We start from the raw sequence: 72,089 nt of genomic DNA on the forward strand, positions 1-72,089 counted from the left end.
GTTATTATATTTGTACACTGTTGCATGTACACACACTGGCACTTCGTTGGGATGTGTGACCGTGTTGTCACCATCCTGGCGTCTCGATCCCTGTGTATTTATATAAGGGGGATTGGGGGCGCCACAGGTGGTATCAGAGCAGTTCGGCTCTGGGTAAAACCACATGTCCCATAGGTGTAGTACCAGAAAATTTTAAAATTTTGATTTGAAATTATTTTGTTGGGAGTACATTATTTTAATTTATTTATTTTAATTGTACGTTAATTGTTTGTTATTTATCTTATTTTTGTTATTTTAGTTTATTTAGTTATTTTATTATATGGCAGGCAATTTTACTTGTTTCAATTATTTTCTTGTGTACTATTTCATTTGTTTTATTCCTTTTATCTTATGATATTTTATTTTGTTGGTTTTATTTTATTTTATTTTATTTTATGTGATATGGTTGTATTTTAATTTATTTTACTATAATTATATTTTTTAGTTTGTTTTAAACTGATAGTGGGGTTAAGGGTTACGCTATGGCAGGAAAATGGTACGACCAAGAAGGCAAGCTAATGAGCCCGAGGATGAATTACCGAGGGGTGATGGAAATTATGCCATGGCGAGGGCGTTGAATAGGATGACGGAGTTTCTTCAGCAGAATTTTCGTCCACAGCAAGGAGAGCAGTTCAGGGCGATGCAGGCCGGGTGCACCTATGAGCGCTTCTTAGCGCATAGGACCCCTGCTTTTTCTGGTGAAGAGGATCCATTACGGGCTAGAAGGTGGATTCAAGATCTGGAAAGAACGTTTGAAGTCTGTGGATGCACTGAGGCCCAGAGGGTATTATATGGGAGCTATATGCTGCAAGGTGAAGCGGCGAATTAGTGGGAGACCAAGCGGTCACTTTTAGAGATGGAGTTGGGATCCTTGGCTGCTGTGTCTTGGCAGCGTTTTAAGAAAGAATTTGATGATCGATTCTTTCCTGTTTCGGTGAGACGGCAATTGGCTCGGGATTTCAATAATTTGGTTCAAGGAGGCATGACTGTCGAGCAGTATGCAAGGAAATTTATGGAGCTTGGGCGGTTTGCTCCTCACCTCATTGCTACGGAAGAGATGCGGGCTGAACGTTTCCAAGAAGGGTTGCGCCCTCAAATCCGCAGGCAGGTCGCATGCTTGGAAATCCAGAACTTTCAGAGGTTGGTCAATGTGGCCTCAATTGCTGAGCGAGAGCGAGGTGCTGTGGTAGATTCCCCTCCGGGTAAGAAGCGACTGAACGTTGATGGTGAAGGGAGCAGCTCCGGGTCGCCACAGAAGTTTGTGCAAAGGATCGGGGCCAGAGCGCAGGCAGCTTCCGGTATACGTATTGGGGGCCGAGCTCCAGTTTGTGGTAGATGTAATAGAGCCCACGAGGGCGAGTGTCGTCAGGGTTGGAACCAGTGCTTTGAGTGTGGTCAGACAGGACACTTTGCTCGTGAGTGCCCTAATTGGACCCAAGGAAATCAGGGTGGTCATCGCGGTGGTAGGACTAATCAGAGGCAACTAGTTCAGGCTCGGGTGTATGCAGTGACTCCTGGTAGTGCTGGCGACGAGATTCCAGGGACTCAGGACGCTGGAGTTACGGCAGGTATGGGTCTAATCTTACCTTTCGTAATGGATGCCATGTGTGGTTTATTCTTGGGTTTTGGAAAGTTATGCAAGTTGTATCCATGCCCGTTGGGTATTGGAGGTTGTGTGATTTTCTTAAGAGTGTTCTTGTCGTATTTGGTATCCTGCTTTAGAGTGATGATTGGCCCTACAAATTTCGAGGACGAAATTTTATTTTAAGGGGGGGAGGATGTAACGCCCCGTATTTCAGTGTATTTTTACTGAAGGATTATTTTTTATTGTTCAAAAATTTATCCTCTTATTTTAAAATTGGTTGGATTTTAATAAGTTTATTTCTATGATTTTATTTGGTGAAAATTATTTTTTTGTGCTTTCCAAATATTTATTTATTATTATGCATTTAAATTGCTTTTAATATTTAAATTAATTACTGTGGGATTTAATTATTTCAATTTGACTTTACCATTACGTTTAAATTATTTTATTTAACTTGTGGTTTTAAAATCGTCTCCGTTGGATCTTTTTTGTGACCCAAGTTATGAGGATTGGACCTCATTTCTTTTCCTCCATTTTTTCTTTCCTTCCTTTTTCTTTTCTTTCTTTTCTTTTCTTTTTTTTTTCCTCATTTCCTCTCCTTCCCGCGCGATCTCTCTCTCTCCTCTCCTCCGCCCGTTTCCATCGTCTCCTCCCAGCGCCGCCGTCGCGCCGCCGTGCGCGACACCGCCCAGCCGACCAGCTCCCCCTCCCTCCGGCGACCTCACCTCCCAAACCTCAGCCCCTACCTCGCCGCCGGTAGCCCACACGCCCCCCACGAAGTCGCGGGCCACCTTCACGCCAGCGCCGCCGTGAGCCGGCGGTGGCCCTCACCGCCCAGCCCATTAGCTTCCCCAGCCGCCGGCGACCTCACCCCACCAATCTCACCTCCATCCGTGCCGCCGTTAACCACCAGTAGCTCTTCGAAGCCGCGGCACTCCTTCCGCCGTTGCGCCGCCGTCGCACCACCATTGGCCACCATCTTCCTACCACTTCATCCCCGACCTCTTGGCAACCCATTGGACCCAACCTCACCTCCGATCCGTCACCGGTGAAGCTCCACCAACTACATTTCCGATTTGGGCATTTTGGTCTTCTACCGCCCATTCCGCCGCCACCCACGGCAAACCACCGCCACCATTGGCTTCACCGACCTCCTTAGGCCCTACCCTATCAATCTTGGGTCTTCGTTTGTCCTCGTTAAAAAGTTGGTAATTGTGACCCACGGCCACAGTGTATTTTACACTGTGGTGTTGCTCAGAAATCACCACTTGCAACTTCGAGATCCTCCGGAAATTATTATATTGCACTGTAAGTATTTTCCTTAAAGAACTTTCGTGATTTAAATATATTTTGCACTAACACATATTATCTGTGAATTGGGTTGTTTTGCCGGACTGAGTCCGAGGAGTTTCGGGGGTTGGATGGATTGTGGACGGAGTTGTGTTTGTTTGCATTGTGAATTGTGGTTGTTGGTTATGACTTGTTCACGTACATCGCATATTGCATGCATGATCATGTTTGTAAAGAAAACTGGGTTTTCGTGTATTGCATACATGTTTATGTATTTATTGGATTTGGATTTTCATGTGAGTAAAAGGAAAGAGACTGTAGGGATGGTGGTAAGCAGGGATGGTGGTTGTGTCCCGCCTGTGATTCCCGCCTACAGTGCTCTGTTAAGTATTTATTATGTGTAAAGGAACTGTAGGGATGGTGGTAAGCAGGGATGGTGGTAGAGTCCCGCCTGTGATTCCCGCCTACGGTGCACGCGTTAGAGATGGTGGTAAGCAGGGATGGTGGTTGTGTCCCGCCTGTGATTCCCGCCTACGGTGCACGCGGTAGGGATGGTGGTAAGCAGGGACGGTGGTAGAGTCCCGCCTGCGATTCCCGCCTACAGTGTCCGATAATTGGATTGTTTGTGTGAATCATTTTATGGGAAAATGTGTTACGGATATTTTGGGCCAAAATGGGATTTTTGGCGTGTGTTGGAAATAATCATTTTTCTGGGAAAAAATGGTATTTTATGGTTAACTGTATTTTGCTATATTGTTGGTTGCATTAATGTATTTTTATCCCGAGAGTTGTTTGGTTTATACTTACCTGTGGTACCATTTTATGGTATCGCAGATTTTGATGCAGATAATGATGACGAGCCTTAGCTTGGCTCCGTTGGAGGAGTGATCTGGGATTGCTCCTGTTTAGTGAGTTATGTGTTTTTATCAGTTTATGTATTCACCTTTTGTATTATATTTGGGATGACTGTATAATTTTTTAAAGATAAATTGTTTTAAATATTTGTATTTAAATTCTAGTACTTAGTTGACTATCCGCTGCGTTATTATATTTGTACACTGTTGCATGTACACACACTGGCACTTCGTTGGGATGTGTGACCGTGTTGTCACCATCCTGGCGTCTCGATCCCTGTGTATTTATATAAGAGGGATTGGGGGCGCCACATAGGACATAATTAATTTCAGTTTTATTATTAATTTTCTAATTAATTGAGATTTTTTTAATTAGCTTATTTGTTTCCTTGATTGTTAATTTCAATTTGCTAGTCTCTTATATTTCATTTCGACACACAAAAAATCTAAAAATATGAATCTAGACCATGACTAGTGCCATTTTTATTGCCGTTGAACTCTTTCATTCATTGCACATACCATAACTTTTATTTTCTCTTTGTGAATATTTTTATCATTTAAACAAGTTTGATTTTAAGTAATTTTTCCTGAGGAGACAATTTAGGAATTTATTCCTAATTATTAGGCGACATCCTCCTGCACTTAGGATAGCCTTTGTGCTGCTCATTTTTTAGTGAGTCAGTCAACCTCTGATGCGCCTCCTAATCCTGACACATAGTCTACCATTCCATGGAGAATAGTAGTTGGAACTACCACGATGAGATTTGATTACAAATCTCAACAAGTTAACAGATAAGTTAACATACAGGTCAAAGATGCATGCATGGCAGTAAAAACATAAATAAGCTTGACGTGACTTGACATTTAATGGCATAAACTCACATGACTTGAACTTGAGCATAGACTGAACTAAAACTAAACTTAACATGACATGAACATAACTAAGACTTGACTTGACATGAACTTAAACATGAACGTGAACATAAACTGAACTTGAACTGAAATTGAATATGAACTTAATGTGAATTGAAACATGAACTGAACGTGAACAACATGAACTTGAAACATGAACTGAACGTATAATGAATTATGACAATCAAAATGACTTCGCCAGTCGTTTCGTCAAAAATAATGAACAATTAGAATGATTCCGCCTAGCATATTCCGTTAGAGATACTTAGACAATCAGAATAATTACACCTTGAGTATTTTAAATGAGATACCCTAACAATTAGAATGATTACATCAGGAGTACCTAATAATACTCTGACAATTAGAATGATTATGCCAGAAGCATTTGAGTAAAGGTATTCTAACAATTAAAATGATTACGCCGAAATTTGCTCGCGTGAATTATAAATGAAGATACTTGAACAATCATAGTAATTACATTACAAGTATTCGATGCATGACTGACTGAGAAAATACTGGTTTAGAGACACACTCTGTACTTGATACATGACGTGACTTGAAACAAAATGACAAATGACATGACATACAAAACGTGACATATACTTGAGATGCATGACTTGACGTAACATTAAACAGATAAACAATACGTAATATGGCATAACATATAACATTACTCAATATGGCATAATGTGTAACAGAAAATATTACGTGACATGACATAACGTGTAACATATAGCATTACGTGACATGGAATAAGGTGTAACAGATAGTATTACGTGATATGACATAACATGTAGAGATAAATATTTCATGATAAAATATAATATGTGTAACAAATAAATATTTTGTGACAGAATATAATGTAACAAATAAAAGTGTAGTGACATGACATATATGATAACATAAGTACATAACCAATAGTTCCCTTACCAACACACTTAAACAGTAATCTGACAATAAGTTAGAAGCTAATTTATAGTGATCGTGCGTTTTATGAGGCAAAACATGAAATACAAGAAACTGTAAGTAGGAGTTCACTTTATCACTAATAACTTAGAAACATGAAAAATGCCAACTTAGAGTAAAATTACCATTTTACCCTCTACATGTGAAAAATGACAATTTTGCCCATAACTTAAGAATTTCACATCCTAACTCCAAAAATACCAAAATTTATATTCCTTATATAAGTTTTGTCCTAAACTCAAATACCTAATTAGAAAAAAATTAAAACTATACACAACTATGAAAAAATCATAGGGCCGAAACACTCCCAAGGCCATATCTCTTGATTTTATTGCAATTTCTTCCAACTCTGAAACTCATGATCAAATCGAAATATTGCAACACAAATCCTCATATCTTAAGCTTAAAAACATGCTTAAAACATCCAATAAAAATCTACTTCTCATAAACACAAAACTTCATAGTAAAAAGGTCAAAACTTTTTAACTAAAATACAAACCCTTGAATCACAATGTTTTGATCATTTTCAAAATATCTCCAAGAACTCAAAAATCTAAAAATTTCTTCTAACATATTTCTTCTAACATGTTCATAACACATTCCTTAGAACTAACATGTTTTGAATCAAGACATAAAAGTCACCAAAAATTACAAAATCTCATTTGAAGTGCTCGGCTCCATTACTTAGCCAAAAACATAATTTTTTCTAAACTTTACTTTGATCAAACACTTGATCCGAGGCAAACCATAATAATATCTTCAAAAGAAAATATCATATGGTTTAAAAATGTGTCCTAAAGGAGATCTTAAACTTAAAACCGCATTGCTAAAAATAAACAAAAACTTGGATCTAGCCGAAAATATCAAACTTTTGACCTAACCGAGTATTCTCTTGCATAAAAATCATATCTTTACAAATCAACACCTAAAATCTTCAAAAAAAAAATTCTAATATGTAAATAAAAGGCTTAGAATCATCAAATAAAAATATCAAAGTAATTGGCGTAAGATTAAATCACAAAAGAACCAAACATTCTTCAAACAAAAACTGTTTTTCTCATTCCAGTTTCTAAGTTTCTAAATCTGAGAAAATATTTCATCAAAAGTTTTAATCATACAACTAATCTTCAACGAACATTCATATAAACATGTTAAAAATACTCCATAAAAAGTTTGGACCAAGATTTGTCCATTAGCTTGGTCAAAAACTCCAAACTACAACACACTATCTAGTTTATCGCCCAAATTGACCTCTCCATGGTTAAAGAAAACTTTTACAGATAAAATGACCATTAAAGCAAACCCAAAAGGTATCAACAAAATCTAGACTCAAAGAAGAACAACTTTTATGAAGGAATAATCGTGATAAAATACTTACAAGGGTTTCCAAAACAGTACTAAAAATGCTCAGAAAACTACCCAAGAGAGCTTCTAAGAGTTCACTCCAAGAATAGAAATGAAAATGGGTGAAACGAGTGAAAGTAAGACTTTCACACCCAATAAACTTCTAAAAAGTGAAGTATGGGCTTGAGTGATACCTTGAAGGTCACAAAAATGTACAAATAGTGAGTAGTTTTCAGCCAAGGAAACTTCCAAGAGAAGGGTGGTCGTGAGGTGGCCTTTTCCTCTCACATCAAATTACTATTTGGGACTGTCATGCTATTAATTTTGGAATTTGAAAAATGTATATTGAGATTTGAAAAAATTGAATTGTTTATAGTATTTTGTATGAGGATTTGAAAAATGTGTAATGATGAAATGAGATAAAATGAGAATTTTGTATTTTGTCTTGTGCCCCAAACTTGCAATTTAGGATTTCACTAGGGTTGAAACCTTCTTTGGTTTGACACAATTTTGTTAGTTGGATAGAATAGTGTTTTGCTTAGGTGACATAGTCTCACACCTTGATTTCCTTCACATTTCCATCTCATAAGTCCTCTTTGTGCCAAGTGTCAAAAAATATTCACCAAGTGTGGCTAAGATCTTGTCAAGTGTCTAAATAAAAATTTTCTAATCTAATTTGGACATTCCATATTGTGATTTTGAAAACGCTGCACTTAGTGCTATTATTAAGGATACTATTCACTCCAGGAAAAGTGAAGTTAAACTTTATACTATAAAATCCTAAACATGCATATTAAACTAACTATGCAATTCATTTGTCGAAATTCAACCCCAAAGTACCTTGAAATAAACAAAACGCGTTTTCAAACAAGCATTTCTTCTGAAAATTGAAAATGAGTTTATTGTTATATAAAATCCTAAATATTCTTCTGAATCTAATGGCCAAGACCATAGTGAGTGGTAACACTGACTATACTAAAACTTATGCGATTGGTCGATTCACGAAAACTTATGGAGTTTTCATGAGGTTCCTAAAGCTTATAAAAATTTCACCATTGAATTTCTAGCAGGCTGTTACAACTTCACCATTGTCAATACTATTACGTCATCTTCTCTTTACCACTCGAGCACCATAGTTCATTACTGTTGCCTCTGTCCACCTCCGTCCTAGCACAAATTGGACAATTCACTATCACTTATGCATGTTCTACAAAACTCATTCGCAACGCATTGGCCAAGCTGACAGTCAAGCATAAATTCCATGGTTGTGAGCATGCATGCTCCACGGTAAGCAAATTGTGGCTTTAACTCAGCCATTGTCAACCTATGCTCCAATTTTCTGGCTCCTCTACCATCTTCAAGTGTGGCATGGGCTATCTCTGTCCAGATTATCTCAATCAAGTAAAGGGACCGATTTTTGTCTATTGTATGAACAATCTACTATAAATGCAGCATGTTGAAAACAAGAATACCCACCAATCTGACTCTTTGCAAGCACCACACCTCTGCGTTGAAGTCTGACCATAGTAGCCATGAAATCAAGAGATCGACAATCACAGGTCCAAAGACGCGCTCCTTCCAGGTAAGCAAAAATCCACTCCCATTTCATGTTTATCATTTGTATTCCATGGTCCATAAGTTTTCGTGATATGAGGTGTTGAGATGGTTGAGAATGCTTTTGATTGCTTGATTGTGTTTAGAATTGATGTTTTGGTAGGTAATCAAACTCTGTGTCCGCTTATTATTTATGAAATCTCTTGTTGGACTCTGTTTATTTTGATATGAGAATTATAATTCCAATGATTATTGTTTTTTGCTCTAGTAGTTAGTGTTGTTAGCGATTTTATATATTTAAGCTCAGTTTGAATTTGAAAGAGAACAACCAGGCTTTTTTTCTTTCTTTTCAATGCCTGATGTTATTGTACATAGTGACCATACAAGCTAATAACACTCCCTTATGCCAAAAAATAATAATAATTCAAAATACACTAGGGGCCAGCCCCCTAGCATTGTCCTATATGAAAACCATCTTTAAATTTTCAATCTGACAATTAGACGGTGCTATAAAAATAAAAATAAAGACAATTAGACAGTATCCGTTTTTTGCTTTCTGCAGAAAAAGCAAAATATATTGATATCCAACTTTATTTTGTCATTTTGTGAAAACATATGAAACCATCTTTAAATCTTCAACTTTTGCGTTTGGATACAAAAGTAACAAAACATGTCTCTTTGTACATAGTGAGTTTTCATCTCAACTCTCAAACCAAACCGCACCTTAGACTCAAATTTCTAGCTATAATTTTTTGCTTTTTGGGTGGGGTGGCTACATGTTGGCATTAATAGTGTACCATACAATGCTAGAAACTAAAAGATTTAGATGTAGGGAAAAAAGTATTGGTGAGTGAATCCTATATGTCATAAACGCTATGAATAACACTTTACTTATAACAAAAATATTGGTGCTAGATGTTAGTTAGAAGTTTGATAGTCAGAATTGGACTCATGTTGTCTTGAGCTACTCATTTAAGTACCCACATCTAAACATTTTGGTCAAGAACAACTTGTTTTGTTCTTGATCATTTTGGGGCTCTTAATAACTCATTTGGGTAAATTCCAAGCCTATTCCAACCAGTTCACACTAATTCCTTTCGGTATACTGCTTCACTCAACAAAATCACATTATTAATAATTGATGTTTGCCTTTATTTTGGAGTGTTACTAACTCCTTTATTTTGCATTTATTTTGTAGCATTACTTCCTAATCTCATTTGGGAGGTATGACTTGTTTCTTTAGATACTCTTGACAATACACAACCCTATTTTTTCCTCATCTTTGTATGTTTTATTTTGATGTTGATGATACTAGTACTTGGCTTAGAGATATGACTATCGTGTGCCATTTTTGATGGCATCATATATAGTTCAACATATAGCTTCTTACATCTTGATATTGATGCTTTAATCATTTACTACCACCCATGGACGATAGTCACATCCAACTGTGGCCACTTGTATCTTTGAACTGCTTTCAAGAATCCCTCAGTGTCAATCTATATTTACTTTGACGTACCTAAAAAACTGGTTTTTTCTCAAATTTGAAATGAGCAGCACACAATGGATGAAGTTAAAACTATCCGTGATCGTGACTTGTGGACTAATGGGTTAAATAACGTATTTATAGACATGCTCTACCAGAAAACCATCGAGGGTATGTTGGTGGAATAGAGATCATGTACGATTTGTGAGGCAGTTTACTAGGATGGTATGAAGCCAATTGATATTGCCCAAGTTAGGGGCAAGCTTGTACGCCTGAAACAAAAACAACTCCTATTCACTGGCTTGATGGGTCAAACTGGTATAAGTTGGAACCTCGACACGAAAACTACAGTTTGCAGGAAAGAACAATTGGCCAATGCAATTAGGGTAACCTTTTTATTCTCATATAACATACTTCTTGTTTTTTTGTGGTCATTAGGCTTATCATTTCAATTATTGTACACATGCTCTAACCAATTACCAAATCATTGCTTATCCTCTATTTTTGTCTTTTACTCTTGTTAGGTGAAACCCTAGTTTTGACATTTCAAGAAATACGGATGTCAAAACTACGATAAACTTTGAGCCATATTTGGGGGATCCATTGCAACAATACTCCAGCATATCTCAAAGCAAGAACCCCCCCCCCCCCCCCCCCCCCCCCCCCCCCCCCCCCCCCCCCCACTAGTGACAAGGAACGACACCTTGAGGAGGAGTTGTGGGCCCAAAGCTCCATACTTGGCAATATCAAAGGATTTTCCATTGATGTGGATGACATGGACATGTCGTTCCAAGCAATAAGATGGTCATCCCATGCGTTTGCTAGTAAATCCTGTTGGCGTGATAAAGAAGGGTCCACCATGTAGATCTCACCAGAAATCAATAAGTGCCTGAAAACAATTGCAAGTGCTATAGCGAGGGCAAACTTGGATCAAGTATTGTACGGGGAAGCCATCAGGAAGCACAGTAAAGGCGAGGCGAGCAGTGAATCAAATGCCAGTTATGATTGCCATGCGCATTGTGTCCGCTTGTTGGAGGAGCTTACACATTCGTTGCCCGCTGAGCAATATAACTGTGCATGGAAACGATTACTAGATTGGGCTGTTTATAAAGACTTCCTTGAGATGCTTGAACATCGCAGAGGCCCATAGGGAGGTTTGCAATGAAAAAGTGTATGAAGCCGCTTTTAACAAAAAAAATTACTAATTAATTTAAATTTACGTTGAATATTTGGAGCAGCGGTGTCGAGGTTCATGTCGGCTATTCTTTATTAACCCAACATTTTCATTATTTTTTTATTTTTTTTCCTTGGTATTGAGTTATTTGCATGTTGATACTCTGATTTTAATGGTAATTAATTGCTAACCATCGGTTTCTAAGCATGTCTGTGAATAGGATATATTGTTACATTAATTATTCTTACACATGTTTGTTTGGGTTATGATTCTATTGTATTCATATTGGGGATGACAATTTTTCTAACTTTAATATATAAGAAAATCACATAATGGACACTGATAGTGTTTCGAATGATATTTTATCCATGGAAGAGAATACCGAGAGCAAAGAGAAATCGTGTAGTAGTTAGTTAGCTACAAAAGATGGATTGGCCAATTACACTAGGGGTGATGAATCAAATATTTTCAGCAAATGATTGTTATTACTCTTAGGTCGCTCATGGGTTTTCAGTCAGTAGCACTTAGTAGAATGTCACAACATAACATAGGTTTACGTGAAAGTGAGTATATCATTGCAGTCTTGAATAAACTTGTTTCAAATGGAGGTTGAGGCATTTTGAGCTTTATACAAGACGTTACGTCAACATCATATTATGCGAGAGACATGAGAGGTTGTGGTGAGAAAGCAGTAGCAATGTTTTGCTTTAAGGTTAGCCATTCACAGGACAAGAAGTCATGGGAGACCGATTCCAACATTTAAGTGAACAATAAATCAACATGTGTGGACAGTCATGCAGACACTTTGTAGTATTGGGAAACACATGATTGCACCAACACATGGCACTAGAGTGCATCCTTATATTTCAGGTAACCGCATATATTATCCCTGGTTTGAGGTAACTATTTTTCAATCAGATATTAACTCATTCGTAACACTTTTGGCATTTTCAGGGGTCGATTCCTTTGAGAATATTTGAATGATGAAAAATTGATAATATCACTGTAGAAATATCTTGGTGTAATGGACGAAACTTTTATTAATGCTTGGGCACCCGTTGATGTAAGTAATTCATATAAAAATCATCATCACTGAATTGCTCAAAATGTGTTGGCATTATGTGACTTCGATATAAACTTTACATTTGTATATACCGAGTGGGAGGAAACTGCCCCTGATGCTCGAATATTCATTGATGCGTTGAGTTAATTGGGATACCAATTTACATGGCTTGTCGAAGGTAAGTATTATATATTAATTAATTGGGATAAGGAGATTGCTTCTTGCATTAAACTATTATTGTTAGCTTGTAATTAACATTTTTTTATACCATACAAATTATTTTAGGTTACTATTATTTAGTTGACTATGCATTTCCATGAATTAGGAGATTTATGTCCCTATATCCGAGGGAAAGATATCATAGGTATAAATGTAATAGAAATCGTTTATTTAGAGGATATAAAGACTATTTTAATTATTAGCATTCTTTACTTCATAATGTTATTGAATGCACATTTGGTGTATTAAAAGAACGTTTTAGAATTTTGACTCCAATGCCTCAATACACCCTAACAATGCAACAACTTATTGTTGTTGCATGTTGTGTCCTACATAATTTCATTCGAGTCATAAAACCCACTGATGAGATATTCGAGGGATTTAGCAATCTGGATGTTTATCCAGCTCAGAGTGTGAATAATGATGCGACTGAATCCTCTCGTGTTTCAAATATGACAAGTGTATTAGTACAAGCTATGGCTACAACGAGGGATGATGGTGTAATACATATGTGGGTCCATAAGAGTGCAAATTAAAAATTGTAATTATCAACATGGTGCAGTATTACCATTTTTGTATGTGTGAAAGAATAATTAGTAAATGAAGCATTGAGATACAAAAACGTGAAATATGTAGTTTTGAATGGACATGTTTGTTTAATGGCACATGCAGCTCTTTTGAACATCAATGATTTTATGAATATCTCATTGGGTTATATAGAAATCAAAATTTTAAATAAAAGATGGTTTCATTACAAATTCTATCACTAATTAATAACAACTTAAAATAAACTGGGTTATGAAAATGACGTTGCGGAAAAATAATTTAAGATGAAAAATTTAGATTTCAGAAATAAAAACTTAAATTAATTTGTTATATAACAATTTAATCCACCATTCTAATTATTTTTAGTACTTTTTAGATAATCTCTATAAAATTTCTATTTAATAATTTTTAATTAGAATGGTATCTTCATAACTGATAATTGATCTTTTTGGAAAAACTCCTAATTAAATAAATTTGGGAAACTTCGAATTAAATTAATTTGAGGGAAAAATACAAGAATTTTCCATTTAGGGATTTTCTAATAAATAAAACATAACAATAAAATAATTATTCGATCATAACAAAAACTTGTCAATCATTACTAAGACTTATTATTTTTTTAAAATCTCTATAAAAAGTTAAAATTATTTCAACCTACTTTACTTATTCAAATATATCTTAATGAGATCTACAAAACTCACTCAAATATCGTAACTTACGATTATTCACACATATTTTAAGATGTTCTCATCATCCAAACGAGCCTGAAGACAACATAAAAGAAGAATGAAAATAAATATTTGTATATAATAGAAATAAAATAGAGAATTTGTTATATGATGATTTTGAAAATTAGCTAGTTAAAATATAAAAAATGAATTTTGAAAATTTAGAGTCAAACTCTAGCCAAAGAGTAGCTAGTTGACCATCAATGATATATCGTGACAGATTCTCCTTGCATACATTTATTACAAATTAAAAAATATTATTTAATTGGCATTTTAAATTTCAAACATTCATGTACCAACTACTTTCCGGAATATGGCAATCTCTTGGGAGGATGTTAAATGTAATCGTTCTCCTATTTTCTTTCTAAGAATACATGACCAGTTATAGAGCACAACATAAACATAAGCACATAGGCGAGAGTTAGATTTGGTTTAGCAATACAGATGATGAGATGAGACGAGACGAGATGAAATAAAAAATTTATAAATAATAATGAAATTTATAAATTTATTGAAATAAAATGATATAAAATTGATTAAGACCATCTGTAAAATCAAGCAATATCTTAAAAAAAGGGTATAAAATTAAAGAGAGTTTGCATGAACACAACTACTTTACATTCATATAATAAAACATTCTTTATTTTGAAACTCAAATAAACTAGAATAAAATTAATAGTAACAAAATCTTAAAGAAGAAAAGAGAAAAAGTTAAATATAAATATTATAAAGTTAAAAAGATATTTGAATATAATTTTTTACTATTTATTTTTATTTTAAAAATTTATATTATTTTTTGTTTTTTATTAATTATTTTAGAAAAATAATAATTAGATAATAAATAGTTGAGGAAGTTAAAAATTAAAGATTAAAAATATTTTAATTTTTAATTGTGTGGATGCCACAAGTTGTGTGGGACAGCTTTTTGAAAATTGGTTAAGTTTCAGTACATTTCCTCTGTTGAAGTGATTCGGTGGACCCACTTTTAAATAAGCGAAAAATGATTAGTCAATATAACTCATGAGGTTAAGATTGGTGGACATGTACTCTTAAATGAAGTGGGATTCAACTTTAACTATAAATAAAAATAATAAACATATTTTTATTAATATGAATGTTTTCTTCTGTCCAATTAATGTAATTAAATTGAATGAGAGTGAGATTCATTCTCTAATTTTGTTTTAATGCATCTTTAAATCTGCACTAAGGGAAGATAACAAAATTATTTAAATAAAAAAATTTAGTAATTATTGTATTTATACATTTAATCTCTTAATAGTTACTAAATTATTTATAATTAATTAAAAGTGGAATGGACTGATGAGGTTTTCAGTCGGTCGAATATCAGCAATATTGGACCGTGCGCAGCTGCCAGTTGCAAATTTTAAAATTTGAAAGACGTGCTTGCTTGAATGGAAAATTCAGATTTCTCAGCCCTCGTTTGTTTTTATAATTATTTTTATTTTATTTCATCTAATCATTATAATTTTTTTAAATCTTCATACAAAATAAAATAAACAATTTAATATTTTTAAATTTTAAGTAAAAATAATATTAAAAAATATATTGTAATAATATTTTATTTAACTTTTAACTTTTATCTCAACCCATCTGTAAAAATAAACTAGGCCTTAATTTAAGATTTGGGACCCAATTTTTGACCATTTTATTTCAATATATATATATATATATATATATTAAATTCTCTTAAAAAATAGTTAAAAAATATCTTTTATGTAATAAAGTTTACAAATTTAAAGATAGAGAAATGATATTTGTAATTCAATAGTGTACAAGTCTCATGTACTTCTTTTGAAAAAAAAAGGTTAAATCTAAGACTTATATGAAAAAATCATTTTTTAATGGTAAAATATGCTTTTTTTAAAGTAATATGTAAAATTTACGTACTCTATAACTGTATTTAGCATTACTACGAAAGATATTTAAAATATTAAAAAACTGGTTATTAAGGCTGCATATCATTTTTCTAAATTTAATTGTATATGATTTTAATAGTCAACCAAGCATTAAAATATAACATTAAGGGCTTGCATGAGAAGTGAGATGATCTTCTCTAATCTCATTTTAAAATTTCTCTTACTATTTGAATTCAGAGTTGATTTCTAGTCATCTCATCTAATCATTATAATTTTTTCAAATAATAAAATAATAATAATATTAAAAAATAATATTATAATAATATTTTATTCAACTTTCAATTTTCATCTTAACTCATCTCATCTCAATTCACTATCCAAACTTAACATATGGATTTGATAAGACCTTTTATTCCGACAATCTAATTTTTCTACAATTATTTTACAATTCATTTTCAAATGAGAAATTATATTTTCAATTGTCAAGTGCGCAAGCGCCGCGCAATCTCTTTAAAAAAAATGAGAAAATATGGAACTCACATGAAAAAAATAAATAAGTTTTAATAGTATATTTCACTCTTTTTCAAAATAATTATACGGCACTTATACATTTTACGATTATAAATAGTATTACTCTTTTCAAATAAACAATAAAATTATACCACTCCATTAAGAATGAATTTTGATATTACAAAACTATTCCATTTCATTAATGTAGAGTTATAAAATAAATATAAAATGATTGTAACTTCTAAGTAGATTATTTTCTTCCTAATTTTGTATTTCTATTTTTCAGGATGTAATGTCTGAAAAACTAATTCCCTATGAATGGAAAAAAACTCATCTTTAAAAATATGATAAAATATTCTTAGGGAATGTTTAGAGAAGATGAAAATTTAATGAATAATAGTAAAATAATTTATAAATAATAGTAAAATAGTTTAATTAAAATATTTATTGAATTTTATAAAATAAGAAAGAAAAATTGAAAAAATATATTATAAAGTTAAAATATCGTTAATATATAATTTTTTAAAATTATTTTTGTTTTGAAATTTAAAAAAGTTATATTATTTTTATATCTTGTTTGGAAGTATGAAAAATTTATATTAATTAGATAAAAAGATTGAAGATTTAAATTAAAAAGTATTTTATATTTAAATTATACTTGAGAAGAAAATTATATGACTTTTTTAAATTTCTACTCAATTAAATGAAGCACAGCAATTCTTATTTAACTCAATAAAATAATCTAGTAAATGGGAATAAATAAATAAAATAAAAACCTTAAAAAACTTGTCTGACAAATAGAGACTTGTTAAATTTCTACTGGTCTAAATAGAGACTTGTTAGAGACGGCTCCTAGTCATGCTTCGTTGCTTCAACGCCGAAGTTGCAGTGAGCAAGATTCATCCTATTTCAAAACTTGGACCAATTGTATTTGAACATTCCCCGCCTCAAGAAAAATTACCCAACCAACCACAGCCACGACTAGAGCACTTATACACCTTAACTACACTTTAACATCTATCACGTTCGAAATTCTCTCGACAAACGGCGCTACTCTCTCTTTTCTCTTCTGTCTTCTCTCTCACATCTCTCTCTCTCTCTCTCAAGCGTGTACTCGCCCGATCCCGCACTCAGTGACTCGGCCCGCTCGAGTGACTCAGTACCCGCTGCTGAATTCCACGACTTGCCTGCTCTTCTTCTACGCTCACCCACAACAATGTCCTGCGACTTCTCCTAAGGCTTTCTGATATAGCTGCTGCGAAATTATTTGTCGGAAGCTCTTCTCTGTGTCTCTTCATAGCTTCGATTCTCAAGCTCTTGAATTTGGAAAGGTTCTGGTCAATTTGGCGAGAATGGAGCTGTTTTCTACAGTTTTGAAGTTTTGGACGGGGGTCTGGAAACGGTGTGGTTGTAGCTGAGGTGTGGCTAGGGCTTTTTGTTTTCCTGCGAATTCGGGAGTGCTTTTATGAATACGACCTATTCGGGGTCGAGAAAAATCTGGAAAGTTGTGTTTTGGTCGGAAATTTGGGTTGGTCGTGTTTGTAATCCAGGGTTCGTATTGTGAATTATGTAAATTGCTGAAGTTGAAGGCTTGTTGTTCGTTTTTTATTCTGAACGATGAGAAACAAAGTTTAGTAGCTAATCTCTTAGTATTGGCTTTGAATTTGGGTTTTCGATTTCGGACTGGTGTGAATTTGTGGGTTTTTAAAACATAATTTAGACAATTTGATTGCATGAAATATAAGGTTTCGGTTGCGAAGTGAGGGGAATCCATATAGGAAATGTTTTATTCTCAGTTTATATTGGCCAAGAAAGGGCCACTAGGGACGATCTGGATAGCAGCGCATTTGGAGCGGAAGCTACGAAAGAACCAGGTTGCCGATACCGATATTGGCGTTTCCGTAGGTCAGTCTTCGGATTCCCCGCTTCATACGCTTTTGATATCTTTTAGGTTTGGCTCCTGTGGAAGCATGGGAAAAGAAAATAAATTGAAGTTTGAACCTTATTGCTTTATTTTTGTTCAAATAATGTTTCCTTAATTACAAGAAAAATGGAAAAAATATGGGATATGGTGGAAAATTTTGTGTTGTAATGTTGTTGCAGTTTTTCTGAAGGAGGTTTTTGGAGAACTTGTCTCAGTTAGGAAGTTGGTTGTATGCTTGGTTGTGAAGTGGGTTTCCTCGTTGTTTATGTTTGTACATATTTTTTTTTAGACTCGTTTTACTGTTTTTCCCATGTTCTCCTGCGCATATTTGCCCCAACGGATACACAACCTGTAGGGTTCATCGATCCTAGTTCTGAAGTGAATTATTGATGATCAATTGTAATTGGCTAAATCAAACTGTTTCCTGAAACTAACTTTAGTATGCTTACATGCAATGAATTTAATGTGAGGGAATCAAGAAACTTGCCACATGACTCGCAACATCATTAGTACAAATCCTTATTTTGTGATAGTTTAAGATATTTCCTGCACCTGCATGTGATTGAACCTAATGACGTTATTGTCCGCCCTTTTCTGAAAAAAAAAAATCCGCCAATAGCCACTTTGCGGAGGAGATACCATTTGGTCCAAGACATTGGTATCACTGTAAAAGCCAGCTTTGCACTGCTGTCACAATAATGCCTAGTGTCACTGCCCTATGTTAAGCTGCATAGACATTTAATTTTTTGTTTTCTCTGCAAAACAGTGTCTACACATCCACTGATACATTCCACTGGCCTCACATATGCCTGAACTGCCATTACCGGGAATTGGAAAAAATCATGTTCGGGGTTCCTAATTCCATAATTTTGTCATTATTACTTTGTTATATTGTTTCATCTTGCCCATGATATCCACATCGTTAACAAAATGTTTCTTTTCTGGGTAAGTATTCTCTGCTTACCATTAAGTAGATAAGGATGCATAAATTTATGGACTGGGCATTGTAAATGAACAGTTTTCAGAAAAATTGTTGGATGTAAATCCAAGTATAAGCATTGTTATTTACTTAGTTAATTTACTTAGCAAAAAAAAAAAAAAAAAAAAAAAAAAAAAAAAAGAAAAGAAAAGATTACTCTCTCTTTGAGAATGTTCTTGTTGGTCTAGAATGAAGGTCATGGGGGACTGCTTGCCCTCGTTACTTTTCATAATGATTTCTTATTCTTTGGAGATCTCTTCTTGTTGCTGTGATTTTTTCATCAGGAAAATCTGTTTGATTTTGTTGGTAATTTCCATGTTAACATAAACAGATAATATTAAATTGTGGTGTAGCTGCACCAGTTTAATTAATTGGTCACTGAATTTCCTTGCCCTGTAAGTATTTTTGTGATGGTCTGAACTGTGTGATTGCATTTGCTGAGTTCTTTTATACATCTGGTTTGACAGTTAATATTCCATTTGAAGAATCTATATAACACAATATAATAAAATATTGTTTGAAATCTTGCTGACTTCTTCAGTTGTTCCTGTATCTGATAATAAATTTTTTTGCTTAACTTCCTAATTTCTGTGGTTTATGTTCTTTGAGCAGATTCAATTCTTTTTCCTGATGTACCAATTGCACTCCGGTTGTCCAGCCATCTTCTGCTTGGTGTGGTGAGAATATATTCTAGAAAGGTTAATTACCTGTTTGATGATTGCAGTGAGGCTTTGCTTAAGATAAAGCAAGCTTTTCGCTCCACTGCTGTTGATTTACCACCTGAAGAGTCTACTGCACCATACCATTCCATCACCTTGCCAGAGACTTTTGATCTTGATGATTTTGAGCTGCCAGATAATGAAATATTTCAGGGGTTAGTTCCAGAATATTCCGGCTTTGTTTCTAATTAAAGATGTGCAGATTATGTTTTATACTTCTAATGAACAAATTTATTAGATTGGTATGGATGTTGCAATGGTTCTTGGGGTACAATTAAAGTGGTTTTTTTTTTAATTTTCTATTTGAAGGTCTATTTTCCATTTAAATGTTTCTTCTTTTGTCGATTGGATAAGTTGATTGAAAAAGAAAATAATAATTTTTTAATTAATATTTTTTAATTTAATTAAACTGGCTCTATCATCTGGTTTGGTTGATAGTGTTAGCAAGAGAAATTATGGGTACCTGCAATGGGATATGTGATTGAATCTGTCGATGTATCATGAGCTAGCATTTAGATCATGAAACTCTATTGATGCTCAAGAGTGTAAGATCTTATACTGGTATATAAAAATTTAACTTTGTTGCAGTAATTATGTTGATCATCACGTCAGTACAAAGGAACAGATTACACTGCAGGATACCATGGAGGGTGTCATTTACTCAACATCACAGTTTGGATTGGACGGTTAGTGTGCTTTGGTTCATTATATGTCATGGTGTGAAGTTATGTATTTTAATCATGTATGAACAAATGAAAATAAATTGACATGCTATCCGTTTACTTCAGAGCGGTTTGGTGATGGTGACACTTCTCAGATTGGTTTAGACCTTGATGAGGTAATTATGATGTAACCATGTCTGGTGGATTTGGGATTTCTCTTGGAGCTCCTGTTATTAGTTTGTTTTGAGTTCTGTATGTAGCTTTTCCTTGTGCCTTTCCTTGCTTATGGATGTATTGACTTACCTTCTTGTCTTTTCTGTTTCCCTTATTTTTACCTTGGACTTTGACAGGAGCTGCTCTTAAACAAGGTTGTAGCTCCAGGGCATGATGGAGGTTCAAAGTAAGTTCTTTGTATTTTTATGGATAATTGTTTAATATCTTCTTAAAGCATGTTTAGATTCAAGGCATGATTGTGCTTTATGCATATCTCATTTTTCTGCGCCACATATTTGCTTTAACATCTAAGATAAATTTTAAAATGATAAAAAGGACACCATCCAAGTACACAGAACACCTAAGTGAAGAAAGAAATATGGTTAAGAAAATTATGGAAGCTAAAGCTATAGAAACATAAATGGGCAGCCTTGTAATAGTATAGTGTATTGAAAAAGAAAGTTTTGAGTTCCTCCATGCTTCTTGTGCTGTATTGGAAGCTTCAATTATTTCTCTCTCCTTATGTATCACATTAAGTAGATCAAGATCATTCTCCATAAGATCCTATTTTGATCACTCTCAAATCTTCCTTTCCATCATGCTAGTCAGTGTTTGTAAAAATGCGATTAAGTGAAAAGCGTAAAGTGTCAAGGCAGAAAGGAGCATTATGCTTGCTTTTTGGCACTTTTTTGTGAGCTTACAGCACTAAAGTGCACTTTTGTACTTTTTCAAAAAAATATATAAAATAACAGTTCTAACGAATAAGTGTATTTTGGATCAGTAATTTAGATGAAGTAGATAAGAGAGGATGATGAGGGTTACAATTTTTTTGATAATAATAATGATGATCCTCTACGATGAAGATGATAATATACTTTAGGATTGTATTCTATTGCATATGTTAGCAAGGAAGTCAATACTTACAATTCATGTACTTTTTTGGTCATTGCCTCTTGGACATATTTTGATTTAACCATGTACTTATTTTGATTGTGGCATCATATATCATGGCTATTTATATTTTGTAAAGCACGAGGGTTATATAAAATGCTATGCTTATTTTTTATGTAATTCGTTGATCACTTGATTGTCGTGTTGCAATTTGCTTATTCTCTATCAAATTGGGAAACATAAAATATATTTCTACCGAAAAAAATCTAAAACTGATCAAAAATGGGAAAAATATGTTTCAATAAAAAAGTGTTAAAAAAGACTTTTTTATTATATTTTATGGATATTTTGTTGTTATACATTAATTTTTGGGAAAAAAGTTCGCATTACTTCAATTAGGCGTGCATTTGCGCATACGTGCACTTAGTGCTTTCCCAACATTGATGCTAGTAAATCTGCGACCTGTTGAGGCATTACCTAATCTTAGCCCAAAGAGACTTAGGACTGGTTTGGTTGCACAAAACCAAACTATCTCATCTTATATAATCATTACAACTTTTCCAAACTCCCATACAAAATATAATAAACAATTCAACTTTTTTAAATCTCAAAACAAAAATTATATTATAATAATATTTTATTGAATTTTCAACAAAACATCTCATCTGATCTGCGTAACCAAACGAGGCCTTAAAGTTAAGCTGCTCTAGGGGGGCCGTGCTCTAGATTGATTTTCGGTAGGATTTTGGTTTGTTGGAATCCTGGGAAAGTGGATATAGTTCTGATTAGCCAAAATGCCCATGCAAGGTTAGTAGAATAGGGATGAGGGATCAATTCTCTAGAGAACAACTGTCTTGGACATGGCTCAATGCTTTTTGTCTTCCCTATCCTATCTCAACCGAGCATAAACTGAGTTAAAGAGGTCCATCTCCCATAAGTTGACTTGCCATTAGTGGGATCCACTTGAAATCTGTGAATGATCAGCCATTGATGCATCCTTAGCTCGAGCAATGTGGAATAAATCTACAAAGGTCCCTTTTGAGAGGCTGCTCTCCACGATACACTTTATGCCAGAGCTTTATCTTGAATCCATTGCCCACCTCATATTTGGTATTTTTCAACCTAATTGATATCTCGATACCCAAACCACCCTCAAAGATTGGGGAACACACCTTGGGCAATTCACTAGATAAGATTTCAGCTTCTCTTCCTTAACACCCTCAAAAAAGTCTCTTCGTAATTTGTCAATGCAGTTTGGCTACACCTGAATGTAGAGAGAATAGAAATATAAAGTAGGTAGGTAAATTTAAGAGAATACACTTGATTAGAGTTTATTCTCCCTCCCTCTGATAAATTTATCATCTTCCATCCCACCAACTAGTGCTTCACCTTTTCAAGAATGCCTTTCCAGATTGTCTTGGCTTTAAAATGCACACATGGGGAGATTGAGATGCGCCATAAGTAGGGAAGATACCTTACATTCAAGGATTTGGGCCAAACCTTCTACATCACCCACATTTATGATTACAAGTAACTCAGACTTAGCCAAATTGATCCTTAGTCGCGAAACAACCTCAAAACAAACATCACAAGGCATGTAGATGCTCCAGATTTGCATCACCAAAAATTAATGTATCATTTGCAAATAAGAGGTGTGAGATAGAAATTACTCCTTCACCCTTGGTATATTAAGAACCATGGTAAGAAAACCCCCCATCTACTAATGCCAATATCATTATGCTAAGGGCCTCTAGCAAACAACTAAGGTGATGATAGATCTCCTTGTCTTGGCCTCCATGAGTTATCAGAGACTAAGGTGCCACATAAGACAGAGAGGAATCATAAATTTACTGTTCTGTCTTAAAGACATCAAGAAGCTGTAACTTTTTAGATCATTGTTGTTGTTGACAGGATTCTCTGCTGCTTGATCCATTGACAGTCCCCGAATTTCCTGATGCGGTATTCATTTCTTGCTTGCAGTGCTGATTCACAGGTGTCGATCCAACCAGTGACACTCTTATCAAAAGATGGAAGTTACAAGGGGATTACTGAACCTTCAGGTGTCCATCCAATCAGTGAAAATCAGGTTGGTCCAGCCAGAGATACTGAAATGGTCAAGTATGCTCAGGCTCCATCTACTCCTGGATTATTGGAAGAACCAGACTTGTTCGGTGCTCAGGAGGCTCTGGCTTGTGACAGTCATATGGAATCAGAAGATCATAATTTAACACAATTAGTTGCCGTGGAGGGTGCAGTAAATGCTTGCCGAAAGTCAGATCTTCATTCTGGGGATACTGATATGGCAAATTTATCTTCATGCAATGGTTTGAATCCTAATACTGTCGAGGAGAATGGCTGCTTTCCGGGTGATCTGGACATCAAACAGGTGACGCCACAGGGACACATGCAACCTACTGCAGCGACTATGGAGCATAGGACACCAGATAATTGCCTTTCAACTTCTTTAACCTCTTCAGATCCCACTGAACAAATCAAACCCATTTTTCCGGTATCAGAATGTTCGGATGGGATCATTGGTGTGTCAGATGGTATGGACAGGGTTGAAGATATCAATAATGGAGTTGTAATAGACACTGAACCTAGTACACACCTTGTACATCAAACTGGTGTGAAGTCCGCTGGTGCTAGGTTGGATGAAACTGCTGCATCACCTAGTTTCTCTCATGTCACCTGTGATTTTGAGGATACCGTTCATAGAACCTTTTCAAGTAGCACTGGTGCACTACAAGCAAAAGGCTATCTAGAAGATGATCAAGCATCTCCAAGACCCGAAATTCTCAATGATGTTGAAATTAATAATGATGTGGGAGTATCATGCTCCCCCACCAAAGTAGCGGTTTCAACTGCTGTCTTCCCATTGGAATCACCTGAGCGACCTGAGGTTGTAAATTTTGAGGCTCGTGCTTGTCAAGAGCCAAAGGAGAATGAGACTTTAAACCCTATTGCTCTTGAGGTTACACCATCAAATCAATCCCATGTGCTTAGGGCATGCAATTCTCATCTTAGCGAACCTAACACATCATCTCTTGGAGGTATTAATTAGTAAACTAATGGCGTAAAGTCTATGTTGACTCATACATGAAACATTCCTCCATGTTTGTGCACCCTACTGCTGGTACCTCCTGATTAATTTTTTCCCCATTTTTTTAGGTGAAGGGCGCCTTGCAAATGATGTTATGGATAAGGTCTTGCTAAAAGATCAAATTTCAGAGCCTGCTTCATGTGGTGAAATTCAGGCAGGTTCCAGGTTGATAGATGAGCAACTGGACAATGCAGGTTCTTATGATAGTCGGTTCAATAATGTAAATAGTTCTGGGACTTCAGACTTTCCTGCTCCTGAAAAGTTGCTCGCTGTACCGGAGGGGCTCACTGGTAAATCAAATGATTTGCTAGTGGAGTCTACACCAGATAAAGCAGACCTAGCTGGTGGTGATGGAGCTGGTGAAGGGACCAAAATCATCTCAGGAAAAAAGCGTAGCTTCACAGAAAGTAATCTAACAGTGCAGAGTTTAAACTCAGTGGACTCTTTTGGCATGACACGATCCAAGAGAACTGCAGAGTCGATTCCTGATGATGATGATTTATTGTCTTCCATTTTAGGTGTGAAGCGGTTTTTTCTTAATTCCTTTACAATAAGGCATGCTTTTCGTAGTTTCAATATTACTGTTGAATGAGTGGATGAATAGTTTGCCCTATTGTTTTCTGGAAGTAATGGTAGTTATTCTATTTGGCTTGGAAAATATGGGGCTGGGTACTTGGGCTTGCCAAGTCTTATATTAATAAAACTCTTAATTATAAAATAAGTTATTTTATTTGACATGGAAGGTTGTTCCAGTTAAAATATGGATGCAACTTAAATGATTATTTTGTTTGTTTCAGTTGGAAGAAAATCTTCAGTATTCAAAATGAGGCCTACTCCACCTGCACCGGAAATAGTATCCATGAAACGTCCCCGGTCTGCACCCCGATCTAGCACCTTGAAGAGGAAAGTGCTTATGGATGATACAATGGTCTTGCATGGCGAGTATGTTCTATTTCCTGTGTCCTTTACTTTGGTTACACCTAATGAACCCACTGACATATTTTGTAGTTGATCTGTTTTTTCCCGTTTGATGTGATGCTACTTAGATTATAGTGCTTTATTATTTACTGATAAAAAAAGATTATAGTGCTTTATTCTCTTTCTATGAAGATAATTGAAAAACAGAAAAATATAGACATTCTATTTTGTTTTATTTTCATGAACTTTTTCTCAATCTCTTGGTTAACAGAAGTCAGTAGGGAGCTCAATATGGAAACAAAGATCTCTCAATTTTGTCGAAAGTGGCTTTTCCCCCTCCCTTACCTACTGAACTGCTTATCATTCTCTTACTCTCCATTTTGGCTATTTCCCTCTGCCCCCCAAAACAGTGCAAGGAACGAATGATATACCTTAACATCTTAACAGTCAGGAGGGAGTCATCCATAGTGTGGCATAAATTAGCCATATTGATTACTGCTCTATTTTTTTTTTTTTTTTAATGAAAGTGATTATTGTTTTTTTTTTGCATTTCAAAACTTTTTTAGAGTTTATCCAGTTACCTTCAGATCAAGTGGAATTTCCTTGCCACATAAGTAGGTGCTGCAGGGCAAGGCTAAGGACGTTGTACGTACTGTATCAGATTAGAAGAAATATCCTGACCTGTCGTGAAAGGGATGGTTAATTGTGATACCCCATACTGAGTGATGAGTGTAGGTTAGCGCATGGGATTTCACAATGTTTGGGAGGAAGAAGTTCTTGCTCTTTTTAATGATTCTAATGGGGCTTCATTCTTACTATTGACTAGTTCTTTTGGACTGTGAACCTATGTGGCTTGGGCCTCCTGTGGGGCGTTACAAATTGTATTAAAGCCTATCCAAGCAGAAGTGTGAGACTTGAGCCATGCCACCTATGATGAAATGGCTCAACAATGATGTTGGAAATTTAAAAGGGGAGATTGTGATACCCCCCCATACTGAGTGGTGATTGTAGATGGTGTACGGGATTGCACATTGCTTGGGAGGGAGAAGTTTTCGCTTTTTGTAATGATTCCAATGGGGTTCGAATTATACCACTGACTAGTCATTTTGGGGAATTATATTAATTCCTCGGCTATGCTCTTTGACCAAGCTGTCCATGCCGTGTAGTTTCAATATGATATGTTCACTTGCGGGAACACATGGGTGGTTTTTTTCATATGTAGGATGCAAGTCAAGTCTGGTTCTTTGTGATAGCTATTCCTTGAATGCTAGAATAGTTCTAGTTCCAATGCCAGTATTTTAATATTGCTTATACAAAAATATCTCCATTTTAATATCAAACTAAGCATGCCTGATTTGATATTTTGAAGTGAAACTAACTGTTAACCCCCACAAAGAAAAAAGAAAGTATTTAACTTCTAAGTATTTTCTTGGGTCTCTTAAGTAACAACTAATCAACTTCATTATTTTCTTTAGTACAATTCGTCAACAGCTGACAAATACTGAAGACATTCGTCGCGTTAGAAAGAAAGCTCCTTGCACACTCCCTGAGATCTCAACTATTCTTAGACAATTCTTGGAGGATGAAATATTTAGTGAGCCCGTTTCTACTGGTGAGTTCCTAGTGCTAAAGATTCAATCTAGTTCATTCTTGTTTACTGATGAGCTCCTTCTTGTTGATGAAAGATGCTAGAGCTGTTTTCGCAGTAGTTTATTTATTAATTTATTTTAGCTGTTTTTGTCCGTCTCTCTGTCCTTTTTTTGGTAGCATCGTTTAACTTGAGATGGATATTGCTTAACCAGTCGCATATCCAGTTTCAAGATTTCCACTTGTCACTCTTTTGCCTGCCTGTGCCTGTTAATTATGCTGCTGATAGATATAAGTGGTTACTTTTGAAATGTGGATATTCAATGTTTTGTTGTAAGAATTTCACTGAAGATGGGATGCATAGCGGACCCTGATTAGTTAATGAGGATTCATAGAAGACCCCAAAATAATGGGGTGAACACTTGGACGGTTTGAGTTTTTGACTAAGAATACATTTCATGAGTTCATATAGTGCAGCTTCTGTTTCAAGATCTTTGAACTCATTTATTTTGATTTTGGTGTTATGTTGATTTTGTTAGTTTTAAGCGACTAATTGAGATCTGCTTATGCAATTGTTTTAACTATCAGTTTGCAATGTACCTGCGGTTTTGATGTATATCTTTCAGGTATGTCTGCTGAATTGATATTTGTGCATAGTGAGACATTTGATCTGAGCAGAACCAGGGTTTCTGAAAATGATCAAGGCAATTCTTCTTCAGAAGTAGCAAAGGATATAGAATCTTCCGTTCGTCCATATGTCGCTGAAGAAAGTGAAATGAATGGAAGTTCTGAATCCGTGGTAGTGAGATGTGACGTAGAAGCACAACCTGCTGACATTTCCAGTCCTAGTCAGAGGCATCAGGCCGGCAATTTTAACTTTGGGTGTCATGGAATTGATTCTCAAGGTCAGATAAAGGCAATTTCTGATGTGGAGGAGCTTAAAACTTCTCAACATGAATCCTTTGGGGAGATCACTGAAATAGAATTTGAGAGAGAGAATGTTGAAGTTGCTGAAGGCATAAATTGCTCTACTGTTAATAGGCTTGAATCATCATGTCCAACTGATCTTGTTGCTGAAGATATTTGCAACATGACAGCTGACTTGGCAGTTTGGCCAGCTCTCATTGATAAAACCAATGATGCGTCTGCTTGCCTACAGATGAATGTATCATGCATATCACCTGATAAGAAATTGGATGCTCAAGCTGTCGTGGGGGATGCTTCAACGGTGGATATAAGCAATGGGAAAGTAGCTGAGTCCATTGAAATTGTACAAGATAATGTAGGAATTGAAGAACATGTTCAGTCAGATTGTTTTAAACCTGCTGATGGTTTAGAAGCTTCACTTGCAAGTGAGTACAATATTCTAGCTTTTGAAAATGGAATCCAAACCTTGGAGGAAGCAGAAAATAGTAAGCTAGGAGTTGTGAATGAAGAAGTAGTCCTGCCTGTGGACTTGGGTTGTGATGAGAAAGACCCTCTTATGTGTAGTGGAGAAACTAAAATAGATTGTCCAGATTCTGTTGAACTTCCTTTGGATGTGAATAATGCTTCCCTGAATGGTCAAGTAAATGCTGGCTATCAGGAAGCTGATACACCTAGTATCATGGATGGAGAAATCCCTGCCCTTGACTATCCTGGCAATGAAGATCGCAGTGTAAGTTATAGACCTTATCCTTTTTTAAAGATGTGTTATGAATTGGTACTACACGGACGGTGGGTTTGATTTCATTATTTTTGTTCCATGCTCCATGTCTCTCTCTCCCTCTACTTATTTTCCCCTTCTCTAAACTCTCAGAAACTACTCCTTAACCAGAAAGATGTCAAGGAACTTCAGTTAGGTTCTAATAAGATTATAGAAACTGGTTGTAATAAAGCTAAGCATATTTCTAATGTGAGTTTTGGCTTGCTTAATGAAAATTTAATCTTCCACTCATAAAAGGGAAAAAAGTGTCTTACAAAATAATTTCCAGGCATAAAAGGGAAAAAATGTTTTAGAAATGAAAACTTCAACCTCTAAAAAAGGAAAAGCAAAACTTTGACAGGTGCCATCAGGAGCATCTTGCCTCCTCATCGTGACTGTCATATTCTCTATATAACACCACCCACTTGACATTTCTGCCAGACTTACGCTTGCAACCCCCTAGACATTGCAACTACATTCTGTTGCCATCTTTGCATCTTGACCATCAACAGCTCAACACTGGCTCTGTCAGTGCCAAAACAGTCACCACTTGGGAAACTTTTTGCTGACGAGCAATTTTTCCTCTTTGGAGTAAATAAAACAATATAAAAACAATATAGTTATATCCAAACTCAACTATATGGGAATTCTTTTGTTGACAAAAAATTTTCCCTCTTGGAAGTAAACGCGACAATATCAAATTAAAAGAAAAAACTTATATCCATAATCAATGAAAGGTACACAATGAGCTTCCATTTCCCATCAGCAGAATGCTTTTTCTGAGTTAATCTCCTTTCAGTCTAATCTAACTTGGATACCTATATACTATACTAAATTACACATGAATGCATAGACATGTACTTTTCTAATACACTGTCTGCCATTTATTTTGTGATTTTTTTGTTGTATAAAACATGATCAACTGGCAATTTACTATTCCTTAATTTGGTAATAGTTTAGTCTGCATCTGTCATGCACAACATCTTCATGTTATGAGTATGCTCTCTTGATAAGAGTAATTTCACAATATTATCTGAAAGTTCTGTCTTCTATTCTCTTACATATTTTAAAGAGAACCTTTGGGTACATGTTGCAGGGTTATGAAGATGTCACTCTTGAGAATGATACAGGTTCAACTTTTCTTTCTTTTGTTTGTCATTGGTGCTCAATTCTGAATTTCTAGTGTCCTAGATTTTTAGTTGTACTTTGTGATGTTTGTTGGCTGAATAAATTATGAATTTAATAGAATACTTTTTTATAAATTTGTTATGAGATTGGTGTACAGTTACCTGTGCTAGCTTTATAATTTCTAGAATCTGAAAACGGAGGAGTTACTTTGACTTCTTCTTTTTCATTTATGTTGCTGCGGGGTTAGAGAAACCTATGAATTGCTTATAGCCAGCCAGCACCTCTCTCTGTCTCATAGGGACGGTAGGGCCTAGATGTGTTTTGGGCCTCCCTTGGAGCTTTACAAGTTTATAGCAGTTTTATTGTAGAGACTTATCTTTACTGCTTGTACATTTATTTGTGCCCTGTGATTTCCCTGTTTGATATATGTTCTTTTTCCTTTCTCTTAGGATTTTTGAATGTAGATGATGATGAGGCAGTTGAAGAAGATGATGACAGTATGCCATGTGCTGAAGAAACTCGTTTTCTTGAGAACAGTGGATGGTCTTCTCGCACCAGGTGTGTATGCCTCGTGTTTTGTTTTATGTCTTAATGCTGGGGGCAATAGTCTTTCACTGTTTAGAAAGATACTATAGACTAGACTCTCTTGCCTGTTTATATCACTAATTTTTTATGGTAGCAACAGGGTTTTTGTACAAAGTCTAGCCAAAATATAATACTAATCATAATGGTATATTCGGGCTTACCCAAGGTGGTTACTATCTTGATTAAACTCTCTTATAATTAGCAATGGCTTTGGAATGGGGATGGGATGTGGTGGCTAATTCTCCTGTTGGAACTTGGGAATGCAAATCCCTTTCCCCAATAGCTTGGGCAGCATGTCACTGGTCTCAAGTGATATAATAGTCTCGTTTTATGGTTTTCGCTAGGTTTTACCCCAAACCTGGATTGAATACATAACAAGATAGGCTGATGACTGGGTTGAAGGTTCTGTAAGGAAGGTTCTGATAGAAGTCTTTTTGATGCATGTTTAGATCACTGGAATCCTCCAATTTTTTCTCTTCCAGTTGTGTATTTGGGCTATGCCTATTTCAATAAATATTTAGAAAGTTTGCCCTTGTCTACTCTTCTGATTTGAACATGACTAGTCTCATAGACTTCCTTTATTATCCTTAAATTGCTTATGATGCCCTGAATCAGATTTCAGGCCATTCTATATCAATTGACTCCAACTTTAACAACTCAATGTTTTTTTTTTTTTTAAAAAAAAAAAATTAGGGCTGTTGCCAATTATCTACAGACTTTATTTGATAAGCAAGCTGTACATGGAAGAAAGACCCTCGCCATGGACAATCTATTAGCTGGTAAAACTCGTAAGGAAGCATCAAGGATGTTTTTTGAGACACTGGTATGTTTATTAACCTTTCCTGGTTGAAGTTATATTTTACCTTGCTTTCATATCTTCAAAGATTTGCTGAAAAGTTTTCAGCAAAACTGTAGAAAAAATATTAAGGTATTGTGTTCTTGGTGATCCTATGTAAATACATGGTGCAGATTACTAGACAATTACAAATCATATACATGATGAAATGTGGGAGTGCTTCTTTATCTATAGAAGTTTTGGTATTGGAAGTCCAACAAACGTATTTGCATGTGTATATGCATGCAAAAGAGATCTTTTAGAAGCCATCCACACTACAGACCCACTGGACTCTACTACCACTGTACCCAAGCCGAACCCAAATCCACTCCGTCCAATGCTGAGTTCATTGTTGACTCGAGGGAGAGGGAGAGGCTTGGGTTCTGCATCCTGGATCTGAATTCTCTACTTCTCCAACAATACAACATCTGAGTCCATATTGAAAGCTATGAAAAACAATTCCTAATCTGAATCCTTGACTAATATATATTCTCATCGTAATTAGAACTCATTTGCTGGCTGTGCACGGATCACAAACTGGGAAATAAGGGACCCTAAATTTACGACAATCTTCTAAAGTCACAAAAATCCTTGCTGTTCATTTCTCCACTAGTGCAAAAGCTAGAGAGGATGTTGAGTGAAACAACATAGTTGCGTGACCTTGCAAAAACCCGTCCCATGGAAGTGTGGGTGTATTATTTTTTTTGGGAGTGGGTGGTTGTGGATACTAGGGCTGGGGCAGGTCACCTGGACCCTTCCCGGTAGAGAACGGGCGGGGTGGGCAGGTTGTATAAGCTTTTTTATCACGCAGGCTGGTGGCGGTTGGGGTACCCACTCTTGGGTTTTCACCCGCCCACTGAGTTTACTTATATAAGGTAAAAAGAACCCTTCACCCATTTCGTCAGCTCTCCTTTGTTCTCCGCCTCTTCTTCCTCTTCATTTCTTCTGTCTTCTCCTTCTCCTTCTTCTCCTTTCTTCTCTATTCTTCTCCACATCTCCACCCTAGACCCACAGCTGCATCTCCATAGTCACTGAGACCCATGGTCTCAAGTCTGTGTACATTGAGATTCGTGGTCTGCGGTCAGAACTGTGGTTGTGGGCAGATTCTCAGATCCGTTTTGGGTGGTAAATGCGATTTTTGGATTGGATGACTTGTGCTACAATTTTCATGAATTGATGGGGTGACCGGATGATGGTGTTGCCAATCTGTCTGCCTGTTCGACAGGGAAGGGTGGAAGCGGGCCAGGGGCGGAGGTGAGGACAGGGGGCCCAGATGACCACCCAGCCCAGCCGCCGCCCCCGCCCGGTGTTGGGGGGGGGGGTGGAGGCTACGTGCCCTTATAAGGAGGGTAGCAGCCCTAGCGGATACCTCTGGTAGAGAAATGAGCTTTGTAGATTTCTTATGTGGAATGAAAATGTGGTTTCAAAGCCAGAGTCTATAAAATGGAATGTTTCTTTGACAAAAGTGGGTGACATGGCAGGTTGGTTGCCATTAGAAGCTGTATATTGCCCCCACATTTGTATAAGCAATGAGTGTCAGTGTCTAGTTTTGATGGTTAGTTCTACTTTGATTGTTTGATAAATTCTACTTATCTTTCTATAAAAGTGAAATTGGGGGAACTGGACATGGACCTCAACTTGTGGAATATTGGGAAAGGAGAAAAGTTGATCTCTCAGACGAGACACTGCTGCACATGAAAATCATTGTTTCCAAAAGGGGAACAATTTTATATAACATATTGCAGCGTTTAAATTTAGTGTTGTTTTCTAAGTTAGGTTTTGCAAAAACCCTTCCCCACCAAAAAGAAGAAAAAAAGGGAATTCACTTTCTTTTCAATGCATGATAAGAAAAATACTATTCATTCATGATGTGAATTTCACTCTCTTGCAGGTTCTCAAGACTAGGGATTACATACACGTAGAACAGGCAAAGCCTTTCGACAACGTAAATATAAAACCTCAGGTAAAGCTCACAAAGTCAGGCTTCTGATATCTCAAGTAGGAAACGCAGATACAGTTGAAAAGAACCATATAGTTTTAGTGTTCTGATGGGGCGGCATGGATGGGTTAGTCATTTTTTCTTGATTAGATTCTTTGCTTAATCTTGTATTTCTATCTATAATTTTTAGTTTAGGAATTGTCTTTGAATAGTCTATGTAGCTTTAACAGCGAGAGTTTCATGATGTTGATTCTAGCATTAGTGTTGTTAGTGTGAATCATAATTATATGTATATATCTGTAAAATATTACCATTTGCAATGAAGAAACTAATTTATTTGTTTGGTTTAAAAAAAAAATAACAACTTCCAGAAATTATGGACTGCATTAACTTGGGTGTAGGTCTTTTCCTGAAATTATCAATTTTTTCTCGTTTGATTTACCCGTTAATGGTGGATAAATGATTTATTATATATAATTTCGCCTAATCTATTTCAGATGCGCCCAATCCTTTATCTAAACTATTAAAAAAATGTTTATTAATTGCTTCTTAGTAGTTATCTTTTTAGAGCTTGCAATTTATGGCCAAACATGAACTGAGTGTACAGGATTTAACATCACCCAGTTTCTAGCAAATAACACCATATATGATTGAGTTCATCTATTTTTGGTGGAGAAATAGGGCTATATATGAAGACAGAGAAGGAGAAGAAGGAGAGTGAATGTGTGAAATGGTGAATGATTGTGCCAACTGGAGACTTGGAGAGAGCTACTACCAGGAGGGAGGGAGAGAGAGAGAGAGAGAGAGAGAGATTAGTTTAATGCTTTAGTTGAGTCATGGTGTCCAACAAATTTGTTCAGACATTGTAGCTCAAAGCTAGCTTAGCCGCCGCCATGTATCAATCCGCCGCAAATCAACTTTTTCCCATCTTCGCTAAATTTCATCTACATATATATTTTAAGAAAAATTCTCTCTCATTTGCCATTATTTACCTTCCCACACTCCACACTTTATGAAAAACACTCACACATCTTATAAAAAACATCCCCACATCTTATGAAAAAGTTATAGGTGTGGGGTATGTAATGTGAGCAGTTGCTGATTTGTAACAAAATTCATATTTTAATAATGAGTAATACTAGGTACGAATCTCAAATAGACAAGTCCATCTTTTGTAAAAAAGTAGGTTTCACTTAAAATAATAGGTTTTTTTTTTTATACTTTTGGAGACGGGATCCATTTTTTTACAAAGATACTATGCGAGACTTATCTATTTGGGACTTGTACAAATAATTTCTTTTTAACTATTGAATGTCATTGCTCTCACGAACAACTACAAATATTAGAATTTTGAGTGGTATATTTTTTATAAGTAATATTTACCACATGTTATTGCATTCTAATTTAATGGAGAATTATGTTGGCACCTAATTTAAGGAAGCAAGACTTGTAAAATCTAAAATTATTCAAAATGGGAATTGTTGTGATGAGAACCGTGGTCTATTGGGGAAAAAAAAAAGGGGTGGCAGGACATTCAGATCTTAAGATCATGAACGCTACACTGAGAAAAGAGAGATAAATATTGCAACCTTCCAAGCACAGGTGACGTGGTAGCTAGAGAACATGCTTTCCAAGCATAAATCTTATCAACAAATTAGTTGCGAGATTAGATCTCAAGAGGTTTTGCTTTTTGTTCTAGATTTAATTGTTTGATGATGATAATAAATCAATAATATCTATCTATCAAGACCAGCAGCAGCACTTCGAGAAATGGGTAATCTTTTGTCATTCCTGGATGGATTCATCAAAAGGCTATATATGCCGTTGGGAATATGCCCAAAAAACAAATTTTAATTAAAACGTTTTATATTAAATTAAGTTGGCATTTAGTATGCTGTTTTAAGTTAGAATTGGACATTCTATTTAAAATATTGTAATGTATCAATTTGATGATAATATAATAGGAAACATAAATGATTTCAAATTGACATGGTGGTGTAGAACTAACTCCTTGAGTTGTTATTCAATATTAAACTGTGAGAACTGCTACAGACACAAAGAAATTATACAAACTAAACCAACAAACTAATGTGATTTAATGAAATCCTTTAGATCTACTTTATAATAAAAGTAACCTTACAATCTGACGCACCACATAAAGCTATATGAATTTGTGAGTTTACTTTTGTGTAATCCCTTTATAACTAAAGTATTTTCCTTAAAGCATTATTACACTCGAGTAGCTAAAACTCATATATAATTGTTTATCGTAATTAATTCTTAATTCTGACATTGTTGTGAACTCGCATGTCCAATGTGTTTACTTCAATACATTTCAAGGAGTGGATCAAAACCCAAAATCCATTGATGAACTTGGGTTGGCCGAAATTTAGAGCCCATTAGGTAAATATTTGATTTACTTAGTGCCCGTTTGGATACAGATGTGAGATAAAACTCATCTCATCTTATCTAATTTCAATTAATAATTCTACTATTATTCAAAAACCATCTCATCTCACTATCCAAACGTTTATGTTGCCCTAGATGAAACATGACATGAAAACCTCCTTTTGCTTGTAGGGTAAGGGGATTTTAGGTCACTCTAGAGTTTTTGTGCTTGGGGTTGGGGAGTAAACATAGCTACTATAAGAATAGAGTGGCTATGCTTGAGTGCCCACACACTTCAAGATACAACCCTTTTGTTAGAATTAGAGATAATGCTTTGTCCTATTTACTTATAGTCAAAATTTTGTTATTTTTCCTTGGGTGGCTAAAACTCAAAGGAGGAGAAAGAAAGTTTTCCTTGTGGAAGTAAAAACAAGGTGCACTCTCTTTTATTTACATACATTTGAAACTTTTATTGTAACATGTATCGTATCCTATTGCAAAAATGATCCAAAGGAAGTACCACTATTCTATTGCGCGTCTCGTTTGGTTACGCAGTTCAAATAAGATGAGATGAGATGTTTTGTTAAAAGTTGAATAAAATATTGTTAGAATATAATTTTTATTTTGGGATTTGAAAAAGTTGAATTGTTTATTATATTTTGTGTAGAAATTTGGAAAAGTTGTAATAATGAGATGAGATGAGATAGTTTTGTGTATCCAAACCGGCATAAACTAACATATGCACCAACTGTAACTTGTAGGTGCCCTCTTTGGCGCATAGATGGACCACATGCATAAACAACCCTACAAACATGACCATATACTTCTGAATCATGGCACCCCCTCCCTCCCATACATTGCATCGCCATATTTCTTCTTCAGCTTGCACGTTTGCATACTTTCACCTGTTTGCTCCATTGCAATATTCATATAGTTGTCCACACAAGCTACAACGCATGTGCAAGCGAAGGTGTCGACGAAGACAAGAATCCATTTGAGGAAAGAAGGTGGCTTTGCCATGAGGAGGTTGATGGCTTAATTGTAAAGTTTATATTCCACGAGATTTGGTAAATGAGAGGTATTGGGTTAACCTTCGTGAAGGATGATGCTTAGGCTTATGAGCATTTACATCTCTTTTTTTGAGGATTCATTTGGACATTCTCATGTCAAGTGTCTAAGTAGGTAGAGTTCTACCATGATTTGCAAGTATAATCATGCCCAAATAAAGAGTACCAACCTCTTTGATCAGGCCCCTCCTACACTATTATTTATCATCTTCGTTATGAATTTTATCGTTATTCATAATGATTGATGTGACATATTTTAAGTGATTTTATAAATCAATCATTTAAAGTCACTTAACATGTGACACATTAGTCATTAGTATGATTAGAGATGATAAAATTTAGGATAAAGAACATTTCTTATCTTTTGAGATTCAATTATCAAGCTAATTCTAAATTTGTCACCAAGTTGTGACCCACAATGCTCTAGATGCTGAGCGAGCATTGGGAGTATTATGCTGGACGCAGGCAAAATGGTAAATCAAGCCTTAAAACCCTCCTTCTAGACGCAAATATGCTCTCCATGCTAGTCAATCCTCCACAATATGAAGAGGATCAAGTTCATTCAGCGAGTGCTTTTCTACCCTATATGCTTGTGAGTGGTGATTTAAAACTAAATTTGGCAGCGAGACTTTTGGTAGGTGACAAATTTAACAATTCTTCTACAGGTACCCGTCTTTGGGTACCCGTTGCGGAATCGTGGCCACGTCAGTTTTATATTAAAAAAAAAAAAAAGGCGGAAGATCGATTTCAGAACCTTACCTAGGCGCCAAACTTGATTTCAGAAACCAATTTTTGCGCTCTCAGAAAGAAAAGTGAGGACGTTTTCAACGTCTCACCTTGCCTTCATCGTCTTCGTGCTGTCTTCCTTAGCCATCTGAGCAACGGGCATCAAGTGAGTGACGGCGTGGATATGCTCTGTTTTACTGCCCACTCCCCCACTGACTATGCCGACAAAAGCACCTGCACATGCACACCAAATGTCAACAACCCAAATGCTGCACAGACCTCACCGATAAGCACCAACCCACATCCCACTCCTTCTCCCTCATTCGAATTCTTCCTCACAACCCACGTCCGCATGCATGCACAGCAAGCTTCACACAGCAGCAATCACGACAAATCCGCCATCAACCCCAACCGATCCACGGCGCCACTCTTGCATGCACGCACCAACAGCCGCTGCCACCCTAGCATCTATCGTAGAGAAGCCCTGAGAACAGCCACTGCCACCAAACTGAGAACCACCGTAAAGAAGCCCCGTCGCACTGCCCAGCCATTATTCCTCTACTTTGGCTCTCGAAAACAGAGCACCGCTCCCTCCATGTGAGCCACTGCCTCGCCATCCCGAAGCCAAGCCAGCCACCGTCACTACTCCTCCCTCAGACGACCATCGAAAGCCACTGCTCAGCCAAAGCGTCGGCAGCACCAGCACCTCTGTTTTTCTCACTCAAAACAGAGATTTTTAACCACCGCACCTCGCCAGCCGCTCCAAGATGTCGCCACCTGCATGAAAAGGGCCGCCGGACATACCCAAGCCACCCCAGCCCGTCGCAACCCCTTACGGTGAGTACTCCCTCTCTTGACTTACTCTCTTCTTCTCTCACCCAAGATTTATCTGAGCCAATCAACAAGAAATCCAACCCCTAGAGATTCTAGTTTCAACCACACTGATTTTGTACTCCATGGTGAACGGTAAGAACGCGAGCAGTGTGAGCCCGAGGCAGTCCAATTTCGGTAATCTGGGTTTCGACGAGGAGAGCGGGGTAGGCGTGCTCGAGAATCCCACGACGGAGACCAGACGGGATGTTGGGATCAGACGAAGACGTTGCTAGACGACGACGACCGCAACAAGCTCTACCCACGACGACAACCATAGACGAAATGTTGTCTGTTTCACAAGAAGCTTCGAAGACGAAGACAAAAGAGAAGATGAGAAGAAGAAGAAGATGAGAAGTACCAAATTTGAACGAAACGCCCCGTTTTATTTTGTACATGTGGATGGCCGTGTACGCTGGATTCCCCAACGCCGGGTGCAAATAGCCTTTTTCCAAATTTAAAGAGAGACTTTTGGTTTCTCACAAACATTTTAGGTTTATTTGGCACACAAGAAGAGGATAATCCACTGCAGAATTGAGACCTCTGGGCTTTGTTTGGAAACACAAACCATCTCATATCATAATTTCTCATAATTTTCTTCCTAAATATTACTCAAACACTTTTTAATATAAAATTTTCAATTTTTTTTATCTAATCAGTACAACTTTCCCAAACTTCTAACAAAAACAAAAAAAAATATAAAACCCAATAAAACATCTTAACTCAAATCATTTCACTACTATTCACGGACTATTTCACTACTATTAACAGAATTATCCATCTCACTTTCCAAACCAGCCCTTAAATCTCTGACCCAATTGGCGGCCAATATAGTGAAAAAAATACAGTATTAAATGCTCATATGGACGAATGGTCGAACTGTATCAACAAAGGAAGTCAGGTCACAAAAAGAAAAATTAAAAGACATTTTTTCGTTTATGTTCTGGATAGGATAAGAGTACACCAGCACAATTGACTAAAGCTAGAATAAGTATGGCTATATGGTAAATGCCTGTAACACATGCATGCCTGAGGATCTTTATTTTTGGTTTGACTCAATTACATAACCCAACAGATACATATGTAGATACAAGTGTACAACATGGCTATATGGTAAATGCCTGTTACACATGCCTGAGGATCTTTGTTTTTGGTCTGACTTATTACATCTTTTTTTTTTTATAAGTAAATAAATGTATCTTTATTGAGTAGAATGAACTAGGCAATGCCCAAGTACAAGGTCTGACTCATTATATAACCCAGCGGATACAGATTGGGGAGCTGAATACAAGTCAATTAGTCTTCCTTGACATGATTTCCTTCCCCACCTTTCAAGAACCTTAGGAACCAATAAGCAGAAGATTTTGGGTGACGAGAGAGCCCATTCTTGTAATCCACATAAACTAAACCAAAACGTTTGGTATAACCTTGAGCCCACTCAAAGTTGTCCAGTAATGACCATGCAAAATATCCCCTCACGTCAACTCCATCTCTGTCCAAGCAATATATATATAAACAAGGATTCATTCAGTTATTCCTACATTATGCCATATTACCTCTAATTGATAATTTAGTCATAATTCTCACAAACATGGAGTTGCAAGCTACAAATCACAAGGGTCTCTATGCATACATAAAGGGTGAGGTGCAAGCTAAATTCATATAAACAGAACTATATATGCAGAAGACCAATGGGTAAAGCAGAAAAGGAGCTATGGTTTAGAATTGATCAATTGTTGTGTATATGAACTTGGCTCTGGTAAAATGAAAATGGAATTCAATGCACATACACCCAACAAAGGAATCATTAGTAACCATAAATTGCTTGGCTCATAGCACAAATTACCAGGTAGTTGCAAGCGAAAGACAAAAATGAACCCACTAATTATTGACAGATTTTTTCTTAACAAGCAGATTAAAACAAAATAGATAATGGTAGAAGTAATTTACTTGATTGCCTGAGCAACTGCCTCAAGGTATGTCTTGTAGTAAAAAATTCTCAGTTTGTCATCTAGCATCTCATTAAGTGGGGAAGTGCCGTCGTCATTGTCATCCATTCCTGTTAAAAGGCAAACAAAATTGGTTCAGAGAAACTGAAAGAGAAGTACTAAATCATAATTGCCTTTAAGCACCCAGCACTCATATACCAAGCCAGACCAACAACCAAAAATCTATCATTTCCATTTTATTTCTTGATTGTATCTCATAAGTCATATCCAAGAAGTGACGGCAGAACGGTCAGTACTAGCCACACAACTGGAAAAACTGGAAAAGTGATATATTAGAGAATACCAGCCACTCAATTGGCAAAACTGGTATACAAGGGAACTCGCAAAAAAATATACAATGAGCCTAGAAGTGCATCTATACAAAATATACCAAAAATGATTGGAAGTATTAAACCAGTTTCTTTTGATTGGATGCGTCAGGTTTTGTACCATTCTCAGTAACATATATTGGGACATTATTGTATTTCTGTGCTATGTAATTGAGAACCTTCCGGATGCCCCAAGGAACCACATAAAGCCATTCTGATGCAGCCTGTCACAAAAGAATATTTCAGAGGACAAGAGACAATGATACGTGCACGTATGCACACATGCATATGTAGATATATTTTATGTGGAGAGAGAGAGAGAGAGAGAGATGGGGGATTGGTTCATACCCTCGGACCAATTGCTTCACCCTCTTCCCATTCAGCTGATAATAAAGTGAAAAAGAAATTGTAAGTTTCCAATGAGATAAGAGAGCTCACCAGATAAAAAATAATAATAATAATAATAATAATAAAAAAAAGAAACAAGAAGGGAGTTGTGAAGTATTGACAAGCAGTGGCAGTAGCAGTGGCAGTGGCAGTGGCAGTGGCAGTGGCAGTGTTTACCGAGTCTCTGCATCTCTTGTGCTTTATAGTAATCACCTTCATCGGGACTATCTTTTACATAAGCAATAAACCTTGATGTATAGTGATTCAGACCAAGAAAGTCAATTGAGTTCCTAATCAACTCCTTATCTTCCTCTGAAAATTTAGGAAGCCGCTCTCCAAGTCTTTCACGCATCACGTTAGGATATTCCCCATAGCATATTGGATGCAAAAACCTGCACCAAAGTTTGTAGAAGTTTTACAACTGGCATGCAGATATGTAAATAATTTATCATGTAAAAATTGAGAAACATAAAATGTTATTCATCTTTCAAGTTCTGAAAATAACTTCTCATGTATTATGTTCTTACTGGTACAAACATCAACATCATACTTGTTTTCAGTTAAAATGCTACATTACCAAGAAGCTACAATGACAAGATTTAGCAGAATATAAAATCAATTAAGAGGAACTACCATCCAAACTGAAAATCAAGACGTCTTGCTGCAGCAGAGTTATCTTCCATTTTATCCGAATTAGCCTCTGCCCATTCACAATCTAGCACCAACCCTATTTGTCCCCCTTGCTTGTCCTGGAACAACGACAGGAATGGAAAGAGCAAGAAAAGAATACCACTCTTATAATGATTCAAAAAACAAATGACGATTTCATTGATGACTTAATAATAACATCCATATTGGTTTAAACACTAAGAACATAACAGACCATAACCATTCTGACCAAAGGAGGAGATAATGACCATATGGCGTGTTTGGCAGACCAAATTATGTATAATCTTCATGTAGCTTAATTATCATGAATTAGCCGGTGCCATGTCTCTCAAAACTATGCTGTTGATTCATTAGTCCGTCCTATGACTCTATTAAGGATGAATCACGACATGCTTTAACTTTAGAAACTGAAAGTGGTTTATTTAACTAAATATTAAGCATATAACAACTAAGAACTACTTACTCTTCTACTAAGGTCCATTTCCTAATTCTGAATGAAATAATATTTTGAATTAGAAAGGACACATGCCCAGGCTTCTTTTGGGATAAATAAAGTCAACGAATTCTATCAAAGGTACAAAGAGGCACTACCAAAGCACACTCAACATATGAGAATGCCTAGTAAGGATGGGAATGGGACATGAGTTGAGAAAAGCTTTAAAAGAAGAAAAGCTAGAATTAATGGCGGTAAACCCTTAATAAAGCGAGAGGCTGAGAGAGAAACAAAATATGTGAGCACAACAACATTATTTAGAAGGAAAAGTGCTTGATTAGTAATACAGAATGAACAGAATACCTTATACTTGTTTCGGTATATCGAAACAGCTGCTGCATGGGCCAAGATCTGGTGGTGTGAAACCAAATATGGTTCTGTTAAAGAATGCTCTCGTCTTCCTGGAGCAAATATCCCAGCATCATATCCATTAACAGAAGTTTGAAGGGGCTCATTAATTGTAATCCAGGTCTTTACCCTATCACCAAAACTGGCGAAGCAAGTTTCTGCATAGATTGCAAAGTATTTTCTGGATGCCAAACATGGAAGCCGGATCAATCATATATACACAACAAAAATGCACAAAAGGCATGCATGCATGCATATATGTAAGCACGCATGTTCACACACACATAAACTGAAAAAGAACCAATTTTTTCCATGATACTTTATATATGGATAGTGTAATGATTTGGTGAATTACAAAGTTTTTTCCTCTAAAAGTCATTAATATAATATTTATCAATATTCTCACTTTCATATGGTTCTCCCTTTAAACAACTGAGTTTGTAACTGACTACATTTTCAGAGAGAGAGAAGAAGAATACAATTGTGTAAATGAACAGATAGGGTAACCAAACTCTAATAATAGCAGCACATGACATATAAGCTCTCAAAATGAAATCTCACAAAATCTGACATAAGAACCAGGTATAGTTTATCTGTTTCAAGCTCTGCTGATATGAAAAATATGCACCAGCTTGAGGGAACAGTAAGAATGCTACCAGTTAAGAGTTTATCTGTTCCAAGAAGGTAGATTCTAGAAGCTCTGGGTGAGGCGTACCCAACAACTGACATTCTCAGAATATTCTTTATCTTTTAACCAATTCTCGAACTATACATATATATATATATATATATTTATTGATAAGCAAAAGAAATTTTATTAATAAAAAAAAAAAAAGCAAAGCCCAAGTACGTATGTATGTATACGTACGTGAGTGTTTGTGTGGAATTGGCTTTGGGCTGAAGATGTAGAGAAAATCAGCTCCTCTACGATTGTACAGAAATAAAAAAATGCAACATATGCCATTAGCTAGACAATGGAAAGAGAAGGGTCCATGCAATATTTAATCAGTTACAGTGTCCCTTGAGGTTTTGTTTTTTCTACCTTGCATGAAGAAGGAAAGGTTGTAGTTCATAAAATGTGAATAATAATTTGTTTTCACTTCTTAGTTTCCCATAATCATTATATACATTCTTTATTCCACTTAGTAGCTTCCTATAATCATTATATGCATTCTTTATTCCTCGGTATGGCCGTGAAGTTTATCGGCCAGAAAAATATAGTTATCATATTCCCTCAGAAAATATCTGTTTTGCAGCTTCTAACGTGTTTTCTCCAAATAAGCTTCAAGTCAACAACTGTTAAGGCATCCTATATCTACATGATACATCTCCCTTCAAGCCTGAGATGTTAAAACAGAAATTTGTTCTACTTCAAGAAGCTGAAGTTAGCATGTTTAGAAGTTTGACTATATTTAGGAGTCACAAACCCAGAATAGTATTTCACTGAAACGAGTAAAATATAAATCAATCAGAAAAGCATTGTTATTTTCCAAAATGTATGCAAAACTGAAAATTTGAATATGACATAATACTTACACAATTTGTTTATTCAACCACCCTCCCATTGTCTCATGAAGATGCAAAGGAAGATCCCAATGGTACAAAGTTACGCAAGGCTGGATACCTGCAGTAACAAAGCTGTTAACATGCATTGCTTATGCAACTGAAGAGGGATTCAAGTACAATTTCTTACCCTTCTCAAGAAGAGCATTAATGACATTGTTATAGTAAGCAATCCCTTCATCATTAACTTTGGTTCCCAAACCATCTGCAATCATAAGAAAACCATCAACAAAATTTCTTTGTCATCAGCTCACGCAACATGGTGGAAATGACAAGAAGAATCACTGTTCGACTATAGGAATACAAGGAAAACTTGTCAGTCAACTTAGTTTTTGATAGCAACGGAATGTCAGGATGAAAACCAAGGATTTTTTTTATAAAGAATATAATTTTATTAAAAATGCAGAGGGGTGCAACCAAAGTACGTAGGGGAACAATAGGATCCAAACCCAAGAAGAAAAAGCCAGGGATTCAAAGTGTCAAAACAGCTTAGTCCTAAAAGGAGGACATGCTGAAGGGTGAATAGATAGACAAAAAGGGTTCAGATGAAATGGAGTTGTTAATATGGCAGGTAGGAGGAAATGAGAAAGGAAAAGAGATATATACTCTTCTTTTTAGGCTGAGGAAAAAAGAAAGAGACTTCATGTTGTTCATTGTTACATTAAAAAACAAACAGTACCCTCCTTCTTAATGAGGATATTTGGTATGGTTGTCCTTTCATAGGTTACATTTGTTTAACTTTAAACAACTAGGGGCTGGTTACTATTGTAGTCCGTATGGTTTACTGATATAGCTAGAAGGCCATATAAGCTTAACCTGAGTTTTATGGGGCTTAGAAGAGAAGCTATTGCGATTCAAGGGACAAGAAATTGGTGAGGGGTGTAGCAAATTGGCGAGATATCAAAGGCAAAGGCCACATCATCTCAATCCAAGATATATACATAGAAAAAAGGCAACCAAAGAAAATGAGCTGCTACAAGGAGTTGCAGCAGGAAGAGAACCACGAGAAGATTTCAGACTAATTTGGCTATGAATCCATGATGCTTCTTTCCCTTGTTTCTATCCTGTTACTTTAGTCTCATGGAAAGCAATAAGTGTTTCATCAGGAGGTATTCTGATGAAACACTTGAGTAGTGAGGTATTCTCAGATATTCTATGAATAGAAGTAAAAAAGTAATGAAAAAGTAATAATAGAATATTGAATAGTAGTAAATAGTAGTGAAAAGTAATAATAAAATAATAAATAGTAGTAAGATATTCTGAGAATACATTCTCAGTACCCAAACTAGGCTGCTTTGTGGCTTGTTCAAGCTTTGTTTAATTAGGAATCACGATTCTATTTGGTGTGTTAGTTTCAATATGATAAGATAACCATGGGTGCATGGTTATAAATAAAAAGAGTGGGCTTTATTTTGTTTGAAGAATTATTACTATAAAATCGAGGTTTTGCACCTACATGGAGCTCATAAAAATAATTGTATTCTCTCCTATTTCATTATTACCACCATGAACTCCTTGTTTCATCACTTGCCTTTTTGATAGAATGCTCCATAGGCCACATTTTAATCACTAAGCTTTTACTTTTGATCAAATCAATCTTGACACGAGTACTTATAAAATCTAGAAAAAGAAAAATAATAAAATTTTATTTAATGGATAACTAAGAAATATATTTAAAAATATTAAAATTAAAATGATGATTTATAAACAACAAAATAAAAAGAAGAGGACTGCCCCTTCTCCTGTGGCAGCACCCTCTCCCCACCCAAATAGGGGGAGGGGACCTCTTGTGTCACCACAAAAAGGGCAGCACAGGAGAGGGGAAGCCCCTCACCCTTCACAGCTAAGGCTGACAGTTTGCATTGTCATGTTGGGATAGGGTCGTGTCAAGTTGGGTTTGTATCATATATAAATTGATCCTAATCCAACCAATATAATTAAATGCGTCAGATATCTCAACCTTGCAAATTTCATGTTGAGTTCATGTCAGATTTGCGGGTCATATAAGAGATTGTTAGCCTCATTCATAAAATGTGGATAGAGCGTGCGGATATAGGCCATTGGATTGGCTGGATCCACCCTCCACCCCAATTGGAATGGGGGCAGACAATCCATCAGGGGGTGGCATGCAGGGTTGCTGCACCATCATGTGTGGAGGGGAGATCAAGCTAATGCAACAGAGAGGGAGGAATTGCCTCTCCCCTCGTGGTAGGTCCCTTCCCCACCCAAGGGGCGTGGCACAAGGGTCCCCATCACCCCCATGGGGATGGTGTTATTCTTCAAAAAAATTGTCTTTATTATTTTAGAAGAAAATACACGAACTCGTGTCAAGAGACTATTTTTTATAAGGATATTCAACATGGAAACGCAAACACATGTCGTGCTGTTATTGGTACAAGCATGACATTCGTGCATACAAACACAAGAGCTTGTATTGAGCCATAGAAATGCCCCTTTTTTGTGTCAGTCCAAATCTTTTCATGCTGATATTACGAACAACCAACCATCTATGAAAACCAGGTCCAAATCTATTTTTCACAAAAGAAAACGGAAAAAATGTACATATCTATTTTCACAACTCCTGCCTAAACTTCAAACTAAAAGTTCTACTCGAATTCTTTGTTCAAGAATCTCAACTATAGTATTCTTAAGTTATAATTGCTTTCAATCTTGGAAAACTCAGTAAGAGTTTCCCTATTGGAGTCATGAAAATAGATAAAATCATTATTTGAGTTGCCTCATGCAGGCCATATAAAGAGAATACAATATAGACATGAAATGATATTGAGACTAGTCTGCATAAATATTCATTTTTTAGATCACTGTATAATGGTATGATACTGTAGGTTGTGTCCAAGCGTCCTATTTTAAGTATTTTCTTCATCTTCAGAACTTTAGAATGTAATTACAAAGCAATATAATTATAACACCCTGATATGAGGTGGGCCTTTGCATCTGTAAAAATGAAACAAACACCAAAATAATGGGGATCCAAGATTAGAAAACATTATCTATTAGTCGAACAGCACACTGATATGATGCAGGAACCACCTAACTTGAAGCCTTAATTATCAACTAGAAGGATAAAAATGCATATCCAGCTCACAAACACTAATCAAACAAAAATAAACCTCCCACTTACTCCTAGAAAAGACTTACCAAGGCAGAAACATTGGAGAACAATGATAGAATTGACCAAGGGCTTTGTACAAAGGATTACCAGTAATTAGTAAGTTTCAACCCTAATCAAATGAAACAACCAAATATACACTGTACACTTTTTGATGATAAAATGCACTAAATACATTCTAAACGACAAACCAGGGAAGATATTAAACACATTCTAAACAACATACCAGGGAAAATACGCGACCATGATATGGAAAAGCGATAAGCATCAAACCCCAACTTGGATATAAGCTCAACATCTTCCTGCAGATAGTTATTGAATGAAATGACCAAGATCTAACAAAGCTTCAAAACATAACCAAAAAACGACATAACGGTAATAAGAAGAATTTTTTATTTCTCTATAACAAAGGAAAATGATCCAATTACGCAGAAAGCAGAAAAACATAAGCATAAGCCAAATCAACTTAACAAGTCTTATTTTCAAACTAATTTTGGGGTCAACTCCATAGACCTTCTCCCATTAATTGTTGGCGACTACATGTATAAGGGACATTTTGCTTGTTTTTATCATCAGTGAATTGGATGAATTCAGCTTTTGAAAACAGAGGGGGTCAGCATTTAGCAGCAGTTTAGTTAATGAAAAGCTAATGCAATACATGTACAAAGCAGCTAACCAAACAGGCACAATTACAGGCTAAGAGTCTGCTCCTGTAAACAAATTTGAACCTGGCCTTACCCCTTATTACCTTTTGCTTCGAATATCTGGAATAATGTTCTCCCTATAAAAGTTTCTGTCTTCATTTGGAAATTGTGGCATAATGGCATTCCTCTGGATGATAGAATCCAACACTATGGAACCCCTTTTGCTTCCAAGTGTTCTTGTTACCCTGAGGGATCATTAGAGACTGCTAACCATGTTTTTGCAAATTGTGTCCTCTCCAACGGTTGTGGCACCATTTCTCCTCCATTTTGGTTACAACTTCATTACCCTTGGCAGTTGGAGTAATCAAGTCACTCAATGATGGTTTGCCTCTCGTGGCTCGGACTAATTTCATCTACTTGCTAGCTCTCTACCGTCTCCCATTCTCTGGGAGATTGGCTTGCAAGGAATATAGCTAGATTTGAGGAAATCCCCACTAACTCTGATACCATCATTTATAAGATTGTCAATTGGCTTAGGAATCTCGACATCCTTCTTAAGCCTTGTTCTCTTTTCCTCACCGCTAATGCTTCCGTCCTTGAGTCTCATAATATTTCTTAGATTACTATTTATGCTAAGAGGCCCACCTTGGTGAAGTGGTCTCCCCCTCCTTTGGGGACCCTCAAATTAAAGGGTAATGATACCCTTATACTTCCTTTACTACTGTATTACTACTCAACTATTTTTCCTTTTACACTTTGACTCTTGATTAAAATCTTAGAATACTTCTTGCACAATTTAGAAGAAAATCAATTCAATCAACTAACGTAATCAAGTAATTTAATTAAAAATAAATTCAATTTGATAAAAATTGACATTCTTTTGCTCTTTGAGTCAATTTTTATAAAATTGAATTTATTTTTAATTAAATTACATGATTAGTTGGTTGATTAAATTGATTTTCTTCTAGATTATGCAAGAAGGTCATATTTTAATATTTTAATCCAGATTCAAAGTGTAAAAGGAAAAAAAAAAAAATAGTTGAGTAGTAATACAGTAGTAAAGGAAGTGTAATGGCATCATTACCCCAAATTAAATATTAATGGTGCTTCCAAAGGCAACCCAGATCCTTCTGGAAACGGGGTATTCTTAGGTTCAATTATTGCTGGCTTTTTCTCTTTTTTTGGGCTTTGGTACAAATACTCTTGCTGAATTATCAGCTTTGAGATTTGGTCTTACTATATGCTATCAATTAAGTGTTTCTTAGATCATTATTGAATCGTCTTCTCTTCTTGTGATTAACTAGTTTAATACTGAATCCCAGCCCTCTTGTCAATATTTTGATATTTGGGATGATATTTTATAGTTCAAGCATCATTTTGCTTTTAGTCTCAGATATGTTTATAGGGAGAGTAATGCTTTAGTGGATAGCCTCGCCTCTTTTGGAGACTTGGGCAACACTACAAGTTTCTCTTTTATAGTTCAACTGGTTAACCATATGCTTGGTCTGTTTGCTTTAGATCGTGCAGGTGCTCCTAGCCTTTGACATTAGCTCTAGTCTTTAATTCCTTTATGGACCAATTGTAACGTTTTATAATTAATTTTCACTTTTAATTTTCCTTGGGAGCTTAATTTTGGGATTTTGGTTGTAACCCCAATGCTCCCTTTGTACAAGGTATTCTTCCGCAACAAGTGAGCGTTATCAACAAATTGGGGTACCATCATCTTAAAAAAAGCTTGGCCTACACTACTAGTTGGTACTCAAAGGGTGGCTTTCCATAATTTGAGCAACTTAAAGATGGATGTGGGGACGGATGGGAGTCTTATCTCTCAACACAGAACAAAATAATGAATAAAGAGATCAATAATTAGTGCTTGCCCTTCTGTTGGATTTTCATGGATGAGAAGGACTGGGCAAAGGTGGGACTGTTGTGTAATCAATCAGTGTCATCTGGAACATTATTCCAACAAGGCAGATAGAGCGGCACTACTTAGTTGTGCTCAGCGAGCCATCATGTAGCTGTGCTGTCAGTATGAATGGAGCCGGTGCCTTTCAAAGCACTTTCTGTGTGCATTTTAGAAAGATTGCAGCTTGTGAGTGAGAAAATGGTTGTGCTAATGCAAAACAGCTTTCTTTATCCAGCATTCTATCTCATGTAAAGACTCACTCTCTTACAGCTTCCTATTAAGCACATCATACCTACCTACTACCAACATTACATGATTAAATAGATAATGATAATGTAAGTCTAAAAACATTTAAAAAATAAATAATTATTTCTAGATCTTAGTACTTCAAATTCTGAAAAAAAGAATGCATTAACAGGTGGTGAAGCATTGCACTAAAGCCAAACTCCATATCAAGACCTAGCAATTGTTTGCACAGGTGATTGGTGCACCAATAACTTTTACGTTTAGATCAGAGAAACAGGTAACGCCTTGTACAGATGATCTATCTTGTTTAGGAGTGATGATTATTAACAACTGCAATTAATATTCATGCATGTTATGAGAGTTCATAAAGCAAAGCAAACAGAAAAAGCTAATCATGTGAAAATTATCTGGCTTTTTCTCTAACCGCTTTACAAATCAACAGCAGTTCAATGAATGTTGTAGCTTCACACAAGAAAGAGAAGAAAAATACATATTAGGGTGATGCATTATCCACCATGGAATGAATGTTGTAGCTTCACACAAGAAAGAGAAGAAAAATACATATTAGGGTGATGCATTATCCACCATGGAATGGTGTTGCTCACAGAATAGGGATTAGGAATAAGCCAAACAGCACTATGCTCTTAAAGTAAGAATTAGAATTGAGCCAAACAGCACAACAGAATAGTGTGAGATGACAATGAAAGAATGGGCTAAATTAGTGCATGATTATAACAAGGCCAAGCAATAACAAAAGGAACACGTGCCATACATAGCTAACACTAGTATCACCAACCTTGTATCTATGATATTGATCCACTGCAGAATCACCGTTGCTTTTGTCAACAATCTTGCCTAACATTACAAATGCGTAAACAAATAAGTTCCAAAACATGAAAAAGAAAAACTTAATCATGTCAATCCAAAACTTGTCGTAGAAGATATTTTCATATATAAAATTTTTGAGGAGAAAAAATAAGAAGAATACCCTCAGTGTGTGAAAAAGCATCCCAAATACTAGGGCCCCTACCACCCTCCTTACAGGCTCCTTCAACCTGCAAATAACCACAAAGGAGACCGAATTCCAAGATCATTGAGGATTACATTAAAGACTCAACATTAACCAACTCAACAGAAAAATAAAATGATAAATATAAAAATATAAAACAGATAAGCTAACTCTTTTTAGCCTAATATTTCTGAAACTGATGGTATGCAAGTTAAGTCTCATATTTAGTTTAACAAACTTTATTTTTAGCCTAATATTTCTGAAACCGATGGTATGAAAGTTAGTCTCATATTTAGTTTAACAAATTTATTTTCCAAGGCAAATAATATCCATCTCCTTCACATCATTTTCTAATACCTTACAAGAAGAGGCACACTATCAAACACCTTGCTGAAAAAAATGCATTAAACCTCAGTTAATATGTCAAGAAAATATGATGACTGTGAATAATGGCTTCAATTCATCTCATGCATCCTTTTCTTCAATTTTATTTTCTTAGCTTCTTTCAATTCTTTTTAAAAAAAATTATTTTCCTTTTTCTACTGTAAGACTATAGTATGAAAGAAATCTCTACGGAATTAAATTGTTCATTTCTCTTAGTGTGCATGTGCATCATCAAACCCTTGATAAAGTGAACACAAGATTCCCGTTTGACCACATGACTGAGTGGCAAAAGGCAACCCACCAAGTCCATATCCAAGATCTCGACTACAAACTGTTTTTCCCCCTTTCATCTTCAATTCCCAGTCATATAAAGAGTGCGAGGTGAGAGTTGTTCAAAACGTCAAAAGTGAGGAAACAGACAGATGACAATATGCCATAACTGAATATATGACATCTTGTGCTAAGATTTTCAAAGTCTGAGTTTATTATTTCAAATTTTGATTAGAAAATGATAATTTTATGTAGAGATCATAATGCATTCCAGCAGGAAACTTGTAATCTTTTACTCACACCCATAGGTACAACTACAAGCAGAGGAGCAGATTACCAAATCATGAGAGTGGCACAAGGTTCTTTGAAACATATCTCCCTATATGAAGGATATATAATTCTTTTAAGTATCTATCAAGTAAAAAATGAATTGATCGGATAATATGCAACAAAAACTACTCCTAAAAGGCCAAGAAATTAAAAAAAAAAAAAAAAAAAAAAAAAAAAAAAGGGAAGTGAAAAACGTGTGAGGACCAGGCAATCATGCCTGCCAGGACTGACCACCCAGTAACTACAAACAGAATTCCGAGAAATAACATAACGAAAGGAGCAAAAATCTTAATCACGTAATTATGTCCGTTAGAAAGACATAACAAGCGCGGTACAACACAAAGCCCATTTCCATAGATAACAGAAGACTGCACGCTCAAGTAGAAAATGCCCAGATCGTAATTTGCAAGGAAATGGATAACAAAGAAACGCATTTTCCTTACATACACACATTTGCTTTAGAAAGTGAAAATCAACTAGTACCCAGATGTCAGAAATCAAAGGTAGTACCCAATTTCAAGCATAAGAATGCGGGTGTACGGGGGGGTAACAGAAAGATCACCTGATAGGCAGAAGTGGCCACGCCAAAGACGAAGTTTGGAGGGAAATCACTGCGAGAGATGTCGTTCTTGCTGGAATCGGCAGCTTCATATTCTTTCAAGTAGTCCTTTTTCTTCACCATTGTTGTCAGTTGGAGTTTGAGCAGAGTGGGGATGCATATGTGCATAAATATAGTGGAAAGGGAATTAGCCACGTGTGGGTCTCTGATGAGATCTCTTCTAAGGGTGGGGCCGATTTACCAAAGTAATGCATAATGCCATGATCTGTCAGATGCTAATTGGTCCCTTTTCCGAAAAGAAGTTGACAATTATATGCTAAGCTGTCGGCCAGCATTGATAATTGGACATGCCGGTTACATAATTTTTTTTTTTTTTATCTTTTTATATTCTTAAAAAAAAAATATCAATACGTTAATAGATATTTTTTAATTAATAAATAAAAAAAATTAAAAAAAATGAGAAGATATATTAACATTATCTTAGAAAAACTTAAAATAATACTATGATACAATCTTATTTTGCCTCCTAATTTTAATCGTTTATGTATTTAAATTTCTTTTCTATTTTTTTTAAATTTCTTTTCTATTTTTTTTTTACTTACTAATTAAAGAATTAATTATTAATATATTGATATTTTAGTATATTTTTTAAAAATATTAAAAAAATATAAATTAAAAAAGAAAAATAGGGCTGAAGGGCATGCCCAGCGACGCTCTGGCAGCACTTTATTCTTTTATCCCCGTATCAGGTTCTTTTGCAGTTATTGGCATCGGTCCGAGATTAGACTACTAGTTTGATACGAGAGTTAATGGAATTTTTAAAAAAATAAAATAAAAGATGAGTTTTTATCATTTATGATTAATAAATTTGAGTAGTGTTAGGCCGCTGGCACAAATTTATTTATTTTTTATTTTTTTATTCATATTTTTTTATCATTTTTAAATAGTTTTTAAAAATATAAAAAAATATCAATATACTAATAATTACTTTCTTAACTATTAAGTAAAAAAAAATTAAAATATAAGAGATGTCAAAATGAGATGTAAAAAATAAGTGTCAAGGTAACATTTTCCTATTTATTAAGCATTTTTGCCATTTATGATGTTATACAGATGGACGATCTATAAAAATAAATATTTTCAAAAAATGCTTAAATTTAAAAAATTGATGGAATCTATTAAAAATATAACGAAAGAATGCTTGTATTTTTTTTTTTTTTTTGTGACTTTGTGAACTGTTTTGGGTTTTTTTTTCCTTATAAAAATAAGAAATGATATTTATATTTACAAAGTGTGTAAATATCGCACACTCTTTTTGAAAAAAGTATATAAATATAAAATTCATATAAAAAATTAATTTTTTAAAAATAGATCTTACTCTTTTTTAAAAGTAATACGCGACGTTTGCACAATCTATAATTATATTTAATATTACTCTATAAAAGCTAAAGATATTTTTATGATAAAAGACGTTGTAGCGTAAATATGTTTAAATTGAGAGTGAAAGCATCTAGAAAAACTCTGAACTCCCAAATATCGTCCAAGATTTTCTTCAAAAGGTTTTGAAATTTATTTTTTATTTTTTTGAAATCAAAGCATTCTTCATTCATCAGACAAAAGATATTACAATGCTTTTCAAAATGAATACATCTCTTAATCAATTCCGGATCCTCTTCTAACCAAACTGGCTCTTCTTCAAATGATAAAGTTAGACTACATTTAGATGTTGAGTTGAGTTAAATTCTTTTTTAATAATAGTGAGTTGAGATGATAGAGTGTGTTTTGTAGAGTCTACTTAAAATGAGTTTAAATGTGTTTGATATTAAGATAGGTTTAGATGTATTTATGAGAAATTAAAAAAAGTTATGGGTTCCACGTGTAAAAAAATATTAAATTGAAAAAGGTTATAGGTATCATGTATAAAGAGGTTTTGAGTTGAGATAGGTCTAGTAATTTGAGAGTTGAGTGTTTTAATGTTAGACTTAACTTAAAATTAGATTGAACTGAATTGAACTCAGATGAATTTAATAACCAAACGGGGTCTAGCTTGGCCATTTGATGAGCAACTGATAGAAACCAAGGTGGGTCTAGTCTTAAAGATCCTTTGCAACTTTCAGATGTGTCAATTACAAATTCAAGAGTTAAGAAGATAAAGGAGACAATGCAAAAATTGATGCAATCCACTTGGAACAAGTTTAGCAAGAGCCCAACATTCAAGATGGGCTAGTTTTGATTCATTTGATAAGATATAGAAGATGGCAACAATATGACTTAAAGGCTTTGGGCACTTGAAGGCTTAATCTCTTGCACCCACAATCAGATTGAAAACTCCCCAAAAAAGCCAAAATCAAGTCAATGGATGGAGAATCTAGACCCGATGAGAACTCGTTTCAAGAACCTAGATTATATTAAAATCTAGACCCGTTGAAGAACTCGTCTCAAGAACCCAGATTACAAAGGAGAAACCACAAAGGTTGTGGTCTATATTAAAATCTAAACCCGTTGAAGAACCCGTCTCAAGAACCCAGATTATAAAGGAGGAACGCCACAAAATTTTTCATACCTTGTGTGTATTTGATAAAGTGTCAAAAAACTACATGATTAAGTTGCTAAAGTGAATGAATTGTTCAACCAAAAAATGAATTAAGCACTTAATTATGTAGTAATTTTTAGTATCTGACTCAATGTTAAATTTTGGTATTCTACACTTAAAAGAGTTGTAATGTAGTTAGTCCACACAAAGAATTAATATGCCAAAATTTTACTCTCATATCTTACTTATGTTGCAGGGTATTATGGGAAAAATGTTAAAAGCACATGGGTATTATTGGAAATGCATAACTGGCACGGCAAAATCAAAAGAAGACATTGGAAACTCAAACTCACGCATGCGGAAATGGACTGCAGAAACGCAGGGGCTAGCTCGCACGCGGAAATGCACCGTAGCAGGGTAGCTCAAGCAGGGCAGCTCACAGACCTTCAGGACGGGAAACACTGGATCGTGGCTTGAGGTGCAGAGCAGTGCACTGCTGGGCTGGAGGTGAACTGGAACGTGGCCTCCATTCACTGCAGAGGCGAGACTCACTCATGCACTGCAGGCCACTCACGCGAGATGCTAGGCTGAGAGCAGCGCATTGCAGATGAAAGAAAAGGGCAGGCTGGAACGTGGCTTGAGCAGATTCACGCACGCGGGCAGTGGACTAAAACGTGGACTTGGAGACGTGAAACGCAAGGGAGCTGGAACAAGAAGGATGCACAATATAAAAGGAAGATTTTTGCTGTGCGCCGGGGTTTTTTTTTTCTTCTTCTTTGGTTTTATTTTTTCGCTTTTACTGGGAGACAGCATTTTTATTTTTTTTATTCCTGCAATTTTTGTTTAGAGCAGTAGATAGAGATGTTGGATTTTAATTATTTTGGACATTTTGCTCATCTAGAAATGATAGGCTAGATTTTTATCTTGGGATTCAAGGAGTAACCCATAACTATTTGGGGTTGGATTTTCTTTAATATTTTGTGCTTTTGATGATTAATTTGATGGATTATATTTCAATTTGCATCTAGAAAGGATTGGAGTTCTTTGTTCTTGGTTTAGCTCAGTTGTAGACGTAAAGGCACAATTGATACTTTAACAAGTAACATGACTCTGATGGTTTTCTTTCACTATTTTATAGTTGTCATATAATTTGTCAAGTAGTTTTATTAGATTAAAAATTGTGGTTCATTGCTAAATTATCCGACCATGATTTCTAGGAATGAGAGAATGGTCGAGAGAAGATGAAAAGTGAAGTAAATCTATCATCAAATCAGTGGGCGAAAATTGCATCCCAAGTGTTTGTTTTATTGCTTCTTACAAGTTCAAGTCAACTTCTACACATTTCCTTTAAATCTCTTGATCCTTAGTAATTTTAGAAAAATAGATTCACTTTTATTTTCAGCTTTACTCGTGCTTGAACTTTCCAACAATTTCACTCTTAATTCATTCCACACTCCCTTAGTAATAGCCCCATTTTGGTGTCGATATAGTTAGTGGTTAACTTTTGAAATTTATTTCTCATTTCTTTCTTTTTTTTGTTCATTACTAGATCATTTAGTTTACTGTTTTCTTATCATTTCAAAATTTCTTGTCACCACAAATGATAATATGTTGTCTTGCGAATATGAAATGTTTACTAAATTCTCATTGTTCCTGTGAATTCAATCTTGGGATTTACCTTCGTATTACTTTGACAGCTTCTACGCTTGGAAGTCAAAATTAAAAGCTGATCAAGTTTTTGGCGCCCTTGCCGGGGACAACTGGTATTTATCAAAGCATTCTCATATTGTTGAGAAGATGTTTGTAGTGCTGTGAACCTCTTCCCAGCTTGGGTGACATTTTTCTTTATTTTATTTTACATTATTATTATTATTATTATTATTATTTTGTTTGTTTTGCATATTCTTTTATTTTCTGTTCTTGTTTGTATGACTGGTTGGACTAGGGACCAAACTTCTCGGTTGGTTAGGACAGAATCACAAGCATCTTTTACCTCAGCATCACTTTCTCTTGAGTCATCTTCTGACACTAATAGTACCATGGCTAAAAATGAGAATCATGATCAGGAAGTAGTGAATTAGAATAGGACACTTAGAGATTATTTACAACCTGTCAGAACTAGCACACCTTCATGCATAATCCAACCTTTGAATGCAAATGCCTTTAATTTCAAATCTGAAATGATTCCATTAATTTCACATTTTCATGGTATGGATTCCGAGAATCCTTACTTTCATATCAAAGAATTTGAAGATGTTTGTTCTACATTCATGGACCGGACTTGCACTGAGGAGGTTATTAGACTAAAGTTGTTTCTATTTTCTTTGAAAGATAAGGCTAAAACGTGGCTAAATTCATTGAGACCTAGAACCATAGGCACATGGCAAGAAATGCAAACTGAATTTTTGAAGAAATTCTTTCCAATACATAGGACAAATGCACTTAAAATACAAATCATGAACTTTACCTAAAAAGATTCTGAAACTTTTTATCAAAGTTGGAAAAGATTCAAAGATCTTTTAAATGCTTGTCCTCATCATGGTTATGAAAATTGGCGTTTGATAAATTTTTTTTATGAAAGTTTGACACCTAAAATGTGCCAATTTGTACAAATCATGTGTAATGGAGAATTTTTTGACAAAGAGCCTGAGGAAGCATTTGAATATTTTGATTACTTTGCTGAAAATGCTCAATCTTGGGACACAACTGATGTGCATGATAGGTCTAGGCAAGTTGAGTCTGGTCATGGAAAATATACTTTAAAGGAAGATGATGATTTGCTTGCTAAGTTAACCTTATTGTCTAGAAAAATGGAAGCCATAGAATTGAAAAAGGTAAATGAAGTGCATGCTGTCCATAAAAATTATGAGAAGTGTGGCATATGTGAGGATCATGGGCATTCAACTAATGAGTGTCCCACGATCCCCGCATTCAAAGAGGTATTGTTGGACCAATCTAATGCTATAAATATGATACGAAAACCATATTTTGGTCCTTACTCTAACTCTTACAATCTAGGATGGAGAAACCACCCAAATTTTGGGTGGAGGAATGACCAGCAAGTAGCTCCAGCAGCCTTGGCTCCAGGACCCTCTCAACTCACAATTCAGGCACCTCCAATGCAAACGAAAGGACTTGAGGAGACAGTACAACAATTGTCAAACACCTTGCAGCAGTTTATGCAAGGTCAAGCAACAATCAACAATCAAAACTCTCAAGTGATAAATGACATTCGGAGCACACTTACAAAGATGACTACGGCATGGAGCTCTCAAGAAAAAGGAAAATTTCCTGCACAACCTCAACCCAATCCACAAAGTCAGCCACCTCAGGGAGCGGTTGAGAGTTCAAATGTAAGACAAGTGAAGGCAGTCACTACTTTGAGAAATGGTAGGGTAGTGAACATTCCAGCTCAAGGTTCAAACAAGGCAGGTAAGGTCTCTAAACCTGTACAAAATGAGGCTGCAAATGGTGAGTTTGAACAAAGTGAAACTGAAAAGATCTCATGTCCTGTTCCTGCTCCTTTTCCTCAAAAATTGGTTCCTCTACACAAAGACAAACACCAATCTGAAATTTTAGAAATATTCAAGCAGGTTAGGATTAGCATCCCTTTGTTGGATACTATTTAATAAATTCATGCATATGCTAAGTTTTTAAAAGATTTGTGTACGATTAAAAGGAAATTAAATGTGCAAAAGAAAACTTTTCTTACTGAGCAGGTCAGTGCCATAATTCAGAGCAATACCCCACCAAAATATAAAGACCCCGGTTCACCAACAATTGCTTGTGTTATAGGAAGTTCAAAAATTGGTCAAGCATTGTTAAATCTAGGTTCTAAGTGTGAATTTATTGCCTTATAATGTTTATGAGCAATTTGGTTTGGGGGAATTAAAACCAACTCCTATCATTTTACGACTAGCGGACAGGTCTATTAAAATGCCAAGAGGGGTTGTTGAGGATGTCTTCATTCAAGTGGATAAATTTTTTTACCCCGTAGATTTTGTTGTGTTGGATGTTCATTTGACACCAAAATCTTCTTTTCAAGCTCATGTGATTCTTGGGAGACATTTTCTTGCTACTTCAAATGCATTAATAAATTGTAGGAGTGGTGTTTTAAAGTTAAGTTTTGGGAACATGACCCTTAAACTAAATATTTTTAATATTTGTACGCAACCTCAAGACTTGGAAGATGCACAAGAAGTAAATTTGCTGGAAAGCATCCTTGAGGAAGAGGCTTATTTGGCATACCAGCCCACTAACCTTCTGTTTGAGTTACAAAATATTTGTGATCTCATCACTAATGACACCCCCATTGATGTTTCTCCTGTTTTTAATGCAGAAAATAAATTGGAGACTAAATGGAGGCCAAAAATTGAGCAGCTCCCACCATTGACCGCAAGTTTGAAGCCTTCAGCAAATGAAATCCCAACACTAGAGCTGAAGCCATTGCCGAATGACTTGAAATATGCATTTTTGGGTCCGGACAGCACCTTCCCAGTGGTGATTTCAGCCCAACTCACTCATGATCAAGAAGGGAGACTAATGGAAGTCTTAAAGCAACACAAAGGTGCTATTTGGTGGACAATTGCAGATATAAAAGGTATAAACCCTCTTGTGTGCACTAGGATTTATTTGGAGGAAAATGCTAAAGTCTCTAGGGAGATGCAAAGGAGACTAAATCCTACCATGAAAGAGGTAGTGAAAGCAGAGGTTTTGAAACTACTTGACGTGGGAATCATCTACCCTATTGCAGACAGCAAGTGGGTAAGTCTCATTCATGTAATTCCAAAAAAATCTGGGCTTACCATTGTGAAAAATGAGAAAGATGAACTGATTCCTACTAGGATTTCTACTGGTTGGCAAATGTGCATAGATTATAGGAAGTTGAATGCTGCCACTAGGAAAGATCATTTCCCTTTGCCATTTCTTGATCAAGTGTTAGAAAAAGTTACGAGCCATGATTTCTATTGCTTTCGTAATGGATTTTCTGGTTTTTACCAAATAGAAATAGCACCTGAAGATCAAGAGAAAATAACTTTTACTTGCCCGTTTGGCACTTTTGCATTTAGAAGAATGCCTTTTGGACTATGTAATGCACCAGCTACTTTCCAAAGATGTATGCTTAGTATTTTCAGCGACATGATTGAAAATTGTTTAGAAGTATTCATGGATGATTTTTCTGTGTTTGGTAGTTCTTTTGATGCATGTCTGACTAACTTACAAGCTGTTTTAGCCAGGTGTGAAGAGAAGCATTTGCTTCTCAATTGGGAAAAGTGTCATTTCATGGTTCAACAAGGCATAGTTCTTGGTCACATAGTCTCATCACGAAGTATTGAGGTTGATAAAGCTAAGATCGAGCTTATCTCCAAGCTTCCTATATCCAAAACAGTAAAATAAATCAGATCATTTCTCGGGCATGTTGGGTTTTATAGAAGATTCATTCAAAATTTTAGTTCTATCTCTAAGCCCTTGTGTGAGTTACTTATGCATGATGTTGCTTTTGAATGGACTTCCTCTTGTCAAAATGCTTTTGATAAGCTGAAAATTTTGCTCACTACAACCCCTATCATGCAGCCCCCTGTTTGATCTATTCCTTTTGAGATAATATGTGATGCTAGTGATGTAGCAATAGGAGCTGTGCTTAGACAGCGTAGAAATAAGTTCTCTCATGTCATTTCTTATGCAAGTAGAACTTTAAATTGAGCCCAAAGAAATTACTCTACCACAGAAAATGAACTGCTTGCTGTAGTTTTTGCATTAGACAAGTTTCGAACTTATATTCTTGATTCTCCTGTGGTTGTTTTCACTGACCATGCAGCATTAAAGTACTTATTGTCGAAGAAGGATGCTAAACCATGTTTAATCCGATGGATTCTTCTTCTCCAAGAATTCGACATTATCATCAAAGACTAGAAGGGTGCTGAAAATGTAGTCGCTGACCATTTGTCTCGGCTTACATTTGCTGAAAATGAGCACACTGTTCCTATCTTTGACTCTTTTCCTGATGAACAATTAATGTCTGTTGAGAATTTGCCTTGGTTTGCTGACATAGTTAATTTTTTGGTAACAGGACAAACTCCACCCCATTGGAGTGCTCAAGACATACGAAAATTCAAGCATGAGGTAAAGTCATTTTTCTATGATGATCCTTATTTGTTTAAATATTGTTCTGATCAAATCATAAGGAAATGTGTGCCTGATCATGAAATACAAGCTGTTCTTTCTTTTTGTCATAATGAGGCTTGTGGGGGACATTTTTCTGTATACAAAACCGTTGCAAAAATTTTACAAAATGGGTTTTATTGGCCGCATATGTTTAAGGATGCGTATAGTTTTTGCAAAACTTGTGAGCCATGTCAAAAACTAGGCACAGTCACTAAGAGAAACATGATGCCTTTACAACCCATTTTGGTCATTGAGATTTTTTATTGTTAGGGGATTGATTTTATGAGGCCATTTCCATCTTCTTTTGGTTATTTATATATCCTCGTGGCTGTTGATTATGTTTCTAAGTGAGTTGAAGCCATTCCATGTAAAATAAATGACCATAAGGTAGTGCTTAAGTTTTTGAAAGAAAACATTTTTGCTAGATTTGGCATGCTTTGAGCTATCATTAGTGATAATGGAACCCATTTTTGCAACAAACCATTTATTGTTCTCATGAAAAAATATGGAATACACCATAAGGTTTCCACTCCATATCACTCACAAACAAATGGGTAAGCTGAATTAGCTAATAGAGAACTTAAGCACATCTTAGAAAAGACAGTCAACCCCAACAGAAAAGATTGGTCTTTAAGACTAACTGATGCACTTTGGGCTTATAGGACAGCCTTTAAAACCTCTCTTAACATGTTCCCTTATCGCTTGGTATATGGAAAAGCATGTCATCTTCCCGTTGAGCTTGAATATAAGGCATATTGGGCTGTTAAACAATTTAATTTTTCCATTGACCATGCTGGTTCTGTGAGGAAATTTCAAATTTCAGAATTGGATGAGCTTAGGCAAGATGCATATGACAATTCTAAATTGTCAAAGGAACGTATGAAGGTGTTACATGACAAGCACATCCAGAGAAATAATTTTGAGCCAAATGAACAAGTCTTACTTTACAATTCTCGCCTCCATCTATTTCCAGGCAAATTAAGATCGAGGTGGAGTGGTCCTTATGTAGTTAAGGCTGTGTTTCCATATGGAACTGTTGAGATTACTAATCCTCAAAATGGAAATACTTTCAAAGTCAATGGCCAACGACTTAAACATTTTTTGGCAAAACTTTCACATGAGGATACTTACATTCCTTTGGAAGATCCTACTTATTCTCATGGTCCTTAGCTTAGTTTTGTTTTGTTTTAATTTTTTTTTCTTTTTCTTTCTTTCTTTTTCTGCTTTTATTTGTTTCATTTCTATGTTTTGTTCTTTCCATTTTTCTTTTTCTTTAGTATATCTTTTTAGGTTCAGCACTGTTTATTATTTTTTTTTCTGGTTTCATTTTTACGTTCATGATCCCTTCGACCATCTTAGGTATTTTCCTTCGGCCTTATTTTCTTTCATGCCTTATTTTATTCATGATTTGCAGTGAGGACGCTGCCCATTTTTAGTTGGGGGTGTAAGGAGAGTCTGCTACCATTAGTCTCTCACGATTTATAATTATGGGGTCTGAAATTTGCTTTTTTTGTTGCTGCCAAGCTACTATTTTCACACTTCTCTACTTAAGATCAAATAGTTGCAATTTTGGGCTACACTAATTCTCATTGGTTTAGGTTTAAGTTCGACACTAGACCTTATGATAAGTCTTAGCAACTCAAACTTGGAAAATTTATTTCAAAGCTATTGATTGATGACCTTAATTGACACAAGCAAATACTTTTTGTTGTTTGTTTGATGACAACCAGTGGTTTTTTCTAAGCAACTAGCAAGAACTACAATGAAACATATCTTAATGGCCTAGGAAAAGTGTGATCTAAAAAAAAAAAAATGGTGCAAGTATATTGGAAAAGGCTACCTATCACCGGGATCTGTTAAAAAAAAAGTGTATTTCAAAGTGTGATAGGGTGAAAGCCGCCAATGTAATGGTTTTGAATTAGAGTAAACACCTTTTGGTTTTTCTTGAAGGAAGTTGCTAGGCTGAAACTATTGTGAAAAATCTTGAAACTAACAAATGGAAATATGTTCACACACTTGATGCACTCAAAGATCTTCAGCTTAAGTACATTTCCCTTGTTTGAGCTATTGAGAATTTTATAAGCTTTTGTGTTAACTTATAACCTGACCTGTTTACATTCTAATGCCCAGAATTTCAATATGATTGATCTTTTGTAGAGATTTTTTTTTTTTGAGTTTAGTGGTTCACTCTGGGATCCTATAATATTTTTATCGCATTATTTGCTAGAGACTAGCAAAAAGCTAGTTGGGGGTATGATAAAGTGTCAAAAAACTATATAATTAAGTTGCTAAAGTGAATGAATTGTTTAACCAAAAAATGAATTAAGCACTTAATTATGTAGTAATTTTTAGTACTTGACTCAATGTTAAATTTTGGTATTCTACACTTTAAAGAGTTGTAACGTAGCTAGTCCACACAAAGAATTAATATGCCAAAATTTTACTCTCATATCTTACTTATGTTGCAGGATATTATGGGAAAAATGTTAAAAGCACATAGGTATTATTGGAAATGCATAACTGGCACGGCAAAATCAAAAGAAGACGTTGGAAACTCAAACTCATGCATGCGGAAATGGACTGCAGAAATGCACCGTAGCAGGGTAGCTCACGGACCTTCAGGACGCAAAACACTGGATCGTGGCTTGAGGTGCAGAGCAGTGCACTGCTGAGCTGGAGGTAAACTAGAACGTGGCCTCCGTTCACTGCAGAGGCGAGACTCACTCATGCACTGCAGGCCACTCACGCGAGATGCTGGGCTGAGAGCAGCGCACTGCAGATGAAAGAAAAGGGCAGGCTGGAACGTGGCTTGAGCAGATTCACGCACACGGGCAATGGACTAAAACGCGGACTTGGAGACGTGAAACGCAGGGGAGCTGGAACGAGACAGATGCACATTATAAAAGGAAGATTTTTGCTGTGCGCCGGGGGTTTTTTTTTCCTTCTTCTTTGGTTTTATTTTTTTGCTTTTACTGGGAGGAACCTTCAGCTACAACATTTTTATTTTTTTTATTCCTGCAATTTTTGTTTAGAGCAGTAGATAGAGATGTTGGATTTTAATCCTTTTGGACATTTTGCTCATCTAGAAATGATAGGCTAGATTTTTATCTTGGGATTCAAGGAGTAACCCATAACTATTTGGGGTTGGATTTTCTTTAATATTTTGTGCTTTTGATGATTAGTTTGATGGATTATATTTCAATTTGCATCTAGAAAGGATTGTAGTTCTTTGTTTTTGGTTTAGCTCAGTTGTAGACGTAAAGGCACAATTGATACTTTAACAAGTAACATGACTCTGATGGTTTTCTTTCACTATTTTATAGTTGTCATATAATTTGTCAAGTAGTTTTATTAGATTAAAAATTGTGGTTCATTGCTATATTATCCTACCATGATTTCTAGGAATGATAGAATGGTCGAGAGAAGATGAAAAGCAAAGTAAATTTATCACCAAATCAGTGGGCGAAAATTGCATCCCAAGTGTTTGTTTTATTGCTTCTTACAAGTTTAAGTCAACTTCTACACATTTCCTTTAAATCTCTTGATCCTTAGTAATTTTAGAAAAATAGATTCACTTTTATTTTCAGCTTTACTCGTGCTTGAACTTCCCAACAATTTCACTCTTAATTCATTCCACACTCTATTAGTAATAGCCCCATTTTGGTGCCGATAACTTTTGAAATTTATTTCTCATTTCTTATTTTTTTGTTCATTGCTAGATCATTTAGTTTACTGTTTTCTTATCATTTCAAAATTTCTTGTCACCACAATGATAATATGTTGTCTTGCGAATATGAAATGTTTATTAAATTCTCATTGTCCCTGTGAATTCGATCTTGGGATTTACCCTCGTATTACTTTGACAGCTTCTACGCTTGGAAGTCAAAATTAAAAGCTGATCAATATTTCAATACATGTGGAATAGTATCAATACAATCCTCCCACTTAGCATGCATTCTAGTTAGCAACTTACCTTGTCCCTTCATGTGTGTCAATAACTCATGTTCTTGAAAGAAAGCTCGATTAGGAATTGTCGCACCTGATATAAAATCAATGTAGTGCTCTATCTCCCTAATTGGTGGCAATCCACTAAACACACCGCTAGGAAATACGACCTCATATCCTTGCAACAAAGAGACAATAATACTAGACAAATATACATGAAGTTTGTTAGTACTAAGACTCGCCTTAGCATAAAAACTCTATTTTCTCTTTGTTTTTCTCTCACTTTCTTCACTCTCTTTTTTCTTTCCACTCACTTCTTCTATTTCACTCACTTTTTCTGTTTCACTCTTTTTTTTTCTATTACTCTATTTTTCTTCATCCTTTTTTGTACTCTCGACCTTACAATTGTTTTCTAACCCATTCTCTCTTTTTCTTGAGGTCTCAACCTTACTGTCATCTTTTTTCTCTCTCATTTTTCTCTCTCTCTCTCCTTTTCGGCCTTACTATTTCTTTTTTTCTCAATCTCACATTCACTCTTGCTTTTTAGCTCAATCTCACTTTCATTCTTGTTTTTTAGCTCAATCTCTTTTTCACTTATTCTTTTTTTATCACTCTCACTTTTGCTCTTTTTTTTTTATCACTCTCATTTTCACTCTTTCTCAGCCTCACTTTTCAATCTCAATTGGTCCCCATGGGCTTGTGTTGGAGTTAAAGGAGCAAGTTTGATTATTTTTCCATCATTTTCAAAACTGTACATGTTCCTTAACCCATCATGTATCACCTTCCTATCAAACTGTCACGGTTTTCCGAACAAAATATGACCAGCATGTATAGGCACTACATCACAAAGGACCATATCTTGGTATTTCCCAATTGAAAAGGAAACTAGCATTTGCTTGTTTACCTTAACTTCCCCACAATCACTCAACGACTGCAACATGTATGGTTTAGGGAGTTTCAAGGTAAGTAAATTCAATTTTTCAACCAAAGTAGTGCTAGCCAAATTAATACAACTCTTCAAATCAATAATCATACCACATACCTTGTTGTTACTGTGACATCTAGTATGAAAAATATTCTCGCTCTGCTGCTTTGTATCATCCATCTTAATTTGTGTATTGAGTGCACGCGTAGTAACAAGAGAATCACCATACTCTTCTTTCTCATACCCATTTTCAACGTTAGACTCACTTCGCCTCCTATCTCTCCTGCCCTGTAGATTTCTAATTTCTGTATCTTTATGATCTATCATATTCCTCACTTCACCCAACACTAAGTTCAACTACTCAAACTGTTGTTACAAGGATTGCAACACAAATGATGAGTTATCTACCATCCCCTTTGGTGAAGAGCAACTCCGATGAGACATTGTAAAGTGCTGCACAAAAGAATGTTAGTGAAAAACCTCACACACTCCCTTGCGTGTTTACATTCGAATAATGACACTCCACTCGTGTTTCACTCTTAATTGGCTTTTTCCCGATAATAGTCTCACACTCTCTTGCCTTTTACCTCAATAGTTTTCTAGCTCAAGTTTTTTAAGAACTAGTTGAACTAAATCAGGACAATACAACCTTGTATTATTCCACAACCAGTAATATGGATCCAAGAAACAAGAAACAATAAAGGAATAAAATGACACGAGACTCAAGGAATTTATATAAGGGAAAGAGTAATTATAAAACAAGATACTAACTACAAATATATATTCAGTCCCTTTGATGATAAAACTCAATCAACAAATTTTTTTTTCTCTTTGCTGTAACTATGTAGCAACCTTTGAATATGCTACCTTTTTTTTTTCTTTTTTTTTTTCGAATTTTTTTTCTTTTAATTTCATTTTTTTCTTTTAATTTCTTTTAATTTCTTTCCTTTTCTTTTCATTTATTTTATTTTATTTTATTTTCTTTAATTCAATCACAAACAGCAATATTTAATTGTGAAAATCCAGCAATTGAATTCAAGTACATAAGAATTGACAACAAAATAAAAGAGAATCAATGGAACGGCACTCCAAGCAATTAACAAACATAGAGATGCATTAAACCCTAGAATTTTGAAACCTTAGGTGATACAAATTTCAGCCAAACCCAAAACCCTAAGAATTTCGACAGCTTACTTTTTGTTTCTGCATTTTTTTTTTACAACTCTAGAACAATGTAGCCCTAGAATTAAATTTAAAGCTACAAGAATTAAAAGATAGAATCAGACCTGATTGGAAACCTTGCTTTGATACCAAATGATATGAACACGTGGGAATGAAATCCATTGAACCTACAATCAGATTGAAAACTCTCCAAGAAAACCAAAATCAAGTCAATGGATTGAGAATCTAGACCGGATGAGAACTCGTTTCAAGAACCTAAATTATATTAAAATCTAGACCCGTTGAAGAATCCGTCTCAAGAACCTAGATTACAAAGGAGGAATGCCACAAAATGTGCGAGACTTATACACCTTAAAACTGCATCTAACATTACTTCTATTTTTTAGTGTTATGAATGTGACTAGCCTTAAAAAAATACTTCAAGTTGTAAAGAAAATTAAAAAATATTTTTTTTAATAAATTCGTGAAAACAGTTAGATCCATTAAAAAATATTTGAAACTAACACTTATAATTAAATTATATTATACACTATATTTTCATCATATTTTTATTCAATTAATACTATTCATTAACTTTGAAATCAACTCATATTTTTCACATCACAATAATAGGAATTAAATAAATATAAAATAAATTAATAATATTTCATCGTTAGAAGACCTAAGAATATAATTAGAGATTAGATTAATTAACATTTTTTTTTCAATAACAATGACTAGACAGTAAGTCCATCTATTACGAAAAGAAAAATAGACTTCAGAGGTTGTCACGATTTAAAAGTCTTGGATTTATGCTTCACGGGGGATTTTTCCATCAAACTGATTTGAAATGTCACCAACTACAATTATTCATTGCCCAAGTGTACGTTTCTCATGAATCACCGCTTTGCGTCGCCGCCGCCGCCGCCGTCTTCTTCTTCCTCCTCTTCTTTCTCTTTTATTTTATTTTATTTATTTATTTTTTTAAAGCCTAATAAAGCAACGTGCAAGATAGTCCAATAAAAAATAAACAAAATTAATATATGTATAATGTGTTGTGTAAGATTAAAAAATTAATTCTTTTTAATGTAATTTTCATGTTTTATTTATTTTTTTCAAAATAATTACGCAGCAGTTATACAATTTATGATTGTAAATATATTTTCTCAAGATAATATATATAGTAAAAATCCTTATCACATCATTTGTTATTTAAATAAATGGTTCAGATTAATCTCAAATTTAAACGTAAGGTAAGTTAATTGATAACAATAAAGAAATGGGTTCGGAACAAATTATTTCTGTTAGTATTTCTTGTTAGGGCATCCGCATTGCCTAAAACTTCTAATTACCTAAATTTTAGTAAACAAATTTAACTTACAAAAACTCATCTCCATCCGGCTGCTTATTTTAGGGGAAAGATTTGAGATTTGAAAAGTGAGTAGCGAGAGTATTCACGTTCCATTCCTCGTAAAATTTTCTATAATTTAGTTAAAAAGTATATTTTTTAAATTTTTTTCTTAAATTTTACTTATATTTCAAAAACCTTCTGCATCACATTCTCTATACTTTCTCTATTCTATTAAAATAATATTTCTCTATTTTTTCTTTATTATTTTTTTCTCTTACTTCCATTTACAAACTTAACTACTTAATATTTTTTCTTATATTTTAAACTATTACTCTAGTGAATATTTTAAACAAAAATTTAAATTATTTTTTTGTGGATATAATAATATTTTAAAATTAGTTTTTTTATATTTTTAATTAATTAAATTATTTTTAAAATTATTATTTAAAACTATAACAAATATGGGTATGAGAAAAAATGTAGATGATTAGAAGAAAAATTTATTTTATGTATCAAAATAAAATATTGATAAAAAATAATTTAGAAAATGAATAGTGATTCCTTATATTTGAGGAACTACTGTTCATTCCCTAAACATTTTCCATAAAATAGGAATTAGGAATTTAGGATGTGAGGGGTATTTTGAACAAAAACCTAAAATAAACCTCAAATTATAGGGAAAATAGTGTTTTGGGGAATGGGATGTTAGAGCATTCCGATGAACAAATGTTTTCCCAATTTTAGCTAAAAATCATATTTTTCTAAATTTTTTCTTAAATTTTACTCATCTTTAAAAAATCTCCTAGATCCTACTCTCTATTAATCTCTCTCTATTTATTAAAATAATCTTTGAGAAATGCTTAGAGTCTCAATTTTGGGTCTCGAGCATTTCTATCAAGACTTTTTTTTACTTAATAATTAAATAAATATTTTTTAATGATGTTGTGATTTTATTAAAAAAATAATTTAAAGATATAAAAAAATGTATGAAAAAAAGGCATTTAGCCTTATAGGGAGCTACACAACTCATAATCTTTTTCCATTCTTTCTTTATTATTTTTTCTGCTCATTTATTTCTACATCTTTTTTTTTTTATAATACATTTATTTCTACATCTTTAACTACTCATTTTTTTGTCTTTCGGGAAAGAGCGGAAGATAATTTTTTAACTTTTTTTTCACATTTTCGTAATTATTGAATTATTTGTTGTACCTAGGTTTTTTATTTTTGAAATGTAACGGTTTTTTTAGACTACTTATCTCTTTTTATGATAATATTTTTAAAATTAGTGCTTTCGTAACAATGATATTTTAAAAAATTATATTTTCACAAATGGTCAATTTTAAAAAAAAATTTGGATCATCTTAATTGTGACATTTTTTTCAAGTTTGAGCATGAAAGAAAATGTAAATAATTGGAAAAAGAATTTGTTTGATTGATTAGAATAAAATATTTATAAAAAATGATTTAGAGATAAACAGTAACTCCACATATTTAGATGGAGAGGGGTTTTTGTCAAAAAAGTTAAAAACTTAAGGAATGATATGCTTATACACATCCGGACACTGATGCTCTAAATATGGGGAGTTGTTGTTCATCTCTAAATACTTTTTACAAATATTTTATTAAAACCAATAAAATAATTTTTTTTCCAATCATCTACATTTTCTCTCATGCTCATATTTATTATAGTTGAAATTTGAAAAAAATGTCACATTGAGATGATCCAAATTTTTTTTTTTAAATTGACCATTTATGAAAATATGATTTTTTTAAAATATGATTTTTACGAAAGCATTGATTTTAAAAATATTATCGTTTAGAGATATAAGTATTTGATGCCGGACATAATTTGATTAATTCTGGCGGATAGTTTCGATAGATAGTCAACACAAAGAAGATAAGAGATTTGTCCAAAAATACAGAGAAGACAACTCTAATGTTCAATTGAAAATTATCAAAACTCAAGAATGTTGAAATCAACTCACAAGTCGGGTTGTAATAGCTGTAATTCGAAAATATCAAAATTTTATAAAAAGTAGAAAAATCCCAATAAACACACCAAAACTAAATATGTAAAGAAAGAAGTAATTTGTCAAAAATCTAGTCAAAATCGGATTCAAAATCACTTTCTAAATGAGAGATGAAATATTATTAAAATAGACAAAATATCTAAAAATAGAGATTTGAAAGGGAAAACAACTGATTTTGGTATCTAAAACAATGCACATCAAGCATATCTTGTGACCATGACGTGCGCGCCAAAAAGAGTTTTCCGAATTGGGGTCATATCCGCTATTCCGATACTTGTAGTCAAAATTATGGCCAAAATACTAACACGTACTCAGAACTGTCTCAAGGTAGTTCAGTGCCATCAACGTGCAATTTGACAGCTCAGCATCATCTGACTTAGATCCTCCTACATCAGTAGTTTAAAAAAATTGTTACAGATGAAAAATCGAAAACACAGGTACAAAAAATAATTAAATAATTATGAAAATGTGAAAAAAAATAATTTAAAAAATTTTCTTCCGTTCTTTCCCTGAAAGAGAAAAAAAAAGGAATAGTTAAAGATGTACAAATAAATGAGTAGAAAAACTAATAAAGAAATAATAGAGAAAGGGAAAAGTCTCATTGCAAGCGATTTCGCGCACCCAACCGCACACCGATGTGAAATATAAGGCATCCGTTTAATGCAACAATGCGAATTGAATACGAAAATAATTTTCGTGAGATAGAAGACCTTCTTCTTCTCTCAAATTTTTTTTCTTTTATTTTTTTCAATAAAAAAAAGCTATATGAGTGTTAGTATGCGGTTTGGTCTGCCAAACCGCTTATACCTAGCAAGCCTTGAGAGAAAGACTATTTTAATAGAATAGAGAAAGAGTAATGTTACATACAGTCGTAGAGTGCACAAGCACCACGTAGTCACTTTGAAAAATGGTAGAATCTACTATTAAAAAATTAATTAATTATCATGTGGATCCTATATTTACTCACTTTTTTTAAAGAAATTACGCGACGTTTACGTACTATACTCCACGACTATAAATATCATTTCTCTCAAATGATATGAGACTTTTGTGAAAAGATTCTAACTTTTTAGGTCACTAATAGCACTAACCAAGAAAAATAGTACTTACATTGGAATCAATGTATTCGATGATAGCTTTTAAAAGCTGAGGAGAAAGTTAGTCGCTACACCTATCCTTCTTTTTCCTACAAAATCAAAGAAGATTCGTAATCTATAATAGCATGTATAGTTATGTAAATGAGAAGGTAGCGGTTAATACATCCTTTCAAGTAAAAGAATAAAAAAAGAACTATCCTACTCTTGGACATGGAATCGGTGGTAGTTGTTCATGTTTTAAACATGAGTAATGCTAGAT

At 35.0% G+C, this 72,089-nt stretch overlaps 2 protein-coding genes and 1 non-coding gene across 4 annotated transcripts; 1 reads left to right on the plus strand and 2 right to left on the minus strand.

Annotated features, from left to right (window-relative positions):
- The first annotated feature begins 17,194 nt into the window (after positions 1-17,194).
- On the plus strand, positions 17,195-33,652 carry LOC121262449 (sister chromatid cohesion 1 protein 4-like). The gene is made up of 14 exons (XM_041164925.1): positions 17,195-18,052; positions 19,663-19,924; positions 20,358-20,455; positions 20,558-20,607; positions 20,782-20,831; positions 23,516-24,588; positions 24,707-25,156; positions 25,436-25,580; positions 27,032-27,168; positions 27,770-28,800; positions 29,924-29,957; positions 30,405-30,513; positions 31,234-31,363; positions 33,267-33,652. Exons 1-14 carry the CDS (start codon positions 17,929-17,931, stop codon positions 33,363-33,365), a joined length of 3,792 nt encoding a protein of 1,263 aa, XP_041020859.1. The 5' UTR covers positions 17,195-17,928; the 3' UTR covers positions 33,366-33,652.
- Positions 33,653-39,272: 5,620 nt separating this feature from the next.
- On the minus strand, positions 39,273-52,778 carry LOC121262677 (beta-glucosidase 42). 2 transcript variants are annotated; one of them, XM_041165261.1, is made up of 14 exons: positions 52,624-52,778; positions 51,057-51,123; positions 50,865-50,923; positions 47,499-47,574; positions 44,273-44,347; positions 44,116-44,203; positions 42,535-42,760; positions 41,703-41,818; positions 41,247-41,461; positions 41,031-41,065; positions 40,804-40,906; positions 40,316-40,424; positions 39,616-39,857; positions 39,273-39,423 (listed from the first exon to the last, which is right to left on the minus strand). In XM_041165261.1, the coding sequence occupies exons 1-13, from the start codon at positions 52,741-52,743 to the stop codon at positions 39,662-39,664; spliced, it is 1,485 nt and encodes a 494-aa protein (XP_041021195.1). In that variant the 5' UTR covers positions 52,744-52,778; the 3' UTR covers positions 39,273-39,423; positions 39,616-39,661. The 2 variants fall into 2 exon arrangements, 1 of the variants encoding a protein (XP_041021195.1); XR_005940155.1 differs by having other exon boundaries at positions 39,341-39,520; positions 39,607-39,857.
- A 4,813-nt stretch (positions 52,779-57,591) lies between these two features.
- Positions 57,592-57,698, minus strand: LOC121263925. Its single transcript, XR_005940406.1, has one exon. It is a non-coding gene; the product is annotated as a small nucleolar RNA R71 (small nucleolar RNA).
- Between the last annotated feature and the right edge of the window lie 14,391 nt (positions 57,699-72,089).

Source organism: Juglans microcarpa x Juglans regia, chromosome 4S (genome assembly GCF_004785595.1).
Source record: "Juglans microcarpa x Juglans regia isolate MS1-56 chromosome 4S, Jm3101_v1.0, whole genome shotgun sequence".
In the NCBI taxonomy this organism is placed as follows: Eukaryota; Viridiplantae; Streptophyta; class Magnoliopsida; order Fagales; family Juglandaceae; genus Juglans; species Juglans microcarpa x Juglans regia.

Bases quoted from the DNA above. Each gene is read 5' to 3' on its own strand.
- LOC121262449 (XM_041164925.1), top strand. From the start codon at position 17,929: ATGTTTTATTCTCAGTTTATATTGGCCAAGAAAGGGCCACTAGGGACG. The intron at 19,925-20,357 runs GTTAGTTCCAGA...ACTTTGTTGCAG, and splicing joins GATAATGAAATATTTCAGGG to TAATTATGTTGATCATCACG. The intron at 25,157-25,435 runs GTGTGAAGCGGT...TGTTTGTTTCAG, and splicing joins TTTATTGTCTTCCATTTTAG to TTGGAAGAAAATCTTCAGTA.
- LOC121262677 (XM_041165261.1), bottom strand. From the start codon at position 52,743: ATGGTGAAGAAAAAGGACTACTTGAAAGAATATGAAGCTGCCGATTCC. The intron at 47,575-50,864 runs GTTGGTGATACT...AACTATCTGCAG, and splicing joins ATCAATATCATAGATACAAG to GAAGATGTTGAGCTTATATC. The intron at 39,858-40,315 runs GTAAATTACTTC...TTGCTTGGACAG, and splicing joins GCAGTTGCTCAGGCAATCAA to AGATGGAGTTGACGTGAGGG.